This window comes from Melozone crissalis, unplaced genomic scaffold, assembly GCF_028551555.1.
Source record: "Melozone crissalis strain CALT ecotype California unplaced genomic scaffold, PUWL_Pcris_2 ptg000086l_1, whole genome shotgun sequence".
NCBI lineage: Eukaryota > Metazoa > Chordata > Aves > Passeriformes > Passerellidae > Melozone > Melozone crissalis.
Window position 1 is genome coordinate 1807298 of NW_026535863.1, and position 69239 is coordinate 1876536.

The 69239-nt window shown below is 51.5% G+C and overlaps 4 protein-coding genes across 4 annotated transcripts; 2 read left to right on the forward strand and 2 right to left on the reverse strand.

Moving 5' to 3' along the window:
- Window positions 1-3736: 3736 nt before the first annotated feature.
- On the reverse strand, window positions 3737-5523 carry LYZ (lysozyme). Its single transcript, XM_054290798.1, has 4 exons — window positions 5361-5523; window positions 4871-5029; window positions 4555-4633; window positions 3737-4140 (listed from the first exon to the last, which is right to left on the reverse strand). Exons 1-4 carry the CDS (start codon window positions 5512-5514, stop codon window positions 4080-4082), a joined length of 453 nt encoding a protein of 150 aa, XP_054146773.1. The 5' UTR covers window positions 5515-5523; the 3' UTR covers window positions 3737-4079.
- A 26731-nt stretch (window positions 5524-32254) lies between these two features.
- On the reverse strand, window positions 32255-46843 carry PSMA5 (proteasome 20S subunit alpha 5). The gene is made up of 9 exons (XM_054290742.1): window positions 46697-46843; window positions 45726-45792; window positions 41806-41932; window positions 40141-40208; window positions 39473-39580; window positions 39332-39390; window positions 38588-38690; window positions 37556-37642; window positions 32255-33095 (listed from the first exon to the last, which is right to left on the reverse strand). Exons 1-9 carry the CDS (start codon window positions 46723-46725, stop codon window positions 33018-33020), a joined length of 726 nt encoding a protein of 241 aa, XP_054146717.1. The 5' UTR covers window positions 46726-46843; the 3' UTR covers window positions 32255-33017.
- An 875-nt stretch (window positions 46844-47718) lies between these two features.
- On the forward strand, window positions 47719-53743 carry SYPL2 (synaptophysin like 2). The gene is made up of 6 exons (XM_054290802.1): window positions 47719-47769; window positions 48326-48397; window positions 50034-50152; window positions 51418-51619; window positions 51700-51891; window positions 53615-53743. The coding sequence occupies exons 1-6, from the start codon at window positions 47719-47721 to the stop codon at window positions 53741-53743; spliced, it is 765 nt and encodes a 254-aa protein (XP_054146777.1).
- Window positions 53744-56404: 2661 nt separating this feature from the next.
- On the forward strand, window positions 56405-68142 carry ATXN7L2 (ataxin 7 like 2). The gene is made up of 11 exons (XM_054290740.1): window positions 56405-56501; window positions 59312-59386; window positions 59503-59607; window positions 60329-60512; window positions 60597-60859; window positions 62839-62921; window positions 63011-63237; window positions 64649-64835; window positions 65615-65736; window positions 66536-67316; window positions 67855-68142. Exons 1-11 carry the CDS (start codon window positions 56405-56407, stop codon window positions 67867-67869), a joined length of 2139 nt encoding a protein of 712 aa, XP_054146715.1. The 3' UTR covers window positions 67870-68142.
- The last annotated feature ends 1097 nt before the right edge of the window (window positions 68143-69239 follow it).

Here is a 69239-nt window from a genome sequence, read left to right on the forward strand (position 1 = left end):
ACATCCTGGCCAGAATAAAGTAATGACTAAATTCTCTTTCCTATCACATCTTTCCTATCAATTCCAAGTTTTCATCCTGGCCATAGCCCAAGTTGGGAACAATGGTACCATTATACTCAAGTTAGAACTCAGGTAAATTATTTACCAAGGCTAACAGGGATAACTGTTAGCAGTTATCCTTTGTTATCCTTTGTTATCCATCTTGGTTGGCCACTGAAGACTTCTGCTGGTGGAACCCTGGTTGCTGAGAATTTCAGAGACTTTCTGTGCTGACAGGCACTGACCCCCAGGAGAACACTGCATTTGACCTTTGGAGAAGGCTTCCAAAATGCAATGATATAACTGGGATTGTGAGTGTGGAGTTTGAGTAGAAGTGTGTCACATCACAGAGTGGAAAACTTAGAGTTTAAGGCTTTGGAATACAGTAATATAGATAAAGCAAGATGGAGGTTTTAGGGCAGAGGCTGCTCCTTCTTCTTCACCTTCTTCTCCATGGGTTTGGGTGGTTTTGAGTCATTGGATAAAAAAGTCCACATTGCAGGGCATGGGTGGGTGGTTATTGGGTTAAAAATAAAAGTTATTTAGGTGTCATTTCTTAATTGGACAGTTTATCCTTAAAAGGCCTTGTAGAGAGAGAGACAGGGCTCCATTTTTAGTTTGTTAGAGTGAAGTGCTGTAGAACTCAGGGTTTGTGAGACTGTGACAGAGATAAGTGATAAACATCTGAGTCTCAGCAAGAAATACCATCTCACACATTTAATCCTGACCTTGGCAGAGAAAAGCAGCAAAGAATCAGCATCCTGTTGCAGTCAGAATTATTCCCACTTTTACCATGCTCTAGTACAGTCAGGGACACTTTACCACTCAACTGGTACAGTCAAGGGGATGCTTTAAGAACCTATAAATGAAAAAACACATACTTTTGAGATAATTTTAGTTGAGGAGGTAATAAAAAGCTGGTCTTTATTGGAGGCCTTCAGGGGCAGTTATGAAAAAATATCCATGAAAGCCCACGTCCCACGGGGTGAACACAGTTTTATAAGTTTAGCAAATTATCATAATTGACTAGAATTCCCAATTAGAAGCACAGGTGATGAGGTAATTCCCCCTTGTGGTTCTACTCTGTGATGGGTTTTCACTGGCTAAATGCTGGCAGCAACAACAAAGAGAACCACAGACCCAGTGACAGCCGGAACTACAGACCCAGTGACCCAGACCCAGACCCAGTGACCCAGAACCACAGATCCAGAACCACAGACTCAGTGACAGCCAGAACTGCAGGCCCAGTGACCCAGAATCACTGACTGACCCAGTGACCCAGTGACCCAGCACCACAGACCTACAGCCCCAGAACTACAGCCCCAGTGACCCAGCCCCACAGACCCAGACCCACAGTCTGACAGTCCCAGCCCCACAAACCTAGTGCCAGTGCCAGTCCCAGTCCCACAAACCCAGTCCCAGTCCCAATCCCAGTCCCAGCCCCAGCTCATCTCCCTCAGGCAGTGATGGTAGGCAGGGGAGAGGCAGAAGGGGCTTCCTCACAAACAAACCCACAGGACAGCCAGGCCCAGTGCCCCTCAGGGTGGAAAGGAACATGGAGAAGGGGCTCCCTCACAAACAAACCCATGGGGCAGAGCCTGTCCTCACTACCCTGAAGGGCCTGGTGTCCTTCAGGGTAGTGAGGACATGGAGAAGGGGCTCCCTCAAACACCCATGGGGCAGCCGGGCCCGGTGCCCCTCAGGGTAGCAGGGAACATGGAGAAGGGGCTCCCTCACACCACAGTGCAGCCGGGCCTGGTGCCCCTCAGAGGGGCTGTATCAGGAGCCTCGGAGCAGCAGCTGGAGCAGCAGAGGCACACCCGGGGTAGCAAACAGAATGAGGCAGAAACTCTGAGCTGTAGCAGAGCCGCAGGTGTCCCGGCAGGCATGGGATACTGGGTTAGAGTGTAGGGAAGAAGCCCTGAGGAACGGCGGAAAACAGCGGGGCTGGGCAGCAGCAGACAGGCTTTGCAAACAGCTGCCACATGAAGGCAGGAGATGCTAAGTGTTATAAATGAATGCTCCAATTTAATAATTAAGGAAATTTATTAAAAAAATCAAAGTATAAATTTGGAAAAAGCCACAAGTGGTTCAACTCTGAGCGAGACGATCAGGGTTGGGGACACTCAGGATTTGGCCTCTATTGCACCAAAGTCCCTGTGGGTCTCCAAAATGTCATTTCTGGGGTCTGTTTTATACAGGCTTTTGGGCTCTGGAAGGGGCTCCTCTGTGGCATATTTTAGCTTATTGTCATAGTTTTTTCTTTCTTGCTGCTACATTTCCCAGAACCAGTGGATAATTCCTGGAATCCTGTCAGGTGAAAACTTTCTGGGACAAACTTCTGATGGTGCCTATCAAATGCCTCCTGCTGGGGACTTGTCAAATGGAAAGAAATCCCTTGAAATATCCATCCCTGGGGACAGTGTCCTCCTGGTGTTGCAATCTCCATTCTTATCATGTACCCTTTTACTGCAACAAGCCTTTTATTGCTTGTTGCTCAACACTGGCTTTGTACACAAAATGCTGTGGTTTTCACTTCCTTTAGCACGAATTATTTTATAACATATATCACACTAAGGGAGATAGGGTTGGGGTCACCTTCCCAGTGAGGCTGGGTGTTGGAAAGGTCCCAGTTCTTGCAAACAAAGTCTCATCCACAGTAGGAGAAGCAGTGCAGGAAAAAATTTGCACAGAGGCAGCAAATCCTCTGGGCAGCAAATCCAGCACCAAACCCCCATCTTGTCTCCACTGCGATCCCAAGAGAGCAGGAGAGAGCTGAGCTTCACCCCAATCCCCCAGCCAAAATCTTCCAGCATCCTTGCCCTTCCCAAGAGAAACCCCCCCGCTAAGAGACTGCAAACTGCACCCCTTCCCTGGCCACTTTGTCCACATCTTTTGTCTCTCTTGAGTATCTGTGTCTCAGTTTGAGAGTTACCCCAGGACAATCTGTGCTCCCATCTCTTAGGCAACAAACGGGAGAAAAATTCCATGAGAGAGAGAAAATAAAAAGGAAAAATTCTAACTTCCAGCACTGGGGAAAAGGGGAAGAAGGACTTCAGACAAGGCTTACTTTGAGCTTTTATTTTTTAAGATGCAGCCGTCTAAACAAACATACTTTAATGGTTGATTTATACAGTCACACAAGACATGAGTTTAAGCATCCCTTTATTTCATAAGCACCAAAGAAGTCATTGCTGCCCTAGCAGCAGCAGAAAGCACATGAAGCAGCAAACAGGTTTTTTCAGTGTTAGCACCTTTCATTCATGCACTGTTTCTAAATGCAGCTTTCATTTGGAAAAAGGGCTTGTAAACTAAACAGCAAAATATTTCCCTTCCCTAACAGCCTTTCCAACCCATCGTTTCCTCACAGAGATGCTGCCTGCACTCTGGGCTGTGTTTGATTGACTTCCTCAAAAAATGATAAGAAATGCTGTATTCCCTCAGGCCAGATGCCCAAATGTTTCAGTGCCTATCCCTCATACCAGCCAGGGGCAGATGCTCAGATAAATTTAAGGAGTAAATTTTCTCTCTCTATCAGGGGTCTGTCTCAATCAATGACTGTCTTGGTTATAACACAACATAATTCTGCACATTTTACACAATGCTAATGAAATTTTTGTATTTCCTCACTACAGACACTCCAATAAGAATGGGCAAAAAAATAAAGGGGAAGGAGAGGAAGAAGGGAGGGGTGAAGGAGAACAGAGAAAGAAGCAAAAGGAGAGAGGAACCCTAAATATTGCTAAACCCTGTGAGGGCAACAAAATCTCGAGTCAGGATTATGCAAGTAAATCAAGGCTGAAACTCTGTAGTGGCTTGTTGCTATGCCTGTTTTTATTAAGCTGTGAGCTGTAAGCTCTCTGTTTGCATTGCAGCAGTGTGAAAACCTCCAGAGTTAGCACTAGCCAGTACCCACTCTATCTTAATGATATACTGCTTTTAATTCCCCACACCCATGCATTTCCCTGGCCCTCTCTCCAAACGCTGTCACTCTCCATCTCTGGTGGTCTTGAGGAAACAATCAACACCTGTGCAGCAATTTAGCAACCCCTGACAAAGGAACTCAGGTCTCTGCCCCGGCAATGGTTTTTCCAGCCATACCTGAAAAAACAAATACATTCTGTAATTTGAGGAGTTAGGTTATGATTGAATTGGTTATGACAACAGAGTTGGGTAATCTTTGAGAGTCTTGGGTGAAGACTCTCAATGATCCCTCTGAAAGTTACAAATAAATGGAAATTATTTGTATAATTAATAAATGGAGCTCAATCTAAGTGAGCTGGGGGAAGGGGAAGAGAACAAAAAGCAGAGCTCTGGGAGAGGAGGGAAATTCAGGGAATTAGAGCAGATGCTGCAAGGCAGGATTCCTATCTTCTCCTTTCAGCTTTAGGAGAAGGACTGTGCCAAACTCCACCAAATCCAGCTTCCCATCCATTGATCCCCCTGCCTCCCTCAGTCAGGAGCAGGACTGGCTTTGATCTGTTCTGCCCCACTGTCCACTGCAAATATCCTTACCAGGGGCTGAGGCCATGAGCCTCCCGGGCAATCTTCTTGGCACACCGAATGTCATCCTCAATGTTATCATCTTGCAGTTCTGTGGAGAAGGGAGAAAACATCAGTGTGGAGGAAAGCAGGGCAGAGGGAGAGCAGGGACAGACTGGCAGAAGGAAAGGTGTCCATCAGGAAGGAAGGGTGGGTGGGGCATTGAGAAGATGGATGGAGGAAGCACAGACAGAAATGCCCAGAGCATCTGTTGGCAGGTGCCATGGACAGAGCAGGTGCTTTCATGGAATGAACAAATAAAGGTTCTTTGTTCTGTCCTACCACTTACTTGAGCAACTGATGTGGCAGGCATTCTTGGAGCCAGGGGTCCTGCCATCGTTGCACCAGTACTTGCTGTTGATCTGGAAGATGCCATAGTCCCTGCTTGGACCATTGTTATTGTATGCTTTTGTGTTATAATCACTCTCATATTTCACCAGGCACATCCCTGCAGGAGGAAGAGAGATCCCAGAAGAGAACATTAAGGAATGCTGAGGGTAAATAAGAGGAAAGATATGAAAGTATCCAGGATGAATGAAGTGCTGGAGGAGTAATTAAAGTGGTGATATCATAACCTTGAGAATTGGATGGGTAAATTCTTGGAAGGACACAGCTCTCGATGGGTATTTGCTGTATATAGAAGGGAGCAAGGAAGGGGAGGAGGAAAATATGAAATCAAAGAAATGGAGGGACAGAATTGTACTGCTGGAAGATGAAAAAGAAGGGACGGACAAAGGTGGCACAGGCAGAAAGGTGCTGTGGCAGCTCATTGTACTCACAGTCAGCAACAGTTGTGCCCTCGAAGCCCTGAAAGCCATTCCGACGTAGGATCCTCACCATCTCACATTTGGGAATTATTTTTCCCTGGGTGCCTGGCAGAGCCAGGCTAAGGAAAACAAGAAGAAAACCAAGGAAGAGTGTTGACTTGCTCATCTTGCAGTCCACAGCAAGATGTGCCAAAGCAGCTTGAGCTGCCTGTCTGCCAGGACTGCTGGCAATGCCAGCCTTTTATTCGTGCTCTCAGGGGGAGGGATCAGCTGGTTGAGCAAGCATATCTGGGAAGTCTGGGCAGTCTTTACAGTAAGAAGCCAATAAGGAAGTGGGCCAAACTCCAAAACAAAGTCCAAAACAACTCCAAAATTCCTGGAAGGTGCCAGTACCTATTTCACTGATCCTTCAAGGCTGGGGCATATGTTTTCCCCAGACACCCCAGCAATCCTCAGTTGGATATTATTCCAAGTGTCCTGGCTGTAGTTCCCTTGTGTGAGTGTCATGGTTTAATCCCAGCAGTCTGATAAATCACTCAATCTCTCCCACCCTGGTGGGATGGGAAAGGTAAAAGTTAGAAAACTTTTGGGTTGGGATACAGGCAGATTAATGAGGAAAGAAAAAGCCACACGTGCAAGAAAAAGCAAAATAAAGAGGAAACACTCCTTCTCATCAGCAGGGAGATGTTCAGCCACCTCCAGGAAACCAGGCTCCACCACATTAGCAGTGGTTCACGAAGACAAATCCCATCACTCCAAACATCCCCCTCCTTCCTTCTTCTTCCCTCAGGTTTATACTTCAAGCAAGACACTACTCATGATCTGGGGTATGCCATGGTCAGTGGGGGTCAGCTGTCTTGGCTGCATCCCCCATCATGGTCTAGGAATAATATTCCCCAATTTAGCACTCCCATTAAAAAGTCTACAAGCTGCTCTTCTCACATTCTCCAATCCCAAATTGAGATAAAAAGAATTTACTGGGAATGGCAGTGAGTTAAGAATCAACCATGAAAAATGTCCTTGAATAGAACCTCCTGCAAAGGAGGTGAAGAAGGAGTAGCCAGCTTTATATTTTCAATTCATCTCCCTATTATCCCTTGTAAAATATTTCTGAACAATGAACTACATACAACAGAAAGAAACCTGATTTATTATGTTTTTGTTTGCACGGACTGTATATTACAAGCCATGGCTGATCACTGGACATTAACTTAATTGGTCACTACCTCAAGATTGTCACTACCTCAAGATTGTCACTACCACTACATTGGCTGCCTTCGACATCAGTTTTATTTCTCCTACTCTATGCATCAAAAAGCTCAAGAAAATAAGGATAAGAAAAGATCTTAAAAGGTAAAAATAAAAAGAGGCAATGGTTATTAAAGACATAAAGCTAAGAAGATATGGCACAACTGAATAGCAAGATCTCTCATATTGTTGTGTCTAATGAAGAAATAGCAAAAGATGACTGTGCTGGGTGTGGCTGAGGTAATTTCCCTCCCAGTGGCTGGCATGGGGCTGTATTCTGGATTTGTGCTGAATGCAGGGATGATGATGGAGATGTTTTTGTTATTGCTGAGCAGTGCTCACACTGAGCCAAGGCCTTTTCTGCTTTTCACACTGCCAGGCTGGCAAGGGGGCTGGGGGAGTGTGGGGAGCTGGGACAGGTGACCCAAAGTGACCAAAGGCACGTCCAGGCCATTGACACCATGCTCAGCACATAGAGTGGGGGCAGAAGGAAGGAGGGCAGGGATGTTTGCAGTGATGGTGTTTGCCTTCCCAAGTCACTGCTGTGTGTCCTGGAGCCCTGCTCTCCATGGGATGGCTGAACACCTGCCTGCCCATGGGAAACAGGGAGTGAATTCCTGGGTCTGCTTTGTTTGCACATGTGACTTTTGCTTTCCATATTAAATTGTCTTTATCTCAACCCATGAATTTTCCAGCTTTAACCTTTCTGGTTCTCTCCCTGATCCTTCTGGCAGGGCAGTGAGGGAGCAGCTGTGTGGGGCTCGGCAGCTAAACCACCATTGGCTGACAAACTCAGGATGCAGGAATTATATTCCTCTACATGTTTTCAAGTTCACAATCCTTGAAAGGGTCCTCTATGCTTTATTTCCTCCTCTAGCTCCAAAGCAAGCTCATTATCCTTTCATGCTAACAATGCCGCACAGCTTTGAAGAAGGAAGGATTGAGGGTTAACAGAGTATTTTGGGAGGGGATTGTGGGTGAGATGTTGAATATAAGAGCTTCTTTTTTCTTCTCTAGCAGTCACAGAGGACACTGGCAGGAGAAATAATTTCACTGGTTTCTTTATATATTATTACATCAACTGCCATCACACCTAAGTTGGAGGGAATTGTGCAAAGGCTTCACATTTGCCATGAGTTCCAGGTAAGGAATCCATGCCTCTACAACCCTCTAGCTCAGTGAGGAGCTTATGGGGGTTCCTCTTGTTGGAAATTATACCAAGTTTAAAATTTCTTGTATAACATTAGTCAGGGGTTTTGTTTGCCTTTGCCCAAATGGAAAGGAATTGAAGTTTATTTTCAAATGTTTTACCACTCCAGGCCTGATGAGCTTAACATCTCAGCAGGCTGGAGGTAGCACAGAAGATACACAAAAGGTAATAACAATCAAGAATTGTCTTAACAACCATCAACTCCAAACATCACCCTCCATCAACCATCAACTCCAAACATGGTCAGAGACACCTGGTCTGAGAAAAGATAGATAAGAATAAGGACCTAATTAGCATCAGTCAGAGAGATCTGTAACCAATAAGAAACCAAATACTACAAACTGTGTGACATGGAACCAATGAACCTTGAACCAATGGGTTTTGACTGTATAAAGTTTGTGAAAAATCTGGCAAAATTCATGTGTCATGGATTTTCTCTGCACAACCCAGGCTGTGTGGATGAAATTATTTCTATTGCACATCCTGGCCAGAGCAACATCCTGGCCAGAGGAAATAATGCATTGATTCTGTAACACTAAAAATTTTGTTGGAGAATTTTGTTTTTCCCACATTTTCAGTAACAACTGTGGTTTATTCCAGGCAAGTTTTTATTGTTTCTGGGAAAGGGATCTCCTTTACTAAGGCACTTTTAGAATGTGTTTCCTGGAGACAGTTTGTTTAGTGTAAAATTTCAGTGCTTGGCTTTACACTTGAGTAAATGGTTCTTAAAGGAGTGACAGGTATTACAAAATTTGTAAATAACTGTGAAATATGTATTTGTTATTTTATTTACCCTTGCATAGTCCAGAATTTGTTTCCAAGACCCACTTTGTATAGAAGGTTGGACTTTTTAAACAAAGTTTTGCACAACTTGAGATTCAACTGTCAGATAAGAATTAAAATGGAAAAAAGGAGCCTAACGTTCACAACAATAGCTTTCCTACATTATTTGAAGGAACAGTGGCAATTCTTTGTGGAAATGTAACACCTGAATAGCTTTTATTTGCAGCAAGGTTCACTGCTCAGCTGTTCACTGCTCTTTCTGTGCCACAGTTTGAAGTTGGCTTCCTTACTAGTCACTGGTGCTTTTCAGGATTGCTTTACTTGTCTGATTCATAAGGGAGGTGACAGTGACACTTGTTAGAGCTTTTGCTGCCAGGGGATTCCCCAGCAACTTAGACTTGAAGCTCAGCTGAGTAGAGTGAGCTACTTCCATAAATTGGTCATGTGGAAAAATATTTTTTCTCTGATTTTTTTTTTTTTTTTTTTTTTTTTTTTTGCATGGGAGTATTAAAAATGTAATTACGTCACTTTAAAGTCCTGCCTTATTAATTTGAGTCTGTGGGTTAACGGGAAGGATGAAGATAATGCTATAAATAAAATTGTTAGCAGATGATAAATGGCCTACACCTGGTGAGCTAACACAAAGATTGTTCCAGAATGACTGGCCTATGGAAACTGCACAATGCCCATTGTGTAAGGAGACTGGAAATTCACCAGCCTCAGTGTCCTGCCAGCTCAGCAAGGTCACCTGGAACATTGGGGTCCACAACCACCAGGGACCACCAGAGACACTCCCCAGGACAGAAGAAATGGGGAAATATGTTAATGATTTTGGGGAAATCATATGAATGTATGAAAAAATATATGTATAAAAATCATATATATAATCATATATATCATATGTATGTTTAGTCTGGGACAATCAATGAATATGTATAAAAAATACGGAATATAAACAGAAACTTTCCTGCACTCAGCATGCACAGCTTTGGGAGGAATTATCCCCCTGTGCATCTGGCTGAATAAAGAATGCTGCTTTTTAATGCTACATCGGTGTTAAGGAGGTTTTTTATTTTACTGAATTTTTGGTAACAAAAAAAATTAAATCCCTGTCCTGGATTAACTTAAGTGACAGTAAACCAGCATGAGGTTGTTACAAAGGGGTTTGCAGAGAATTCCTAGCTAAAAGTCTTATGCCATAATCTGATGAAGAGCCGCTGAGGGAGCGGGGAAAGGGGCTCAGCCTGGAGAAAAGGAGGCTCAGGGGGGACTTTGTGGCTCTGCACTGCTCCTGACAGGAGGGGACAGCCAGGGGGGTCAGGCTCTGCTCCCAGGGACAGGGACAGGAGGAGAGGGAAGGGCCTCAAGCTTGCTAGGGCAGGTTCAGGTTGGACATCAGCAGGAATTTCCCCATGGAAAGGCTGCTCAGGCCTTGGAAGGACTGCCCATGGAGGTGATGGAATCCCCATCCTTTGCTTTCTTATTTACTGTTTACAGCTCTACTGATCAAACAAAGGTTGAAGTTCAATTCCCAGGATCGATGGCTTTATTTGTTTGAGTCAGTACTGCTAGGCTCTGGCACAAATTAGTGTGTCATGGGCAAGGAGTAGAGGTTTCCATGCATTCTGCCATTGTCTTAAACCTTGGACCTGTGGCTTCCACTCTGCTTCTGGGATAGGACACACACATACAGCACTGTGGCAGGGGTTTACACGAGACGGGTTGGAAACAACTGGTCACAGAACCATAGAATCATAGAATCATAGAATCATAGAATCATAGAATCATGGAATCATGGAATCATAGAATCATGGAGCCATGGAACCCCTGACATGGAAGGGACCCCTGCAACTCTTCTGTCCTGAAGAGCCTGTAACTGTCCAGAAGAAACAGGTGAGGAACCTTGGGTAAAGAACCTTCTCCTTCTGAGTGAAGAACCTTCTGGGTGAAGAACCAGAACCCAGAACGTGGTCAGGTACTGGTCAGGTTCCCCAGTGAATTGGCTACAGCACCAAGCCAGCTGTCAGACACATGGGGTGGTTGTTGGGGTGGTCTTATGCAGGGCCAGGAGTTGCAGGATTTACTCCTGATGATCCTTGTGGGTCCCCTCTAACTCAGCAGATTCTGATTTATCCAGAAGGTTCTTCACACAGAAGGTTTTTCACCCAAATGGTTCTTCACTCAGAAGATGGTTGGGCACTGGAACAGGCTTCCCAGAGAACTGGTCACAGCACTAAGCCAGCTGCCAGACACATGGTGTGGTTGTTGGAGTTGTCCTGTGCAGGGCCAGGACTTGGACTTGATGATCCTTGTGGGTCCCTTTCAACAGAGGAGATTAAATGATTCTATAATTCCTTATATCTTACCTAAAACTCACCTGACACAGTCCCACATGCAGAGTCTAAAATCAACATTGGGATGCCACATCATTCCCCCCATTTCCCTTCCTCCCCATGCCCTTTCTTCTTCTTTTGTCTTTTCTTATTTATCTTGGCCCTGGGTTGAGGCTTTCTGGTTTTCCATCTTTCCGTGAACCTTCACTCGGTAAATGCAGGTATACCACGGGTTTCCCCAGTTGCTTTTCACAAGAAGTTTGACATGTGAAAAGGCTCTGGGGAGCAGCATGTTCTGTGAAGAGGGAAAAGGGGGGTGTTAAAATCAACAATGAAATCAGTGTCACCCTGCCAGCCCTGTTTCTGCTCAGGAACAAGCTCCCAAAAGAAGCTGGGAGGAGCAATAGAGATCTGAAGCTGCTACTAGGGCTGCTGGGGAGGGTGGGGGCAAGGGAAGGCACTTGGCATCCTCTGCATGCTGGCCCAGCTCCTGCATTCCCTCTGTCCCTTGCTCTGTGCTGACAGAGGGGCTGGGGACATGCTCCTGTGCATGGGGCTGGTGTGTCACCCCAACTGTGTGTCACCCCACTGTGTGTCACCCCACTGTGTGTCACCCCAACTGTGTGTTACCCCACTGCTGTGTTACCCCAACTATGTGTTACCCCACTGTGTGTTACCCCACTGTGTGTCACCCCAACTGTGTGTTACCCCACTGCTGTGTCACCCCACTGTGTGTCACCCCACTGCTGTGTCACCCCACAGAGCCCCTGCCATGCCCTCTGCCTGCCTGCCTCCTGGCAGACTGAGAGCAAAGGGAAAGAAGGGGTGTTCTGTGCAGGGTGACACTGTCCAGCTTGTCAGTAGGGCACAGAGTGGAACAACAGTGATGCCTGACAGCTTTTGTCACCACTTGTCCCTGTTTCTCCATGGCACAAGGTCTGTTTGGGTGCTGTGGCTGTATGTGCATCTGGCTTTCCTGAAGGCAGTGCCTGCAGCCAGGGATCTCTCAGGGGCTGTGTTGCCATGGGCCTGACCCTGTCCTTCAGCCACCACAACCCATGCTGCTCTGCCCTCCAAGCCCCCCAGATCTCCTTCAGCAGCAACCCAGGACCCTCTGCCCAAGGAGGGAACATTTGCACCTTCCCAGCATCAGACTTGCAAGCAAACCTGTTTTGCTCCCTGACGCCCACAAGTGGGACATACCTCCAGAGGGAAAGTCTGTGTGGGGTTTTTTTCCACATTGAAGATGAACATCCCCAGGAGAGTTTCCTCTTCTCTGTCTGTATCCTCCACTCCCTTGGCAGCAAAGCACAAGGAGAGTGAGTCAGGCTCATCCCCACAAAGAGGGAATGTACAGACTTGGGTCAGCCTCTCCCAGGGCTCTGGCACTTGGTTAGGGAAGTTCTCAGGGTAGAGCTCAGTCTCTGCCTTGCATTTTGGTCAAGAACTCATAGCTGCTTGTCCAGAAGGAGTCTTACAAAGAATGGACCTCTTGTGTCAGAACTCAGGACATCTCTCTGTCTGTCCTGGATGGCTCAAGCCCCTGCCAGGGGGCTCAGAGACCTCAGCACAGAGCCCAAGACCCTGAGACTTTGATTTTGACCCATGGAGCAAATTACCACCTTCATATGAAGAATAAAAGTCAAGAGATTTTAAGTAGAATAATAATTTGTCATGGGGTGAAAAATAGAATTTTGGGGTTTTTAGAATGGGGGTTCAGGGGGCAAGATGGAGGAATCTGGGTGTGTCCAGCCTTTCTCCTTCTTCTTGGCCTCCATCTTCTGCTGTGATGGTGGCACTTTTGGATTGGTTTAAGGTAGAAACTCACTGTCTAACATACGTGATAGGTGTTGGGAAGTTATTGTAAATATTGTACAGGTAGTTTTTAGTATAAAAGACAACACCACCTCCAAGGGCGGTCAGTGAACCTCTGTCTGACCTGCTGGACAGCCCTCAGCAGGCCAGGTTATAGGTAAGAAATAATAAACAAGCTTGAGAATGAGAACAGAAGAATCCTGACTCCTTTGACTGCCAGGCTGGGAAAAGAGACTTGTGCACATCTTGGGGTCACTCTGACCAGCAGAAATCCCAAGACTCTTGAGCCCTTGAAGTGTTGAACTGAGCACAGCAGTGCTCAGGGGAGTGCAGGTCACAAAGGTCAGAGGATGCACAAAAGCAAGCAAGACTTCACTCTGAGCTCCCACTAGGGCCAGACCCCCAGCAGAAGGGCCCAGCAGACTTACAAACACAGCAATGTCTTTGGGGGCACTGATGGTGGTCCCACTTGGAGAGTCGTCTTTGGAGATGTGCTGCAGTGTGATGGCAGTCAGGTAGACTCGTGCTGGCAGCTTGATGACAACCTGGCCTTGATGGCTTTTGAAAGCCCAGCAGTTTCCTGGGAAAACCTTTGGCTGCAACAGAAAGCAAGAGCAGTGATGTGTGGGCCACCCTGGGTTGAAGCACTGGGGCTGACATGTCTGTGGGCTCTATTTCAGCTTGGAAATAAGGAGCTGCGAGGAAATGGGCAGAAGCAGAACTTCCCTGCCTGTCAAGGTGGCCTCATCATGGCAGAACAGAGAATATTGGTTATGAAACCATCCTACTCAGCAGAAACACATCTGCTGCCCAGGGACTCTGCAGGGCATCCCTCCTCCCATCTCCTACCCTGGAAAGCACTTCTTAGGGCTGACAGTGGAGACAGGGTCAGCAGGTAGAAAGAAGCCCTTTCAGCAGCTGTGGCCAGGGAGTGTGGGCAGAATGCAGCAGCAGAGCTCAGTTTGGCTCCACTCCCCTCTGCAGAGGAACCACTGCTCCTCAGCAAGCCCAACCCTGTGCTCCAGCTTTGGTTTCAGGAATCCAATCTTCTGTGGGCTTCATCAGTACCACTGGGCTGAGGGGAGAGCCCCCAGGAATGGTTCCCAAACTCACAGGAGAGAAGAAAAGTGGTGATTTCTGATAAGATACCTGCAGGATAGTATCAGGAGGGCTGGCAGCCCAGAAGAAGCGTAAAATCCTGCAGAGAAAACTCTCTTTGCAGTCATAGGTCTGGGAAGTTCTTTGTGTGTCAATGGTGGCTCCTGGAAGGGAGGGAGGGCAAATGGCAGCAAGCAGCTGCACACTGGCAGGGCTTGGTGCTCAGACAGCATTTCTGGGCAGCTCCATGTCCATCTGTCCTGCCTGCACCACCCTGCCCTGGGGGACAATGGCAGCAGCCACTGCCTCTCCCACAGGGCTGAGAGTGCAGGGAGGAAGCAAAGCATAAGCCAGCCATTCCTCGTCCAGGTGCAATGGAGAGGAAGAGAGCCCCTCCATCCACACAGGAACCTTGTCATTTCTGTGCCATCCCCCCAGAACAGCCCCAGACATCCCTCCCTCCCTGTGGAGGCTGTGGCAGGACACAGACAGGCACAGGGCAGGGAGACTGGGCTGCTTGTGTCCTTACCAGTGCTCTTGAGGGCCCAGTTTGTCCTGACACAGGGTTCCAAAGCTATCTGGCTCAGCTCCTGGGAAAGCCATGAGCAAACAGGAGGGGACAGTTCAGCAGGCTGCCAGCACCCACAGAGGCAGAGCTCAGTGCCAGCTGTGCATGGCCAGCTGTGCTCACAGAGCTGGCAAACTGTGCTGCTGATGGAGCCACAAGGGCTGAGGAACAGGGTCTGAGGCCACAATGTTCTGACCCCACCAACAATACCAAGGAGAGCTTTCTTGGGGGCTCTGCCCAGCCCCAAAATGTCTCTTTCGGTTCTCTTTCCCCAAAATGGCAGGGTCACCTTCAAAGTACTGATCTCCACCCTCAGCTGAGTGACCTCTTCCAGCAGATTCTGCAGCTTTTGGGTTTCAATAAAAGTGTGTGAATTCCTGCAGGAACAGAAAAGCAGATCTTGCCAAAGCAGCCCATTCCTTCTGTGAAGCATCTGAGCTCAGTGAACAGACACATGGGCTTTCCCTGCTTTGCTGTGCTTCTTTCCAGCCCAAGCTGAGCAAAAGGCAAAGGTAGGACAGAAGTACAGGAGCCTTTTGTGTTTGGAAACTGAGCACAGGTAGCACAAGGTCAGCTGACATTCTGCACAGACACAGTTCCAGTTCAGGAAATCTCTCTTACCAGAAAGCTGTCAGTCCTGATGGAAATACACTTTGCATCTTCTGAAAGACAAAAATCTTCATTAGAACATTTCCTGCCAGAGCCACCAAAATCTCGATTAGAACATTTACTGCCAGAGCCACCAAAATCTTGATTAGAACATCCACTGCCAGAGCCACCAAAATCACGATTAGAACATCTACTGACAGAGCCACCAAAATCTCAATTAGAACATTTACTACCAAACCACCAAAATCTCAATTAGAACATCTACTGATAGAGCCACCAAAATCTCGATTAGAACATCCACTGCCAGAGCCACCATGGCTGCCAGGGCAGGCTACACAATCTGCTTCTTCTTTGGGTGGTGGTGTGTAGGAGCAGAAGAGCCTCAGATTTATCCAGCCACCATCAGCAACATCCCGTGCAGGAGGTGCCTGTCCCACCACAGTCACTCACCTCCACGAGTTCCTTTGTCCACGGTGACCATTCTGACAGGGCAGTCCCACAGAAACCACCTGCAATTCACAGCGCCAGGCACTGGGGTGGGGTTTGCAGCCACCCCCAGGGCCCATTGTCCGCTCCCTGCTGCCCTGGGGGTCAGCGGCAGGTGAGCTCAGGGGTGAGGAGTGAGGGTGCAGAGAGAGGATGTGCCTCTGGCTGCGAGCCTTCAGGGACATGGCAGAGTGGTCTGCAGTGCCTGTGGCCCCAGTTCCACTCCCTGTTTCCCCTCATTTCAGTCAGCACCAGGACCAGGCTGTAGGGGCTGGGGAAGGACCTGCCCACCCCTTTCCTTGCACTGTAACTCCCTTCTGGGCATCTCCAGTTCAGCTCTGGAAATACCTACGCCCTTCTCTCTCAACCTTGCAGCAACCTGCTCAGTCCAGCAGCCAGAGCGTGGCTGTGAGACTGCCTGGGGTCTTGCTGGTGCTCCCAAAGCCACTCAAGGGCACCCTCTGGGCCACAGGAGCTTCCATACATGATGGCCCTGAAGGAAAGCTGGGATCCAGCACAGCCAGGCTGTCACTGTCAGTTGTTTGCCCATGAAAACTCACCAAGAGCCACTGAGAGCAACAAGATGACTTTAATGCTCTTCTTCAGCTGCAGCATCTTTTGCCTGAAAGAGAGGGAGCCCTGGGGCTGTCAATTACCCAGCCTCAGGCAAACCCCTTCACAGCAAAGAAGTGTTATTGTTATATTTTATATATTCCTTTGTTATTGTTATGTTTTATATATATATTTCTTTGCCAGGATTTTTCTCCTAAGAAGCTTCAGGAACAAAATGTAAACAACAATTATCTGCTTGCTTAGAATGTGGTTTGGAAGTTTCTTAGCAACAAGTACATCTTTGATTGGTTCCATGTGAATTGTTTTTGATTAATGACCAATCTCAGTCCAGCTGTGTCAGGACTCTGGTCAGTCACAGGTTTTTATTATTCATTCTTTGCTAGCCTTCTGATGTGTCCTTTTTCTTTAGTGTAGTTTTAGTAATGTAATGTAATATAATATAATATAATATAATATAATATAATATAATATAATATATTATAATATATCAGCCTTCTGAGAACTTGGGGTCAATTCTCTTCTCTCACCTCATCCTGGAGACCACCAAAACAATTAATAACCACAAGGAAGCACAGGAGCTTTGCCTGATTTTGGTCCCAGAGCTCTCCCCCACCTGCACAGTCTCTTGCCAGAGGTGGGAAATCCCTTCCCCTGCAGATGCTTGGCTGTTCCCTGAGTGTGTGGCTCCACAGCAGTTTGTCCTTCTGCAGCCAAAGCTGGAGGCTCAGGCTCTGGTGTGCCAGGGCACTGCCAGGGGGCTTTGCCCTTGGCTCTGCCTGAGCCTGCCCACAGCACAAGCAGTGCTCAAGCTTCATCACCCAAGTGAGAGCCCAGAGCTGCTGATTATGGACACCCCATGCTCTCCCCTGTGCTTGCACTGCCCCTCAGACATCCCCATCCTGCCCCCTGCCCACAGCAGAAACAGGGAGTGTGCACTCTGTGAGGATGGCATGGGCTCAGAAAATTTCTGCCCAGGAGGCAAAGGCACCTGCCAGATAAGCCTGAACAACATCCCTTGGAAAAGAAACCAGAGAAGATTATGCCTGTCTCCTGAGCCTCTTCTCTTCTTCCATCCCCACAGAAAGGGGATTTCACACCTCACAGGTTGGTCTTCAGCAAACCTGTCAGCTTCCCCATGCTGCTCCAACCCCAGTGACAGCCACATCCACCCTGCTGCTCCAGCCTGACACCCCGGGCAGGAGCAGCCACTTCATACCAGCTCATGGTGCAGTTGCTGAGCTCCAGTCTCCTCTGCCCGTGCTTTGGATGATTCCAGTGGTTTTCCTGGTGAGCTTTTCTCCTCCCTGTCCCCCTGGGCTCAGCTGCCTGCCCAGCTGCAGCAGGAGGTGGTGTGTGCCCAGTGTGACAGCCACACAGCCCCTCTGGGTTCTGTCCTGTGCCACAGGGCTGGGCAGGCAGCTGCTCTGACCTCACAGCTGTGCTGCCTCTGCTTTCACAATTGGGGTGCCCAGGGTGGAACTGTGCCTTTGCATACCCCCATTGTGGTTTGCAAAAGGCAGTGCTGGGAGGTCTGCCTGAAGGTGAGATGGTTCATCCCACCACCAACTGTCACTGATGTATTTTCTGAAAAATCCCTTTGTCAGGATTTTTTCTCCTGAGAAGCTGGGAGGCCTCAGGAACAAAATGTAAAGAACGGTTATCTGCTGCTGTGGAATGCAACAGGTGCATCTGTGATTGGTCTCATGTGGTTGTTTCTAATTGATGGCCAATCACAGTCAGCTGTCTCAGACTCTTGGTCAGACACGAGCTTTTGTTATTCATTCCATTCTTTCTCCTTTGCTTGCAAGCATTCTGATGAAATCCTTTCTTCTATTCTTTTAGTATAGTTTTAATATAATATATATATCATAAAATAATAAATCAAGCCTTCTAAACATGGAGTCAGATCCTTGTCTCTTCCCTCATCCTGGGACCCCTGTGAACACCATCACACCTGTGTGAGAAAGTGAGAGCACCAAGCTTTGCCAAATACAACCACAGCAGCTGGAACAGACCCAGCTGGCATTTCTGATGGGCCATCCAACAAAACACCTCATGTGTGCACCACAGTCCCACACAACTGAGAAAAGGACCAAAAAAGCCAGGTGGGAACACAAGTCCTGTGCCTAAAGCCACTGAGAGCTGTCACTTCTGCTGAGTAACTGCAGCTGCTGCTTGGAAACCAGGCAGGACTGGACTTGTGGCAGGACTTTGCTGCACCACAGAAGAGCTGATCTGTTCTGTCCATCAGCATTGTCCTCCCATCACATGGATGATGAGATAACCCAGGCTGGCCTGGCTGGTGAGCTGTCTCTGGCTGGTCAGTTCTCTCTCTCTCTCTGGCACCAGGGATGGAGCTCACAGTGGACAACTGTCAGAGCATCAGGGGGTAGGATGGGCAGGGCGGATGGAGATGAGAGATCTCTGCAGCCAGGGCTGGGAACTTGTGGGTTACTGCAAAGGGCCTGGGTGCAGGGCCCTGCTGGGAGCTGCCAGCCACAGCTGGAGCAGGACTGAGAGAAGAGAGGGGCAGAGAGGATGGGAGGGTAACAGAGTAAAAGGGTAAGAGAGCGAGGTTATCATTATAATACCATAAATCTTCTGTGTTGAATATTCTAATTCTCACTAACCAATCCAGTCCAAGATACAAATCCTATAGCATTTCCATACAGCCTATAAGAATCATTACATTACCACGCTGTGTTACATTTTAAACCCTAAAAACTCCTCTTTGGGCCCCTTCTGCCAAGCTGTAGGGTCTGCTCTGACCCTTGGGCCTGTCTGCAAGCAGAGGGTGTTGTTCCATCAAAAGGGGGTCATCTTCAGCTGGCCACACCATTGTTTTCCAGTTGTTCAGTAACTGAGGCATCTCAAAGCTTGCTTTCATTTCAATCTCACTTATAGTTTCCATATTCTCAAAATCTTTTGCCAGATAATCACATTTATAAGGCTTTCCTGTTTCATCTTCCCCAACAGACAACAAACAACTGACCTTGAGAACAAGGTGTGGGGATATGAGCTGGAATTTCTGACTGACAGACAATTCACTTTACAAACTATAAAAGCTGCACAAACTTTCATGGAGGCAGAAATCTCCTCCACACACCTTGGAAATGTGAAGGATTTCTCCCCAGAATTTGGGGGAATTTGGCAAATTCCACAGATATTTTCCCAGTAATTGTGTTGAAAGGATCTTATGTGTACTCCATCATCAATTCCATGCTAAGTTACTTTGACTCCTGATCTATACTATTTCTTCACTAGCTGTAATGTAGGTACCTTTTCATCTACTAGCAGTTGGTTTTGTTTCATCCTGTGTAGTAAGCAGTCTGTTAAAAGTCCTAAGTCTGTTAATCTTGTGTCTATTCACAAAATAATTCATTTTGTAATAACCCTAATTGCCCATTCTTAAGAACTTGCAAATGAGAGGTATTTGGGGTGCAGACCACCTCAAACAGAGCTACTGCCAGAAATCTGAGTCAAGGCAGGACTTGTCTCAGCTCTCATCTCCATTTGTAAACCAGTCATGTGCTGACACTGAATTTTGTCATTAGAAGAAAACTCTCCTGTCTATTAAAAAAAAAATTGGAAATACAGGAACATAACCAGTGACAGAGAGAGAGATGGCAAGAGGCCCCAAGACAATTTTATAAATATTATGGTGCCTCTCATGGATACACCTGACCCTCACCTGTACTTTGCATCAGATCAGCTATGAAGCAACGGGCCCCACACCCTGTGGTGGATTTGTGAGCTGGAATGCTCCTGGCTCAGGTACAAGGAAGTGAAGCAAAAATATTTTTAAAGGTGGTTTCAAAGCCCCAAAGTGGAAAATAACTAAAGTACAGAAGGAGATAACAGAGCTAAAACAAAGACATCTATCTTCTCTAAACTACTGACTAGCAGCCAACTACTTCACTCCAATAAATATTGCCACCAGGATATGCCAAATTTGAGCTGTCCCTGAGTGGCAGCTGGGCTGCATAGCAGTGACTGCCCTTGAACTGGAGCACCACTCAAGGTTTCAGATCCCTCACCTGAAATTAAGAGGTCCTTCCAGGCCCAGGAAAGATTTCTTAGTTCCAAAAGATCCTCAGTAAGTGACTGATGGAATGCTGAATTAATAAAAATTCCATGTAGCTGTTCAGTATTAACTGTTATAAATTTTGTATAGATAATTCCATTAAACATAAGCCATTGTCATAATCTGAGGCTAAGATTAGACCTAGCTGAATCCAGGATTTGTGTGGAGGTTAGAAAGTGAGGAGGTCCACTCTGAACCTCATTGGGATGGTCTTCCTCACCCTCTAAACCTTCCTTAGGGAGCTGAGCTCTTGTGCTTCTCTTTCTTCTTCTTCCTCCTCAGTTATGGCCTGTTGAAAAACATAAACTAGAAGCCCAGAAGAGTTTGGGTTGGAAGAGACCAGGGAGACTGATGAATTATGCCTTTTCTGACCCAGAGATGGGGTAACTGAGAGGTGTTTTAAAAGCTTTTCTTCCATTTTCAGTCTCATGTGAAGGGTGAGACAATACAGGTGTTATAATTCACACTATCACAATTAGAAGCCAACCATTACAATATATTATACAGCATATAAAGCTGTAAATGCTTAAAAGCAAATAATCTAAAATTATCCTTCATGGGTCCTACTACAATGCATCTTTCATAGTTCTATTTCTCCAAAGTATCCAGTCTCATTTGCAAGGCCGTCCTTTGAAATTAGTTCCATTTCTCTCTCAGCAATGTCTGTGCTATTCCATGTGAGCCTTCTGTCAGGCTTTGAGAATTCTCTACAAATTCATTTCCCACAGGAGATCATCTTGTGGGATGATGCCATGGACAGGGACACCTTCCACTGTCCCAGGATGTTCCAAACCCCATCCAGCCTGGCCTTGGGCACTGCCAGGGATCCAGGGGCAGCCGCAGCTGCTCTGGGCACCTGTGCCAGGGCCCCAGCACCCTCACAGGGCAGGATTTTTTCCTAAAATCTAATCTAACCTCACTACATTTCATTATTTGAAAGAGGTATTTAATATCTCTTTTATAATTTGGTGTTTCAGAGGATTTTCTTTGGCTGGGCCCACACAGGAGGGAGCAGCAGCAGTGGCCAGGCCCCAAATTCTGCTCCCCTCACTCAGGTGTGAATCCTTCAGCTGCCCCTTCAGTGTGAGGGTGCTCAGGGCTGGTGCTGAGCCCTGGGACACTCGGGGAGCCCAGAGGCAGCCCTGGGCTCAGGGGACACCACAGCCCTGGGCACAGCAGTTCCCCTGCCAGGGGAGCCAGGAGCAGCCCTGGCCTGATGGGCTGAGCTGGGCTCAGCCAGCTCTGAGATATTGCAGATATTTGCATTTATTACAGAATGGTTTGGCTTGGAAGGGACCTTCAAGCCCTTCTCATTCCACCCACCATGGGGGACACCTTCCACTGTCCCAGGTTGGTTCCAGCCCTGTCCAGCCTGGCCTTGGGCACCTCCAGGGATCCAGGGGCAGCCAGAGCTGCTCTGGGCACCTGTGCCAGGGCCTGCCCACCCTCCCAGGGAGGAATTTCTTACTAATATCAATTTAAATCTACCATATTTCAGCTTAAATCTGCTCCCCCTTGTCCACTCAGTCCTTGTCCAAAGTCCAGCTCTCCTGGAGGCCTCCTGCTCCTCACAGATTTCTTGATCATCTCAGCTTTCTCCTTCTCAGATAAGCAGATTATCTTAACAGGATAAACACGGCACTGCTAAGCAAATATTTAAACTGTCATTTTAAAGATAAGATTAAAGAGGAGGAGGCAAATGACAGCTAAATGGAAAGTAAAGTTTAATTTAGTGCTTAAACAATTTGAGTCCTTGTGCTGTAGCAGAGGACTGACAGTTGTACACCTGATCATCATAAATCCAAAAAATCTTTCCATTAAGCTTTGAAATGAAGAGATAACTTCATCTGAAGGAAAACAAAATCTATATATGCAAACATTGACATATCTTTATAGGGCCTTCTCAGCATAAAGTTTCTCTTATGGCTGGTATGGAAAATTACACATTTTAAGTGCTATTTTAAAGCATATATGGTATGGAAAATTACACATTTTAAGTGCTATTTTAAAGTAATTTACAGCTGAATCAACAGTAGTGAGAAAACAGTCAAGAATTTGACTTGCAGAATGGGATATGATTCATGACTTTTTCAGCAGCTTTTGCTCTGGTTGAAGTTTCCACCTGTTTGGGAATGACACCTTGTATTGGGCTGGTCTGGCACCCTGGCTGGGTCAGCCTGGCAGTTCTTCAGCTAGAGGGGAGAAAGAACTGAGGAAGAATTGAGGAGAAGAAGGCCAGCAGGTGTGACTTCCAGCTGACTTTCACCTCAGTGCAGAATTAAGCTTCTAAAAAAAAAACAAACAAAAAACCCAAAAAACCCCCCAAAACCTAAAAAAAAAAGCCACCAAAACCTAAATTTAAAATAAAATTAAAATTAAAAAAAACTAAATTTAAAATAAAATTTAAAAAAATAAAATTACATCTCTAGCAAGATATTTCTTCCACCCTTTGCTTCACCAAAAAGCCCTTTGGCCCCAGTGGTTTTCTGGTTTTCTCCTGATGCAGAAACAGGAAATATTGGGAATCTTGCACAGTTGCAGAGGAAAGCTGCTGCCCCTGAGCCCTGCAGCTGTGAGGGAGATGCTGCAATGCCACATTCACCTGGACCTGCAGCTGTCCCTGGTCACTCCCAACAGATCGCAGCCATGGCAGGAGAAACATTTTCCAGTGAGGTTCTCCTCTATTTTGTAACTATACAGCAAAAATTCCTACATAAAGGACATTTCACTGCTCCCTCAGAGCCAGGAGGGATTTCATTGCTGGAATTTTCATACCACCCAACAGGGAAAAGAGAAACCCTTTTATTGCTTTTTATTCTTTCACATTTGTTCCATTAAATCTTTTTTCCACTCCAGCTCAACATCTCTCTAAGTGGAAGAGTCTCTTCTGCCACACACTTGTCATAAACCAGGAAGGATATGACTTGAGTTTCAAATACATCTGTGTTTATTAAATTACAAACTTTTAAATGCAAAAATGAAATTAAAAATATGTGGTAGTACCTGAGTTTCAAATACATCTGTATTTATTAAATTACACACATTTAAATGCAAAAATAAAATAAAATAAATGTGTTAGTGAAGAAAATTATTCTCCATCTTGACTGCTGGGTTCTTGAGCTGCCTGTGTTTAATATTAATGTCTCTGTATTTCTAGGTTTGATTGCAACAGCTCTGCTAATTGTGGATATCAGTGAGAGATTATCTGACTTTCACCAGCTCAGGTGCTCCACCTACACTTAGTCACAGTCAAAGATTTGTTTTGCTTTTTTTTTTTTATTGTTTAAAAGGTTAGAATCCACTGCTCCAAGCTATAATGGGCAGAAGAGCACATTTTAAGTGAAATTAAACAATGCTTCTCTCAATTTAAATAGAAAAAGCTCTGCTGGTACATTCCTCCACAAGAATGGAAGCACCTGCAACTTCACACATCCATAAAATATTTTTGTAAACACCAAATTACTGAACATAGTACAACACTCTATGCAATCAATCAACATCTGTGACCGTGTTCACAGGGGTCTGAGGATGAGGGAAGAGATGAGGATCTGACTCCACGTTTCAGAAGGCTTGATTTATTATTTTATGATATATATTACATTAAAACTATACTAAAAGAATTGAAGAAAGGATTTCATCAGAAGGCCAGCTAAGAATAGAAAAAGAAAGAATGATAACAAAGGCTTCTGTCTCAGACAGAGAGTCCGAGCCAGCTGACTGTGATCGGCCATTAATTAAAAACAACCACATGAGACCAATCACAGATGCACCTGTTGCATTCCACAGCAGCAGATAACCGTTCTTTACATTTTGTTCCTGAGGCCTCCCAGCTTCTCAGGAGGAAAAATCCTAAGGAAAGGATTTTTCAGAAAATATCATAGCTACAAAAATTCCTCTTTTTTACTACAAAATTTATGTCTCGTAAACCTGAACTAATAATCAATTCTGGAGCCCAGGTTGTGCTCCCAGGGAATGGGCACAGCCCCGAGGTGCCAGGGCCCCAGGAGGGTTTGGACAATGCTCTCAGGGTGCCCAGGATGGGATTTGGGGGTGTCTGTGCAGGGCAGGGGTTGCACTGGATGATCCCAGTGGGTCCCATCCTGTTGGGACCCAGGACATTCCTCTGGCTGCCCTGGGTGATTCGAGACCCTGGCAAGGGGCTCAGAGACCTTGGCACCGAGTCAAAAACACCTGTGCCTTTGCTTTTAGTCCATGGAAACAATTACCGACTTTGTGTAAAGCTTTACAAGCCACAAGAGTTTGAGTAGAATGATAGTTAGTTTGCCACAGGGTGAAAAAGTAGAATTTTGAAGTTTTTACAATGGGGGTTCAAGAGACAAGATGGAGGAATCTGGGCGTGTCCTGTCCTTCTTCTCCTCCATCTTGTCCTCCATCTTCTGCTGAGATGTTGACACTTTTGGACTGGTTTAGAGTAGAGACAGACTGTCTAACATAGGTGATAGGTATTGGAAAATTATTGTAAATAAAGTACAGGTAGTTTTTAGTTTAAAAAGTTAACACCGTCCCAAGGGCAGGGACTGTCCCACAACCCGACCTGCTGGACAGATCTCAGCAGGTCAGAGAAGGAATGTAACAGATAAGAGAAAATAAACCTGAAAACCTGAGCCGAGGAATCTCAATTTCTTCTGTCGTGGTGCTGGGAAAAAAGAGACTTTACAACACCTCAGAGTCATGCCAACCACAGAGACTCTGAGACTTCCAACTCAGCAGATTCCATGATTTTATCATTTCCTTCTCAAGCTATCAGCTGGCACTTGCCACGTAGCAAGAATAAAAACAATTCCATTTAAAAGAAGCACAGCACTGAGTGAATCTTCTCTGTGAAGTCCTGCATTCACAGAAACAGCTGTAGATAATAACAACCTTCAGGGCCTGCAGCCCTGGGGACATGCTGTGATTTCTGCACAGGGCTTTTGGATTGTGAGAAATGCTGACTAAATTGTAATTATGTCAATATTTTGGGAAAATAATTGGAAAAATACATATATATGTGATTGTGATAAATGGATGTTATTCATGCTAACTAAAGTGCAATTATATCAATATTTTGGGAAAATAATTGGAAAAATATATGTGATTGTGAGAAAAGGATGTGATTCATGCTAAGTAAATTGTAATAATATCAATGTTTTGTGAAAATAATTGGAAAAATATATGTGATTGTGAGAAATGGATGTGATTCGTGCTGAGGAAATTGTAATTATACCAATATTTGGAGAAAATAATTGGAAAAGTTTATGTGATTGTGAGAAAAGGATGTGATTTGTGCTAAGTAAATTGTAATTATATCAATATTTTGGGAAAATAATTGGAAAAGTACATGTGATTGTGAGAAATGGATGTGATTCATGCTAAGTAAATTGTAATTATCAATATTTTGGGAAAATGATTGGAAAAGTACATGTGATTGGTGTTATGAAGCAAATGGGTTTCTTCGTAGATGTTGCATGTGAGAAACAGGATACATGGAATTGGAATCAACCTTGGGATGAAAAAAGTTAGGGAGACTCCCAAACCAGAATTGGCATCAAGATGAAATTAAGACAACTCCAAGGGCAGGATTTACCTTGAAATTAATAAAGCTGGGACAATTCCAGCCAGGGGGTCTAAAATAGTGGGGTTGTATATGAAATAATGGGCTTAAATGGAACATAGGGATTACTTACATAACACCAAGCTTAATGCACACATGCCACCTGCCAGACATTGATGAGAGAGAAATGGAACTAGAAATAAGTTTCAAAGGATGGTTTTGTAAATAAGACTGGATACTTTGGAGAAATAGAACTGTGAAAGATGCATTGTAGTGGGGTAATTTTAGGTGACCAAAATTGAGGGGTAATTTTAGGTGACTAGTTTTAAGGTATGGTGTGGCAAAGGCTGATAGGCCAAGAAACTCTTATGATGTATTGTAATTAGGAAATGGTTGGCTTCTGATTGTGATGCTGTGAATTATAACATCTGTATTGTCTCACCCTTCTCATGAGACTGAAAACGGAATGAAAGTTCTTAAAACACCTCTCAGTTGCCCCATCTGTGGGTCAGAAAAGTGTTTAATCAAACACCTTATTTACCAAAAACCTTACATATTCATATAATTTCCCAGCATGCCTATACATATTCATTACCTAGCCCCTCCTACCCCTGCTTCATATTAAAATGTACTTAAATGAGTTCAAGGTTCCTTCACGCTTGCACAGTCCTTCATTCAAATGGGTGGGTGGGGTTTGAAATGGGGAATGGTCTTATTAAGATGAAGGCAAAGATGTTTTCCTGGATTTGACCTTTTTACTCTTGTTTGTTGTCAGGCTCTCTGACCCCTGGCTGCAGTCCAAGCTCCCCACCTGCCCTTGGCTGCTTTCAGGGCACAGGTACAAGCCACGGTTGCTTCATTTCCACAATAGCTCCACATTTTTATTCTGCTTCTTCAAACACAGTCAGACAAGCAAGTGATTTATATCTTAGCTTAACTACTCCACCTGCCAATAATTAACTATTCCCCATCACTTCTACTCTTCTCAGTACACTTTTAATTATTATAAATAGTTTCTATCCTCCTAACTAAATCTAGCTAAACTTTCGACTCTTTCAGTTTCTTCAAAGCCTTGATTCAATACCAGCATCACTGAGTTTCAAACACATCTGTATTTATTAAATAAATAAATGTATTCATTAAAGCATCACTGTGTAATTTGTGTAATTTTGGGTTCTGGAGAGGGATTTGACAAACCCAGGCTGCTCATGCAGTGAGAAGCAGATGCCACCTGCAAGGTCAGGCAGCAGGAAGCTTTTTATTGGTTTGCAACAAGAGCAGTGCAAGTCTGGTGGGGTGTTAGTGGCATTTCTCCTCTGCAAAGCCAAGAAGCAAATATTAACACAGCCCAGAAAGGAGGGAGGACAACCCCTATCAGAGATTCAACACTCAAGATAAATGGAGATGAGAAAAAGTAAATATAAACAGTGGCCAGAAGCAGTTTTATAAATGCATAGAGGGGCCTGAGCCAAACCTCAGAAAGACTTTGTGTTGATATTCATGATTATTAGACCAAAGCCTGAAATTAAGTGATAGATTCTGCTTGCCATACTGTGAGAATATAACTTAAATGGGATACACAGGAATGAGAAAACAGCAGAGGAAATAGAGGAGGTGCTGTTTTCCTCAGCCAGCCTTAGGGTGGCTCCAAAGTCACTTAAAAAACCCAAAATCTTTATCCTGGAATGTAAAGACACCAGCGTGGCTCCCACACAGAGCAGCAGAGGTGGCCCAGCAGGATCAAGTGCTGCCATTGCAGGTCAAGGAAAGGTGCAGGATGTTTATGGTTTGATGGATCCCTTCCATGTGTGACAGCCTGGGAAAGGATGTAGGGGCAGCTGAATTAAACCAGGTGCTGAACATCAGTGTGACTCCTGAGCTGCTTTCATCACTAAATTAAATTTAAAAAAATACATTGCTTTCTCCATTGTGGAGGGAGCAGGAGCTCCAGATGGATTCCAGCCACACCTCAGGAGGGCAAAGCTTTAAATGTTGCTTAAATCCTGCCAAGGGGCTGTGACAGGGTGTGTAAATCCGAGATCCAACAAAGGAAAATCTCCAGGAAACACTGCACTCCCTTTCTCACTCCTGAGGGGCACCACATCCACATCTCACACTGGGGCAGTGTGGATGGGCTTAGCAGCTGCTCTGCAGGGCAAACTACTGAGCTAACAACAATAAATATATAAAATACAAGTTCATCCATAGCAAGGAAGAAGGCAAGGCCATTAGCACAGAAACTGATAAAAATAAACACATAAGGGACATTTTCAGTTAGAGGATCTGTGCCTGAATAATTTGTTGTAAACTTTTGCCAATGTTGTATTGGTTAGAGCTGTTTGTTAGGAAAATTAATCCACAAACACCAAAAAGGAGACAGAGGAGTCCTTTGGCTTTATTCCAATAAAGGGAGAAGCCATGGGGCACTCCCCTGAGATCTCACATTTTTGGAGGATGCAGCCTCCTGTTTATCCCAATATCCCAGCTGCATTTCCCTTCTCTCATTCCCCGTTTCTGAGGTACTTGAGAAGTTCAAACTTCCCAAAACACCTGATACCAAAGATTTCCCGAAGATTTCCCTCTAATGTACAACCCCCCCTTTTAAATTTTAATTCATACAAAATTTAGGGGCTCTTCTTCCCCATTATTTCTTTCATCTTTCAATGTCTAATATCATTTACCAGCAAACCTAAAATTTATTTGTAAAAGCAAATGTCTTTTCCCATTTATCAATCAGTGGAATCCTTCCCATTGTTTATCTCCCAGTGCTGGTTTTATCTACCAGCAGACCCACAGCTTGCTTGTAAAGACAAATCCACTCTTCCACTCATGTTGAACCATTACACTGAGAATGCAAAATCCAAAATTATTGAGCTTTTTGTCCTGCTACCTTTAGTGTCTGAGCAGTCAGGGGTGGCGCTCAGTTTTGGATCCTGTCAGACAAAAAGATTATGATGGTAAACACTTTGGTGAGCTAGGTTTTTGACAAATATTTTCAAGTTCATAGCATCACTCAGCAAGAATGAAAAAATTTATGAGCATGTGAAAAATGTGTATTATATGATTGGCTTTTTGCAAATATTAAAATAAATACTATATGTGTCATGTTAGAAAGTTATGCTGTATTAATCCTCTTAAGTACTGTGTTAAATATAGTTTTAGGTTATAACATAATATTAAAATAGAAACTGTGCTATGTAAGATACTTTTTTTAACTAGCTCAAGAAAGGGATGAGATCATCAAGAAATTCTTTGCACAGAGATAACAGCAACAAGACACTGAGATCCCAGAGATAAAAATCATTACCTTCTTATTGTGAAGAATCAGTCCTTGCAGACTCCATGGAGTCTGACCATGATTTACAAGATGAAGGGGGGAAGTTGACAATCACCAGAGAACACCCTTTGTTTGGAAAGAATTTTTGAATCATGTATGAGATGAATGAATATGCAGCAGGCTGTTGCTTTTAAGAGTTAATCCTTTGTTAGCAAGCCATAGTTTTCAGGAGGAAAGCATCCCAACATTCCTAATTCTTTGCTTTTATTGTCCTAACTCTGATTGTCCAAATTCTTATTGCTCTAATTTCTATTACATTTTTATAACCATTTTATCACTATTGAACTTTTAAAATTTTAAACCAAGCAATTTTTCACAAGCAGAAATAAGTTTGTGTTGCCATTTGAATGTGGTGCATAGAAAGAATTTGCACTTGGAAGGGGAATATCAGTGAAATATTTTTGTTCTGGCAGAACAGATTTGAGAGCATCTTGGCTGTGCCCTGGGGTGTTTCTGGGCTGGGCTGGGAGCTCAGCTCGGGCGGCAGCGGCACCGTGTGGTTGCTGTGATGAGCTCTGGCAGTGCCCAGGAAAGGGGAAGAGCTCTCCTGGCCCTGCCCCATTCCTGTGGGGGAGCAGCTCTGCTGTGGGTCCTGGATCTTGGGCACTGCCAGGGTGGGATGGGGCTCTATCTTGGTTTGGAAAGCCAGGTGTCTGCTAAGGAAGGCAGGAGCCTCCCCTGAAATGGAGAATTTAAACCCCCCTCCCTCTGAAATGCTATAAATTTTAAATTAAGGGGCTCTCAGGTAAAAATATGGGAGCAGGAATAACAGTTCTTTACTAGGGAAGAAAATAAAAGGATAAAATAATCAATGCAGTACACTAGAACAACACTGACAGAGTCAGAACCCAACCTGACACCCTGTGGGTCAGGCTGTTGGCAGCAGTCCCATTGGAATTGTGGCTCAGCCCTCCTGCAGGGTCAGGGCTGGTTCTGCTGGAGCAGGGATCCTGGAGAAAGGTGCAGTCTCTGCCTCTGAAGATCCAGGGGAAGAAGAGGCAGCTGCTGTTCCTCTGGGCAATCCAGTGGAGAAGCTGTGCTGGTGTTCCAGAATCTCCAGATTATATCCGGGTAGGAATGCTTGGCTCCTCCCTCTGGGCTCACATCTCCCAATGGGATGCTGTATTTCTTATCAGCCAGGCAGGGACATTCAATGGCTGTTATCAGCAGATGTCCCCTCAGAGGGAGGAGTGGGTGTGGAAGAGATAAGGCAAACTGCCCACTGAGCAGAAACCAGCTGCAATTCAACTGCAATCACTTTCACACAGAGTTCAGGCAGCTGTGTCCCACAGAGAAATGTCAGGACTGCTGGAACCCGGAGAATTTCAGACTTTCTGTGCTGTTAAAAGAGTGGTGCCAGATAAGCCCAGAGAAGTCTGTCTGTCCTTGGAGATGCAGAGGGGATGTCAGTCTGTGTGTCCATCCTGGGGGATGCAGAGGGAACAGCTGTCTGTCTGTCCATCCCAGGGGATGTCTGTCTATCAGTCTGTGTGTCCATCCCGGGGGATGCAGAGGGGATGTCTGTCTGTGTGTCCATCCCAGGGGATGCAGAGGGAGTGTCAGTCTGTGTGTGCATCCCAGGGGATGCAGGCAGGGGTATCTATCTCTCTGTCAGTCCCAGGAGTTGCAAGGAGGGATGTCTTTCTGTCCGTACCCCTCCATGGGCTGGCGCTGTGCGGGCACGGGGCGGGGATCTTTGTCGATTCATCTGTCGCGCTTTCTGTCCGTCCGTCTGTCGTTCTGTCTATCGGCCTGTCCTACCGTCCATCCGCCTATCGCTGTCCGTCTATCGGGGGGCGTGTCCCGCTGTCCCAGCCGGGGCGGCGAGGATTGGCTGGAGGAGCTGTCGCTCAGAATGCGGTCACGCCTCCTCACCGAAGGCACACCTGCGCCAGCTGATTGGCTCGCTCATCTGTCAATCACCACCCACCTCCTCTTGTGACTGGCTGGCAGCCCTTGAGCCCGCCCCTCCACACTCCGATCTCTAATCTACCCAGCGACAGCTTCTGATTGGCGGGAAGCGCCGGAGCGATTTTTTGATTGGCTGAGGCCATAGGGGGCCCGCCTGACCCATTCACAAAGGGTGGGCGGGGTCGGGGGCCGGGGGTCCCGGGTCGGGGACAGCGCTGTGACCTCCGGGGGCGGACAGGGCACAGCGGGGATGAGGAGCGGCACAGCACCGTGCCCGAGCCAGGCTGAGTCCCCACGCCCGGCCCTGAGGAATTATTTAATTTTTAAATAATTTTTAATTATTTTTAAATCATTTAAATTAATTTAATAATTAAATAATTTAATTTTTAATTATTTAAATCTTTCTTTCTTTAATGTCGTTTCTTTTCCTTCCTTCTCTACCTCTGCCAAGGTCAGGATTGAGATGGAATTTCATGTTCAGGCTAAAACCTCCATCTTGCTTTATATCTATCGCTATATTCCAAAATTTTCAACTCTAAGTTTTACACCCTGTGATATCACACACTTCTATTCAAACTCCACACCCAATCCCAGATAGAACAATCCCAGTTCTATCAATCAATTTTGGAAGCTTCTCCACAGCCTCAGGTCAATGCAGTGTTCTCCTGGGGGTTAGTGCCTGTCAGCACAGAAAGTCTGGAATTCTCAGCATCCAGAACTCCCAACATCTCCCCAAAGGAGAAAAGGCCATGAACAGGCAATTTAGGTGATTTGGTTCTACCTGCAGGGCAGGTGTTGGATCCCACTCCTAAGGGCAGCACCTGAGCCAATTTGTTCCCTTTAAACAGCTCTGGAAGAGGAGTCAGGAATTCTCCCAGGAGTTCCAGGAGAGAACTGGGCTATGCTAAAACTGAGGTTATCCAAAAACTGATTTTCCAGAATTGCTTCCCCTCCTGAATCCATCTGAAAGTGGCAAAAGAGGGGAAAACCAGCAGGAGAGGGATTCTTCCTTCTGGAAAAGGCAGAGCTGGAGGTGGGGGGAGATTTTGTAAAACACATTTCCTCATTTCCACCATTCCTATTTCCTAGGGGAACCCCTGTCCCAGCTCTTCTCAGCTCTTCCACACCAGCCACTCCTGCTTGGTTCAGGGTGATACCCTGATTTATCCTGAAATTGTAATTTTAAATTGTAATTTATCCTGGAATTTGATTTCCAGCCCTCTGCCCTGCTCAGAGCCAGCTGCCAGGATTGAGGCAGAGCTGGCTTTCCCCACAACCATGATTTTATAGGAAAATACTCTTTTAATCTGAATTTATTCCCTTATCAGACCCAGCTTTGATTCCCAGACCCTGCTTTGAGGACACACAGAGAGATTTTTGCTGGAGAATAAAAAACCTAAGTGGGATAAGCAGGAATTTTCTGGTGTAAGATAGAGTTAACTCAAACCCCAGTGGTACCTGCAGGATTTCAGTGGTGAGGGGTTATCTCAGCCCATGATTCCTGTTTCTGCTTGGGGGGCTCTGATCAGTTGTTCTGGATTTTTTTCAAACACAAACCCCAAGGCTGAGCGTAGATTTCTTTGCAGGGAAGCAGATGGAGCTCCAGGGACTCTTTTACAGATAAAAAACACTGGAGAAAGAGGGAGGAATGCACTGAACAGATTTAAAACTCTCTATTTTTTTAAAATAAGTGAGGAATGACACCTGCATTTCCCCATGGACAGCACCACAAGAGGGAGACTCACTCCTGCAGCAAGCCTGGCAGTGCCCTTGGCACAGCTGCTGTCCCAATCCACCACCCCCAGTTTGGGCTCCAAATCCCTCCCTTCCCACCTTTCCCCCCCTTGCTGAGGAGCCCAGTGAGAGTAACAAAATGATTTATTTCATTCCCTCCTGGGGCAAAGCTCAGTTCTGTCCAGAAAAGGTAAAAAAACCTCTGGAGTTGGCAGAGCAGCAGATGCAGGTGCTGTGGGGAGGGAAATCCCAGGAGCTGGGTGAGCTGCACCAGGTCCTTTGGTCAGGGCAGGGCTTTGAGCTTTTGGGGGGTTTCTCCCTCTTTTTCAAATATCCTTGATGACCTCCTCCAGCTCCTCCTTTGTGTACATGTGGAATTTCATGCCAGGCTCCACCGTGGCAAGCTGCAAGAGAAGGAACAAGGGGTTAAATGTGGCAGAGGAGAGCAGGGAGCAGCTGTTCCTTGTGCTGATCTGCCAGGCCAGCAGGATCATTCCAGCTCCATGGTGCCCTAAAATAGCTGCCTGCTGCACAAATAGCTTTGCATTGACTCAGCCTCCTCAAGAGGAGCAGCAGCAGGGAATTTTAGTGGGAACAGCTCCCACTCCATGGGGGAAAAACCTGCAAAAACCTCCCAGGAGAGAATTCCTGCCCCTGTAAAGGATTCTGCTCCACTAGGAAAATAGGGCACAAATTCTGTCTGTGATGAAACTGAGGCAGAGATCCCAAAGGAAAAGAGGGACAGCACAGAGTCAGAGTCAGAAAAGCCATCAAACCCCTCCAGGAGAGAATTTCTGCCTCTGCAAAGGATTCTGCTCCCTCAGGAACCAAGGGGACAAATCCTGGCCTGTGTGGGAGCTGAGGGGACTCAGAAAAACTGGGGAAACTGAGGCAGAGAAACTGAGGGAGGGATCTCTAAGGAAAAGAGGGACAGCACAGAGTCAGAGTCAGAAAAGCCATCAAACCCCTCCAGGAGAGAATTCCTGCCTCTGCAAAGGATTCTGCTCCTCCAGAAACCAAGGGGACAAATCCTGTCTAGGAGCTGAGGGAACTCAGGGAAACTGAGGCAGGGATCTCTAAGGAAAAGAGGGACAGCACAGAGTCAGGAAAAGCCATCAAGGAGGGAATTCCTTTCTCTCCAAAGGATTCTGCTTCTCCAGGAACCAATCCTGGCCTGTCTGGGAGCTGAGGGGGCTCAGAAAAACTGGGAAACTGAGGCAGAGATCTCTAAGGAAAAGAGGGACAGCTCAGAGTCAGGAAAAGCCATCAAAAACATTCCAGAGAGAATTCCTTCCTCTGCAAAGGAGTCTGCTCCTCCAGGAACCAGAGAGACAAATGTTTCTCTAAGGAAAAGAGGAACAGCACAGAGTCAGAGTCAGGAAAAGCCATCAAAAACCTCCCAGGAGAGAATTCCTGCCTCTGCAAAGGATTCTGCTCCTCCAGGAGCCAAGAGGACAAATCCTGACCTGTGTGGGAGCTGAGGGGGTTCAGAAAAGCTGGGAAACTGAGGCAGAGAAACTGAGGGAGGGGTCTCTAAGGAAAACAAAGGCAGCACAGAGTCAGGGCAGACAGAAACATTCCAGAGGCAGCACCAGGGATGAGTGACAGTTGAATGAAAGCCTGAAGGAGAAACACGAGCAGAAATATTCACAGCTGGCTCAGGGATGGGAGCCCAAAGCAGGCACAGCTGTGCCAGTGGAAATGCCAGGGCTCCAGAGAGAGCTGGGATGGCATAGAATGAGCTGGGATATCCCATAATAGGCTGGGATGGGGCAGGACAGTGTGGTGGTGTTTGCAGAGGTCCCAGGATGAGGGAAGAGATGAGAATCTTGACTCCATGTTTCAGAAGGCTGATTTATTATTTTATTATATATATATATATCATATTAAATATAATATAATATATACAATAAAATAATAAATATAGTATATTAAATAAATATAGTATATTAATTAATTAAATAATATAAAATAAAATTATTATATAAAATAATATCTAAACATAATACATATAATAATATACCATTTTCTTCAAAAGAAAATTACATTAAAACTATGCTAAAGAACAGAAGAAAGGATTTCATCAAAAGGCCAGGAAGGAATGGAAAATAATAAAATCTTGTGGCTGCTCACAGCTTTGACACAGGTGGCTGTCGTTGGTCATCAAGTAAAAACACTTTCACAGGCTGGGTAAACAATTCTCTAAATCACATTCCAAAGCAGCAAAACATGGAGAAGCTGAAGCTTTTTCATAAAAATTTTCATAAAATATGTCTGTGACAGGACAGGGCTTGGATGGGAGTAGGGATGGGATGGGATGGGATGGGATGGGATGGGATGGGATGGGATGGGATGGGAGTAGGGATGGGATGGGAGCAGGGATCAGGGCTGGGAGCAGGGATCAGGGCTGGGATGGGAGCAGGGATCAGGGCTGGGACACCCCTGAACTCAGGCACTGGGCACATGGTTTGGCTTCAGGATCAAAGTATGGATGCAACCAAAAACCTGAAGGAAAGTTCTGGAGCATCCCAGCAGATCCCAGAGCTTTCCCAGAGTGATTTCTCACAATCTCCCCCTTCACCAGCACAAGGAACCCCTGATCCAGGGCAGGCAGGTACCATGAGGTGTTTTCCAGGTGTTTTTCCCCACACTCAGCCTGAGAGCTGCTGCCAGCCCAGGTTTCACCCAGACCTCTCAGACAAGGTGGAGACTCTTGGAGATGCCACTTTGTGCCCCTCAATCATGGAGTAGTTTGAAAGGGACCTCAAAGCCCATCCAGTGCCACCCCAGGGACACCTCCCATCATCCCAGGGGGCTGGGATGACTGAGCAGTCAGTCATGAGTTATTATTCATTCTTGTTAAACCTTCTGTCTGTATCCTTTCTCTATTCTTTAGTATAGTTTTAGTATAGCATTCTTTAATATAATATAATGATATTTATAATCATAAAATTATTTATAAACAGCCCTGTCCAGCCTGGACTTGGACATTTCCAGGGATCCAGGGGCAGCCCCAGCTGCTGTGGGCACCAAAACACCCTGGACTGATCCTGGGCCCAACCAGAGCCAGATTTATGCACCAAAATCAGCTCTAAATACCAAAAAACCCTTAATGAACACTACAACCAGCAGAGACACCAATTCCTTTGCTTCTCCACACCTGTCCCTCACCTTCTCCCCATCAAAGCTTCACCATTCCCTGACAGGCTTCACAGGGAAGTCATTAATCTAAAGTTGTCAAGTCCTTTCAGGCTCCTGACCTTTGCCACCAATGGATTTAACTCTTGCACAGCCACACTTTCCCTCTTCTCTTTGTTCCTGGATGGAAAATGCCACAGCAGCACGGCCAGAGCCAAGGAATGGGAGAGGCACACACTTCTAGGAAGCAAAGAGCTCTTCAGGTGGCACATTTTCAGCCAGGGGGTGCCTTGAGTCAATAGAAACCTTTTAATCCTCAGCACATTCCTGCTGTCCTTCCCCCCTGCACCATGCCACCCCACTGCAGGGCTGTGCCAAGCACAGTTAAGCCCTGTTAAACAGGGACATGACATCAGGATACTGTACACATTCCTCTGCCTGCACTGTACCAGGAAAAAATGTATGGCCAAGGGCTGGGAGAGCACCTGGGGAGGAGATTCCAGCCCCAAGGAATGATTTTGGGACAGAGTATCCAAGTTTCCATGTGCTGTTGGCCTTCCCCTCCAAAGGAAGTTGAATCCCATCAGGAATGGTCCCCCCACAGCAAAATTTAACACAAAAATGGGGTGAATAGCTTGGGGCTGTTTGGGAAAAGGTTTCCCAGCACTCAGAGGGAAGGAAGGGGAGGAGAGAGCAGCTCAGGAGCTGGAATGCCACACTTTGCAAAGGTCTGGTGTCTCATAACCCACCCAAAATAGAAGCAAACTCTATACACCAGCCTGGCTTCTCACCTCCCTCTTACCCCACCCAGTGCACGGGGTTTGGAGCTTTCCCACCCAAAAAGGAGCCTGAGGAGCAGCTCTGGGGGTCTGTGGGTGCTGCCTGCCCCCAGGGCACAGGGCACAGCCATTCCTGGAGGATCCTTGCTGCTCCCACTGCCCAGGGGATTTTTGGCACTGCCCCAGGACCAATATAGCAGCCCAGGAGCTGGGTGATTTTCATTCCTTCTAATATTACAAGCAGCAAGGCAAAAAAGAATGGTTGGATGCAGGGGAAGCAGTCTGGGTGGCATGTTGGGTTCTGCTGACTGGAGAAGGTCAGAGAATCCCTTCTACTCATCCTGGATCTCTGAAAAATCCTCTTGGCCCAGGATTCTTCTCCTGGGAAGCTGAGAAGCCTCAGAGAGAAATGAAAACAATAATTATCTGATTGCTGCTCCTGTGTTTGCTGCTCTGGAATGTGGTTTGGACACTGTTTATCAACTGATTATTGTTTGATTGGTTTCATGTGAATTGTTTTTAATTAATAACCAATCACCATCAGCTGTGTCAAACTGAGGAGTCAGTCATGAGTTTTTATTATTCATTCTTGTTAAACCTTCTGTCTGTATCCTTTCTCTATTCTTTAGTATAGTTTTAGTATAGCATTCTTTAATATAATATGATATTTATAATCATAAAATTATTTACAATCATAAAATAATCAATTAGCCTTCTAAGAACATGGAGTCAGGCTCATCTCATCCTGAGGAGGTGCAAATACCACATGGACCAGCCATGAAAACAGACCAGGCTCTGCTCCTCTGGAAGGGAAAAGCTTCAACTTTTCCAGAAAGCCCCAGAGGATGTGATGAAAAGGGCAGGAACACATGCAGGACTTGGCTCAGGAAGCCCTGAGCTCCCCCATTCCTTGCTCCAGGGGCAATCCTGACTCCAGCAGGACTCACCTCAATGTTGGTGGCATTTAGCTTCTCCTCCATGACCTGCTTCAGGATGACCAGGGAAGATTTGATGGCTTCCTTTAATGTCATGGACTGCAAAACAAATGGCTGATGGATGACAAGCTGCAGGCTCAGCCCCTGGCCCTCCCCTCTCCCAAATCCCCTGAGCCAGGCAGCCAAAGGAGCAGCTTAGCAAGGGATCTGCAGCATCCCTGGGAGCCTGGAGCAGGCAAGGCAGGGATATCCACAGGGACAGTGAAATCCTGCCTTTGTGAGGTTTAAAAATGGTTCATTTGGGCACACAAATCTGGTAAATTTAAAATGGTTTATCTGGGATAGGAGGGGCTGTTTCTCTTCACCAATTCCCTCTCAAAAAGCCAGATTCCCTCCAGGCAAAATCCTCCATGCTGCATTTAATCTGCTAAATCCCAGGCATCCCTAGAGCCAAAGGGATGTGCAGCACAGCTGTGTTTCACTAACTCTGCACTTGAAAAAGGGGTGACAATCCAGAGAGTCCAGGATTTTGGTAATTTGGAGAATTCTAGTGAACAAATGAGTCTTCCCAGCCACCACCACTAATTGTGCTTTTCATCAGGGTTTGGTTTCTTACCACCCAAAATGGGCAATTCTCTCATCATGGGGGAAAAAAATCCTATTTAATATCAAACATGAGCAGAACTTCCAGCACAAGAGCTGCTCCCTTCTCTGAAGGTGCTGCTGTGAGCTCAGGATGCTTCCAGCTGTACCCACACAGAGCCTGATGCTGACAGCAGCACCCAGAGCTCAGGTTTTATTTACAGAGAACTTCCTGACATGGCCTTAATTATCTCACAGGCAGAGAGCAGCTGCTGGTAGCAGCTCTCAGTAGTAGAGATCCTCAGCACCTACTCACAGAGTGATCCCGCTCTGAGCAGCTCAGGCCCCTCCTCTCCAACCCAGCCCTAAATCCTCACTGGGGAGGGAATGAGGGGATCCTGGGAGGTGGTGAGGTACCCCAGACCCACAGAGGTGACCCCCAACTCCAAATGCAGCCCTTACCTTGTGGTAAACCTCCTGCAGGGAGCTCTGGGCTCCCTCAGAGGCGGAGCCGATGGCTCTGGCATCGCACTGCACGAACGTCCCTGAGGGATCCATGTGGAACCTGTGGGGACATGGGGTCACTGCCTGCACCCCATCTGCACCCCATCCCACCCCAGGGCACCCCAGGGACTCTCCCACCAACCCCCAGAGTTCCCTGAACAGCTGGAGCTGGGATTCATTCCCAAGAGCTTCTGAGCTCTTTCCTCAGAGAACCATTTCCCTTTGGATTCCTCATCTTATCCTCATTTTTTTAAAATAAATTCAGCAAGTTTTTTTCCCTGACTGGTCTGGCTCTGCCAAGCCTTTCCCACTTCCAGTGGGGCCATTTGAAGCACTGAGTTCAGGTTACAGCTGCTCCAACACCTCCCCCAAGGAATGTCACATGGATTAAGTTACTGGTGGCTCTGCCGGTCCTTTAGGGAAAGGTACAAATACACTCAAGATAAGGAGAGCTTTAACACTTCCCTCCTCCCCTGGAAACCACATTTTTCATTAAAAAAGGCAAGGTTTTGGGGCAAATATGATGATTTTCCATGCCAAACAAGCAGGTGGGGCTCTGGAAAGCGTTTAACAGGATTAACAAACTTATCAGGGACATAATGGGATAAACCCAAGGAAAATCCAAGAATCGAGTCCTTAAAACAGCCTGGGAATTTTGCAGTGGAGGTTTGGTCTTTTCCCTGGATTAAGAGCAGAACTCACAGCTGGGGTCCCTTCTCATCCACCCCTCCGAAGAGCAGAGCGACACCGAACGGGCGGGACTGCAGGACAGAGGAAGGAATGCGTCAGACAAGGGGGGGACAGGGGGGTTCCCCAGCACCCCCCAATTCCTCCCAATCCCACCATGGCTCCTGGGTCAGCATCTTCCTCCCCAAACTGCAGGGCCAGGTTGGACACAGCCTGTGTGACACTCTCCACTGTCATGGTCTCGTTGTAGGTGAACCAGTGATTCTGCAGGAAAATCCAAATAAAAATTCCCATTAGCCCCATGTGCCCAAAATATCCCACCCCTGCATGGCTGAGGAGGGGGGACACAAGGATAAATTCCCTGTGGAACTCAGGGCACAGCCAGCTCCCCCATGGAAGCATCAGGGAGAGTGGGATGTACAAAAATCCACAGAAAATTGGATACCAAGGCTTGGGGTGCCAAGAGGGAAATGCAAGGCTGAAGGGATTTATCCCAATATCTGCTTTGGAAAGAATGTCTTACAGCTCTCCAGAGCATGGAAAAGTGCTGATAGGCAGGAGAAAAACCCAGGAAAATCCTTTGCAGCAGCACAGATTTGTACCTGGGACCTCCAAGCACCTGATGCATCCAGGAAATTTAAGGGGATAAAAAGAAAACCAATATATCCAATATTTTACCAGAACACTCAGACAGTCCCTACACTCCCAACAAGCCTCCAGCTCCCCACCAGCTTCTCTGATGGAATGATCTTCCCTTTCCCAGGATTTCCAGGAGTTCCTGGGATTTGTGCTGCTAATTTAAGAACAGAGATGTCAGATCTTACCTGAGTCTCCACTCTGGCCTTGTCAATTAAAGTCTTTGCATCAGCTATTAGGCCACTCATGGCACATCCTGCAAGGGAAAGGACAACCAGGAATCATTCCTGTCCCATTCCTGAGTCATTCCATCCATTATTTGGGATGTGTTTTCCTCCGAAATGCCCAAAACCACCAAGGGCTGCAGGGAGGAGCTGGTCCCTGAGTGGGAAGGTGGGGAAGGGATTTGTCCCCCTGTGCTGGGCACTGCTGAGGCCACACCTGGGAACAGTTCTGGGTTTCTCACAAGAAGGACAATGAGGAGCTGGAGCATGTACAGAGAGGGGAACAGGGCTGGGGAAGGGACTGGAGCACCAGGAATGGCTGAGGGAGCTGGGAAAGGGGCTCAGCCTGGAGAAAAGGAGGCTCAGGGGGAATTTCTTGCTGTGCACAACTCCTGACAGGAGGGGACAGCTGGGGGGTCAGGCTCTGCTCCCAGGACAAGATGGAACAGCCCCAGGCTGCACCAGGGCAGGCTCAGGTCAGATATTACATTATTTTTCCATGGTCAGACCCTGGCAAAGCTGCCCTGTGAACACTGGGGGAGTTCCCATCCCTGGAAGGGCTCAAAAAGTGAGGATGTGGCACTTTGGGGACATGATCAGTGGTGGCCTTGGCATGGTTGGACTCCATGACCTTAGAGGGCTTTTCCAGCCTTGAGGACTCTGTGGGATTGAACCAGATTTGCTCCAGAACAACCTGCTGGGAAGGACCCAGAGGCTGCAGGAATCCCAGCACAGATCCCATTCTGGGAGGAAGGGATTGCATCACAAGCTCTTGGGAGGAAGAAATTGGACTCTTGCCCATGGAGCAGCAACACAGGAATTTTGGAGGTTGCTCCTCCCATGCCCATGGAGCAGTGACACAGGAATTTTGGAGGTTTCCTGCCCTTCAGGGTGATATTTGGTCATGAGCTCATTGTGGGCTGCTCAGGGCATGGGTGGCACCAGTGATCCTGGAGAAACTGGCCCCAGCCAGGCCCACCACAATTCCCTGCCCTCCCAGCAGTAAATTTGGGATGAGTTTTCATAAGGAGGTTAGTGAGGAACGGGCAGTGCTTCAGCTGCCTCTTTCTGCTTCCTGGACTTCCCTTCTGCTGGCTTGGAGCCTGCAAAACCAGTGAGCAGGAGCTGGTGTGCACTGGGAGGGATGAGCATTCCTGGCAGCAACACAGCAATTTTGGAGGTTGCTCCTCCCATGCCCATGGAGCAGCAACACAGCAATTTTGGAGGTTTCCTGCCCTTCAGGGTGACATATTTGGTCATGAGCCCACTGTGGGCTACTCATGGCTCCAGGGTGGCATCAGTGGTCCTGGAGAAACTGGTTCCAGCCAAGCTCACAATTCCCTGCCCTCACAGCAGTAAATTTGGGATGAGTTTTCATGGGCAGGTTACTGAGGCAGGGGGATGGAGCTTCAGCTGCCCCTTTCTGCTTCCTGGAGCTCCTTCTGCTGCTTTGGAGCCTGCAAAACCAGTGAGCAGGAGCTGGTGTGCACTGGGAGGGATGAGCATTCCTGGCAGGGAGGGCTCATCCCAACACACAACTCCCCAGGTTGCCAAGGGATGGACTCTTCTCATAAATAATTCACAATTTAGGGGTGATCTGATGCACAGGGGTGAGTCCCTGCTCCATACCAATGTGGGAGTCGATCTCCACAATCTTCTCAATGCTGCTGGGCTCCATCAGGGGGGATGTGATCCTCTTCTCCACAGCCAGGCAAACTCCCTCTGAGGTCTGGATCCCAATGGCTGTGGAGCCAAGCTGCAAAACACCACCACAGGCTCCAGCTCACACCCATCTCACTGCTAACTCTGACTTATTTGCAGGTGTGTTAGTTTGGATTCAATTGTCACCCACACACAAACCCACTCAGGCTTGGCAAGGTGGATTTTCAAGCTTGTGGGGAGGGTGAAATCCATGGGATTCCCATGAGAACCCAGTGAGTCCCAGAAGGTCCCCCCTGAGCCTCCTTTTCCCCAGGCTGAGCCCCTTTCCCAGCTCCCTCAGCCCCTTCCCCAGCTGCACATCCTTCAAGCAACAGCACTTTGTGGAGCCTGCTGAGTGTAAAAGGCCCTGGGAATTCTCCTGTGCCAGAGGGAAAAGAGTTTTAAATTCTTTAAAACCTTCAAAGGTGAGAGAATTTCCCACATCAGTACAAATCCCTCTGCAGCTCTGGCTTGGGCACGTGGCTTTCCATAATCTCCTGTTCTCCCCTGAGTCCCAGGCAGCAATCCCACCCCAGGACTGCAGGACACCTCAGTGTCACCAGGGCCACAAGCACAGGGACAGACCCCAGGGGCTCCTGGCAGCCCTTGTCTGGATCCTGCTGTGATCCCACCTCAACTGCACCAACTCTCACCCTGAGCCCACAAATCCCTGCCTTGATCCCAACAGCCCCTACTTTGATCCTATCTTGGGCACACCAAGAGCTGCCTGGATCCCACCTTGATCCCACCAGCCCTGCCTGGATCCCACCATAGTCCTACCAATGCTCTTCTGGATTTTACCAGCCCCTAATCTGGATCTTACCAGCCCCTAATCTGCATCCTATTTAATCCCACCAGCCCCCACACTGGTCCTACTTTAACCCCACCAACTCCTAAACTCAATCCAGCCTTCATCTCACCAACAATTACCTTCATCCCACCTTGATCCCAACAGCCCTGTCTTGATCCCACCATGATCCTACCAATGCTTTTTGGATCTTACCAGCCCCTAATCTGCATCCCACTAGCCTTTATCTCAATCCTATTTAATCCCACCAATCCCTACACTGGTTCTACCTTAATCCCACCAACTCCTAAAGTCAATCCAGTCCTGATCCCACCAACAATTACCTTCATCCCACCTTGATCCTACCAATTCAGCCCCTAATCTGGATCCCACCAGCCCTTACCTCAATCATATTTAATCCCACTAACCCCTACATTGGTCCTACCTTAACCCCACCAGCTCTGCCTTGATCCCACCATGATCTTACTCATGCTTTTTGGATTCCACCAGACCCTAATATGGATTTTACCAGCCTTTACCTCAATCCTATTTAATCCCACCAAACCCCACACTGGTCCTACCTTAACCTCACCAACTCCTAAACCTGACTCGGCCTTAATCCCACCAACAATTACCTTCATCCCACCAGCCTTGCCTTGATCCTACCAAGTTTTTCTGGATCTTACCAGCCCCTAATCTGCATTTTACCAGCCCCAATCTGGATCCCACCAGCCCTTACCTCAATCCTATTTAATTCCACCAACCTCCACACTGGTCCTACCATAACCCCACCAACTCCTAAACTCAATCTAGTCTTGATCCCACCAACAATTAATTACCTTGATCGCACCATGATCCTACCAATGATTTTGTGGATTTTATCAGCCCCCAATCTGGATTTTACCAGCCCCTAATCTGGATTCTATTTAATCCCACCAACCTCCACACTGATCCTACCTTAACCCCAAACCCCACCAGCTCCTAAACTCGACCCAGCCTTGATCCCACCCACAATTACCTTGATCCCACCTTCATCCCACCCTGCTCCCACCAGCCCTGCCTGGATCCCAGCCTGCTCCCAGCCCTCCCACCCCAGGGAATTTTCTGGCACAACTGTCCCAGCTGCAGTGTGCAATGCTCCCTCCCAACACCCACTTCAAGGCATGGGGTTTAATTTTAACCCCAAGATTCCCTGGAAAGCTGCACCTACAGCCACAGGCATGGCAGGAGATCTGTTTCAATTAATCAAGCCAGCATGGCCACCAACATCCCCCTGGGAGCTTTAATTCCCAAGTCCTTGATACTTGTATTACTTTTTCTGTTACATTATTACCTTATTCTCCTTTTTAGTGCTCCAAGGAGCCAAAGGAACACAAGCAATATGAAGTCAGGACTCTTCTCCTTGATTTAAACACCTCAGAGCTTTTTTCCCTCCTCTTCTCGCCCTGTTCAAACACCTCAGAGCTTTTTCCCCCTCATCACCTGACCTTTTTTTCCAAATTTAAACTTATTGCAAATCAACACTCACATTCTGTCACTGTAACAAACAGGAATATTTATCAATTAAGGACATTTATCAATTAAGGATGTTTAATCCCCAAAGGCCATTTGGCCCTGCAAAGGTGGGTTTGCTCCTAACAATCTTCAGTTTACATTTAAATCCACCCAAGAAGTGGTTTGGGTTTGATTTGGGGATAAACAGCTTTGGATTGCATTTTTGGGGGAGTAAATCACTTGGTAGGACAGGGGAGGGAACATTCAACTGAATTTTGGGGGAAATCAATGGGTTTTGGTCCTTCCTGACCCATAAAAGAGCAGAACTGTGGGATGTTTGGCTGGAGGAAACAGACCCAGTCTGGATTAGTCCTTGTGGGTTCTTTGTTTCTTTTTCGTTTAATTTTTTTTGCGGATGGGATTGAAGGTACTTGAGATGATAGTTTGTGTTCAGATTTAGGAATTCATTGTTTCTTATCAATGTTACAGTCTCACAGCTGTGAGTTTTGTAGTTTTTCATTAGTAAGGTACAAAATGGTTAACTATCTCTTGTTGTAAGGTCTTTTAAGGTTAAACTATCTAATTAAGAAATTATACTTAAATTAATTTCTCTTGCAACTTAATAATTGATTTCTTGAAGCCTGCAGTGTGGGCTTTTCTGTTTAATTAAAAAATACCACTCAAATCTATGAAGAAGAAGGAAGAAGGTAAAGGAGAACAATTTTTTCCACTCTAAAACTTCTATTTTGCTTTATATTTATTACTATATTTTAAAACCCCAAACTTTAAGTTTTCTATTCTGTGATATTACACACTTCTAATTAACTACACCCTCATAATTCCAGTGCTATTAATCCATTTTGGAAACCTGCTTTACAGCCTCAGGTCAAATACAGTGTTCTCTTGTGGATCTGCGCCTTTCAGCACAAAAAATTTAAAATTCTCAGCATCCAGGGTTCCAACAAGTCCTGAGCAATCCCTGCATGGGGTTGGAAGGAGATTTGGAAAGGAAATTTTGAAGGAAATTTTTGAGGGAAACTCGGGAAATCTCTGAGGGAAATCTCTGAGGGGAAACTTGGGAAATCCCTGAGGGGGGAAAAATTGGGAAATCCCTGAGGGGGGAAAAATTGGGAAATCCCTGAGGGGGGAAAAATTGGGAAATCCCTGAGGGGGGAAAAATCGGGAAAATCCCTGAGGGGGAAAAAATCGGGAAAATCCTTGAGGGGGAAAAAATCGGGAAAATCCTTGAGGGGGAAAAAATCGGGAAAATCCTTGAGGGGGGGAAACTCGGGAAAATCCTTGAGGTTGGAGAAACTCGGGGAAAATCCTGAGGGGGGAAACTCGGGGAAAATCCTGAGGGGGGAAACTCGGGGAAAATCCTGAGGGGGGGAAACTCGGGAAAATCCTGAGGGGGGGGAAACTCGGGAAAATCCTGAGGGGGGGGAAACTCGGGAAATCCCTGAGGGGGAAACTTGGGAAATCCCTGAGGGGGAAACTTGGGAAATCCCTCAGGGGGAAACTTGGGAAATCCCTGAGGGGAACTCTGAAGGAAACTTTTTAAAAATACCTTTATGGCCTCGATGGCATATTCCACCTGGAAGAGCCTCCCCTCTGGAGAGAAGGTGTTCACACCCCTGCAAGAAGAACACACAGTGAGAAGGTCAGGAAACCAAAATCTTGCTCAGGGGTGAGGCCACCGGGGCACAGGTGGGGCGGGGGACACAGGGACATGTCCACAGCCCCGGGGTGGTCATGGACCCAAGGAGAGCCAGCAGGTCAAGGCACAGGTGAGAAGCAGGTGGGGTGTCCTGGAACACTTTGGAATGAAAAGGGTGAACCAGGAGCCAGACAGGTCCTGTTTGAGCATGGGATCCTGGAATCTTTGAGAGTGGAAAAGTCCTTGGAGAGTGGAAAAGCCCCTTGAGAGTGGAAAAGTTTTTTGTAATCACGGAGTCCAGCCTCTCCCCCAGCCCTGCCAAGGACACCCCGCACCCCTGTCCCCAGGTGCCACCTCCACGTGGTTTTTGAGCCATTCCAGGAATAAGGACTCCGCCACCACCTCAGGCAGTCTGTGTGAGGGCTGGACAGCCCTTTCCATGAAAATATTCCCAACATCCAAACTAAATAACCCTGGCCCAGTCTGAGGCCGTTCCTCTCCTCCTGTCCCGGTTCCCTGGAGCACAACCCGACCCCCCCCGGCTGTGCCCTCCTGTCAGGAGCTGTGCAGAGCCACAAGGTCTCCCCTGAGCCTCCTTTTCTCCCGGCTGAGCCCCTTTCCTGCTCCCTCAGCCGCTCCCGGTGCTCCGTTCCCTTCCCAGCCCCGCCGCTCCCCACCGGGTACGCTCCCATCCCCGGGTACCGCATCCCCGCACACCACGAGCTCCCCTCGCCCTCAGTCTGTCCCATCCCGGCATCCCCGGTCCCGCGGCAGGGCTCGGCAGCTCCCGGTGCGATCCCAGCGCGGGAGCCGCCGGTGGGGGCGGCCCGGACCGCTCGGGCCCAGGCCCGTGACTCAGCCGCGGCCTGGGCGGCACTCACCGGTCGTACTCGGAGCGCGTGAGGAACATGGCGACAGCAGGGCCGGGCGGTGCCGGCGGATCCCGGGGGCTCCGGAGGGGCCGGGAGGGCTCGAGGGGTCCGGGGGCACCGGGAGCGCCGCGGCCTCACCGGGGGCTGCAACGCCGCTTCCGGCCCCGAGCGGCACTTCCGCCCGCGCCGCCCGCTCATTGGACAGCGGCGCTGCGGGCCGGCCAATGGGAGCGTGGGGAGGACGGGATCAGTGCGCAAGGGAGGGGCGGGGCCGGGATTGGGCGGTGGGCGGGGCTAGCGCGCGATGGGCGTGGCCTGAGCTTCTGGGGCGTGGTCAAATCTCTAGGGCGTCGATGGGGGCGTGGTCTGAGGGGAGGGGGCTAGGCCAGAGCGGGAGCCGGGCGAGCTCTGAGGGGCGTAGTCATAGAGGGGGCGTGGTTATAGTGCCAGGGGCGGGGCCAGAGCAGCAGGGGGCGGGGCCTGCGGCGGGCACGGCGCGGTGCCGGGAGGGCTTCCCGGGAATGGGGAACCGGGACTGGGGGTTCGGGAAGGGGTCGGGGAGGCGGCACCAGGAATGGGATACTGAGAAGGGGGCACCGGCAAGAAGCTTCGGGAGGCGGTGTGGGGAAGGGGCTCCGGGACGGACGGGAATACGGGGAGGAGGTACCGGGAGGGGCTGTACGCCCCTGCTCCCCGGGCCATACCGGCACCCCGATGCCCGGTACACGGTGCCACGCCGCCAGCCTTCTTGCCGGCCCCGGTAGCGTTCCCCAGCGGAATTCCCGCCGCGTTCCAGCGCTCCCCGTTCCCGGTCCGATGCACGGCCGGACCCCCCCCGGGGGGCGCTGCGCTGCCCGGCGGGCCCGGGGGCGGCCCGGGGCAGGGGGCTGGCCCGGGCCCGGCCCAGGGGCGCTGCCGGGGGCGGGGCTGTGCTGCCCGCCCCGGGGGCGCTGCGCTGCCCGGTGGCGGCTCCCCCAGCGGAGCCGTCCCAGCGGGCGGCGGAGGCAGCACCGACCGCCCCCGGCCCGGCCATGTCGGAGCCCGGCGCCCCCGCGGCCGGTGATAAACCGCCCCGGCTCCAGGTAGGGCTCCGGTGCGTTCCCCCCTCCCGGTGACCGCGGCAGGCTCCCGGTGCAGCCCCTCGGTGTCCCGGCACTGTTGCTCGAGGCACCTCCCGGTGCCCCGCGGTGTCCCGGAGGAGTCCGTGGTGTTCCAGTGCCGATCCCCGGAGCAGCGCACACTGTCCCGTTGTAGCCGCCGGTGCGAGCTCCGGTGCCGCGGTGCACCCTCCGCTGCTCTGGTGCCGCGGCCGATGCCGTTCCCCGGTCCCCCAGGGCAGCCCCTGCCCGAGGCAGTCCCGTTGCATCCCCCTCGTTTCCCCGGGGCAGCTCCCCGGTTCCCCGGTGCGGCCCCTCCGGTTCTGCGGGGCAATCCCCCCGGTTTCCCGGAGTAGACCCCACTCCACCGAGACAACCCCCAGCCCGGAGCAGGGCCCTTTGCAGTCTCCTGATCTCCTCCCGTGCCGGGGCAATCCCGCTATGGCAAAGCGGGGTGGCGCCCCATCCCCCGGTGCTGTCCCGATGTTGTCCCGGTATTGACCCGGTGCCGTCCCGGTGCTCCCGCCGCTCTCTCCTGCAGGACCGCGTCCTTCGAGGGCTGCGCTGGGGCCGCCTCCAGGAGCCGCTGGGTTTCATCAAGGTGCTGGAATGGGTGAGTGACCCCCGTGTGTCCCCCCAGACCCCCCGTCACAGCCCCTTCCCAGCACTGCTGCTCCCCACAGCCCGCAGTCCCCCCACATTTGGGGGGCTCCATTCCTTCCTGAAGGAATCCCAGAGCCCCCAGAGCTTCCTGCACCCCATCAGCAGCGGGGGGGAGGCCTCATTTTGGGGGCTCCGGGGGAAGGGGGGAGCAGGGCCACACGGGTTCGGGCCGCCAGCCCCTCCCGGTGACCTTGAGCAGGTGGCTGTGCCCAGCCATGCCAAGGGGACGGTGACATCGGGGTGCCGGGTCCCTGCCGCTGCTAGGGGCTCAGGGGGCACTGGGGGGGGTGTGGGGGTGTGTGGGGAGGGGACTGAGGGTCAGTGAGCCCCAGCAAGGGGGACCCTGGGGACAGGGGGGCAGCCAAGCGCCCGCGGCTCTGTCCTGTGCTGGCGGTGCCATGAATGGCTCCTGGCAGATTGGGTTTCAGGGTGGCATTTCTGCAGCTCGGCCTCGCCAGGGCCGGGGGGCTCCCGGAGGGAACTGAGGTACAGGGGGGGCTCAGCTCTCTTTGGGCATCTCCCACCTGGAGAAGGCAGCTTGAGGGGCTTTCCCCAATCCTACAGCTCTTTGGTTGGCACAATCCCACCCACGGGGGCTCTGGGCTCCCCCTGCCATTGGGGCCACCATATGGGATCAGACCCCATGTGCAAAGACAGCCCAAAAACAAAAATGAGAAAATCCCTGGAGGATCCACTGAAATCCCTGCTTACACCCTCAGTGCCACACACGGGCTGCCCATCCCTGCAGGGGATTATTCATCAGTATTTCTGAATCAATTCCATTTAAAACTCCCAGTCTCATCCCTAATATCCCAGTTAGATCCTTTCTTATTCTGCTCCTGAGGTGTACCTGTCTTTGTAACTACATTGTCCAGCCCTCAAAGGATGTTCTTAGGAAGGAGGAGCAGGCTGGTTGGATTTTTGAGATGTTAATTTGCATTAACAACGTTTGAGAGACCATTCTGGATTGAACAATAGGTGTTGTTCACTCACATTCCTCACTACATAGGGGCTTATTTCATACACCTCAGGTTCAAGTTTGGGTTGAGTTGAACTATTTGAGTCCTGGTGATGGTTGTATAAAGTCCTGCTGTTGTAAAAAGTGCAGTGTCTATTTTAAATTTCAATGATCCCCCATTTCACCTGGGAGGATTGGGAGCTCAGCCAGGAGGAGCTGTGGGAAAACCCTTTGGGAATGGTGTTTCCCAGCACCCTCATCCAAGAGATGAAAGCAGTGGGACTCCAACGGCAAGGGAGGGCGGTGCTGGCTCCTGGGGAGGGGACAGCTCTGGGGGTGCCACCATGGGGATTATCCCAGCTGGCTGGACACCCACTCTGGCACTCAGTATCTGCCCAGAATTAAAGGGGGATGGGGGTGGGATTGGCCTTGGTGTCCCCACCCCCCCAAACATGACCCCACCCTCAAATCCCAGTGCCATTGGAATCCCAGTGCTGGAGGGAAGCCCTGAGGCCAGCCCCTGGGGGGGGCAGCTTGCCCATTACTGAGTGCCAGGGGATGCAGCCTGCTCCCCAAGGATGAAAGGGCCCCCAGAGCTCACCCTCTGACCCATCACCGTCTCCTGTAGCTCTTTGCCATCTTCGCCTTCGGCTCCTGCGGCTCCTTCAGCGGCGAGACCGGAGCCACAGTGAAATGTGAAGGTGGAGGGATGACAGCCATCAGCATCCAGTTCGGGTACCCCTTCAGGTGAGGGGTGCTGAGCCCCCCAGGCTGCCCCACACAGGCTGGGGGTGCTGGGCTGGGTTAGATTCCCTTCCTGCTGGCAGGACCTCCATGGGACCACAGCCGTGGTCTCTGCAGTGCCGTGTTCAGCTGGGAACCACCCACACCCTGACCCCATGGGACATCCCCTGGCATCCCTGCCACTTCCTGACACCACCCAGGGGGATTCTTGTTAATCACAAAGGACTGGGTGGGGAAGGAGGGAAATTCTCAGTACTCGGGGAAGTCCACGGGAATCCTGATTTATGTGGGAAGGCAATGATGGAGTTGGGCCAGATGAGAGTCACAGTTCCAACCCCTTTCCTCTGCTGCCAGCCCCATGCCAGGGCACTAGATCATGGAAAAGAATCCAGGTTATGGCAGTGGATCTGTGCCCTTCATTCCCAGGGGACCACCCCATGCTGGTGATTCTGGACATCCCTGTCACCATCTCCATTCCCAGGGGACCACCTCATGCTGGTTATTCTGGACATCCCTGTCACCATCTCCATTCCCAGGGGACCACCTCATGCTGGTTATTCTATCCATCCCCATCATACCTTCCATTCCCAGGGGACCACCCCATCCTGGTTATTCTGGACATCCCTGTCACTATCTCCAGTCCCAGGGGACCGCCTCAGCCTGGTTATTGTAGCCATCACCATCAAACCTTCCATTCCCAGGGGGTCACTGCAGCACTTACTCCATCCATCCCTCCCATCCCAGGGGTCTAGCCCATCTTGATTATTCTAGCCATCCTTGTCACCATCTCCATTCCCAGGGGACCGCCCCAGCACTTCATCCATCCATCCATCCATCCATCCATCCATCATCCATCCGTCCATCCATCCATCCATCCATCCATCCATCCATCCATCATCCATCCGTCCATCCATCCATGCATCCATCCATCCATCCATCCATCATCCATCCATCCATCCATCCATCCATCCATCCATCCATCCATCATCCCTCCGTCCATCCATCCATCCATCCATCCATCCATCCATCCATCATCCGTCCATCCATCCATCCATCCATCCATCCATCCATCCATCCATCTCTCCATTCCCAGGGGACACCCTATCCTGGTTATTCTATCCATCCCTGTCACCACCACCATTCCCAAAAAACCACCCCAGCACTTACTCCATCCATCCCTAGATTCCCAGGGGACCACCCCAGCCTGGTTATTCTATCCATCCCCATCATCATCTCCATCCCCCCCTGACCCCCTCCCTGTCCCCCAGGTTATACCAGATTCCCTTTGGGATGCCCAACTGTGAGGATGAATCAGAAGCCCGCACCCTGTACCTCGTGGGCGATTTCTCCGCTCCCGCCGAGTTTTTCGTGACCCTGGGGGTCTTCTCCTTCCTCTACTCCATGGCTGCTCTGGTGCTCTACCTCCGCTTCCATTCCCTGTACACGGAGAACACGAAGCTCCCGTTCACAGTAAGGCAGGCTCACCCCGGGGCACGCGAGCCCAGCGCCGTGCCAGGGTGCCAGCTGATGCCAGGCTCTCGTCCTGGCAGGATTTCTGTGTCACCGTCTGCTTTGCCTTCTTCTGGCTGGTGGCGGCGGCGGCGTGGGGCAAGGGGCTGAGCGACGTGAAGGCGGCCACGCGCCCCTCGGCCCTCATCGCTGCCATGGCCGTGTGCCAGGCCGATGGTGTGCTCTGCAACGCTGGCACCACGCCCGCCATGGGGCTGGCCAACATCTCGGTGGTGAGGGCACGGGGGCACGCACAGGGGCATAGACATGGGCACACGTGGGCACACACAGGGGCATAGACATGGGCAGACATGGGCACACACAGGTACGCACCCCGGCATAGACATGGGCACACACATGGGGGCACACAGGAGCACACACATGGGCACACACAGGGGCATACACACAGGCACACATGGGCACACACACATGGGCACACACACACAGGCATATACATGGGCACACACGGGCATGCAGGAGGGGGCACATATGGGCACACAGGGGCACACACACACAGGCACACACACGGGCATGCTCAGGGACACACAGGGGCACACAGGCACTCACAGGCACACAGGGGCACACACAGGGGCACACACATGGGCATGCACATGGACACACATACATGGGCACACACACATGGGCACATACATGGGACACAGCCACACATACATGGGCACACATGGGCACACAGGAGCACACACATGGGCACATGCACAGACAAACACATGGGCACACACAGGCACACACAGGCACAAACGTGCGCAGAGGGACACACGCAGAGACACACACATGGGCACACACATGGGCACACACGGACACACACATGGGCACATACATGGGCACACATATGGGCACACCCAGGTGCACACAAGTATACACTCACACATTCAGCCACACCTGTGCCAGATTCCTGAGCTCAGCCAGGAGAGGGCAGTGGCAGTGCGGGCACACAGCTGAAAATATGGGCACAGCATGGAAATGTGGGTGAAAACATTACACAGTCACCTGCCTTGGTCCCATGGGATGGGGGATCCACACTGCATCCCCCACACTGGGATCCTGGTACTGGAAATGGGCACTCTGCACTGGGAATGGGCACTCTGCACTGGGATCCTGGCACTGGGATTGGGGCACCTTGTACTGGGATCCTGGCACTGGAAACGGGCACCCAGCCATCAGGGAGTGCCAGGATGGGGTGGGAGGTGGTGGTGCAGTCCCTGGCATTGGGGTTTGGGATGTGTGGGGTGCATGATGTCCATGGAGGCATGGGGTATATGAGGTGCTTGAGGGGCTTATGGGGTGAAGTGGGGTGCATGGGGTGCATCTGCATGGGGGTTGCACGGTGCACATGGGGTGCATGGGGCATACAGGGCCCATGGGGTGCACAGCTTGCATGGCACATTGGGGCACATGGGGTGCATAAAGTACCTGGGGTGCGTGGGTGGGGAGTATGGGGTGTGTGGGGCACAGGGCATGGGTTACACTTGGGGCATGTGGGGTGCCTGGAGCACAGTGGGGGGCATGGGATGTATGGGAATTATGGCAGGTATGGGGTGTGTGGGGCACACACCATGCATGCAGTGTATGGAATTTATGGGAAGTATAGGGTGTATGGGGTGTATGGAATGCATGGGAAGTTTGGGGTGCATGGGGTGTATAGGGCACACACTATATACAGGCTGCATGCAGTGTATGGAATGTATGGGAAGTTTGGGGTGTATGGGGGGCACAGGGCCCACACGATGCACAGGGTTCATGGTGTGTATGGAATGTATGGAAAGTTTGGGGTTCATGGGGTGCACAGGGCACACACGATGCACAAGGTTCCTGGGGTGCTCGGAGCTCATGGGGCGCACAGGGTGTGTGTGGGGTGCTGTGCTCCCCTAAGGCCGCCCTGTGGGACCCTCTCCCTTTTTCTCTGTCCTCTCCCCTCTCCCCTTTCCTCTCCTGCAGCTCTTCGGGTTCCTCAACTTCCTGCTGTGGGCCGGGAACTGCTGGTTCGTGCTGCGGGAGACGCCGTGGCTGCGGCCGCCCGCGTCCCGCGACAGCGCGGCCGAGCAGGGCGCCATCGACAAGCAGTGACCGGGGGGACCCAGCCCGGGGGGACCCAGCCCGGGACCCCGCCCGGCCCCCGGGACCTCGCGCCGGCCGCCAGCCCGGGGACCGGGTGTCGCTGTCCCCGCGTTGGAGCCGCCGGGGGTTCGGATGCTGCAGGGGGACACGGAGTCCCGGGGGTCCCGCTCGGTGTCGGGGGCTCCGTGTGTCACCCCGGGGTCCGTGTCTGTGTGGGGCGCATAAAGTCCTGGCTACCAGCTGCGCACTGGGGCTCCTGTGTCTGCCTCGATGGGGAGCTGAGCGCACCCCCGGGTGGGGCACGACCCCCAGTCAACACAGGGATAAACCTGTCCCATCTCTGGTATAGGGTGAGCTGTGGGTCCCAGATCAGTATTGGGCTGATAGAGGGTGCCAGACAGGTCACAGAGGACCCCAGACCAGTAAAAGGATAATCAGGAAATCCAGTCTGGTATTGGGATAATATTGGGAGCACCAGTCCAGTATAGGGACAATCAGGAACCCCAGTCCAGTGTTGGGATAATATTGGGAGCACCAGTCCTGTATAGGAATAATCAGGAACCCTAGTCCAGTAAAAGGATAATCAGAAACCCCAGTGCAGTATTGGGATAACATTGGGAGCACCACTTCAGTATAGGGATAATCAGGAACCCCAGTTCAGTATAGGGACAATCAGGAGCCCCAGTCCGGTATTAGGATAATATTGGGAGCACTAGTCCAGTATAGGGATAATCAGGAACCCCAGTCCGGTATTAGGATAATATTGGGAGCACCACTCCAGTATAGGGACAATCAGGAACCCCAGTTTGGTATTGGGATAATATTGGGAGCACCAGTCCTGTATAGGGATCACCTGAAACCCCAGTCTGGAATGGGAATAATGGCAGGGAGTCCCAGCTCCATACAGGGATAATAGGGAACCCCACACCAGTGGTACAGGCATAACGGGGGTCCCCAGCCCCACGCAGGAATAACCTGGAACCTCAGCCTTGTATGGCAATACCCTGGGCTCATAGCCCAGTATAGAAGTAATTGTACCAGATCCCAGGCCCTTATAGGAATAACTGGTGTTCTAAGTCTGTTATGGGGACAACAGGGAACCACAAATGAGTATAGGGATACCGAGTGCCCTTAACCTGTTATAGGGAAGCCCCATCCCCGTACATGGGTGATAGGAGACCCCAGACCCTTATGGGAATAACTGGGATTCTGGGTCTGGTATGGAGACAAGAGGGAACCCCAACTGAGTATAGGGATACTGAGTGCCCCTAACCTGCTATAGGGATAACAGGTACCCCCATCCCCGTACAGGGAGAACAGGAGACCCCAGCCCGTTTTAGGAATAACTGGGGTTCTGGGTCTGTTGTGGGGTCAACAGAGAACTCCAACCCAGTATAAGGATGCTGAATGTTCCCAACTTGTTATAGGGATACTGGGTACCCCCAAGCTGTTATAGGGATACCGAGTGCCCCTAACCTGTTATAGGGATACCGGGTACCCCTAAACTGTTACAGGGATACCAGGTACCCCTAACCTGTTATAGGGATACTGGGTACCCCCATCCACATATAGGGATAACAAGAGATTCCAGCCCCTTTTAGGAATAACTGGGATTCTGGGTCCTGTATGGGGACAACAGGGAACCCCAACTGAATACAGGGATACTGAGTGCCCCTAACCTGTTATGGGGAAACTGGGTACCCCCATCCCAGTATAGGGATACCAAGTGCCCCCATCTCTGTATAGGGATAACAGGACACCCCAGCCCCTTATAGGAATAACTGGGGTTCTGGGTCTGATATGGGGACAACAGGGAACTCCAACCTCTAATAGGGATACTGAGTGCCCCTAACCTGTTAGAGGGATACCAGCTACCCCCAGCACGTTATAGGGATACCGGGAAACCCCATCCCCGTACAGGGGTGACAGGAGACTCCAGCCCCTTAAGGGAATAAATGGGATTCTGGGTCTGGTATGCGGATAACAGGGAACCCCAATTGAGTATAGGGACACTGAGTGCCCCTAATCTGTTACAGGGATGATGAGTGCCCATAACCTGTTATAGGGATACAGGGTACACCCATGCCCATATATCCCCCACCCCCATCTCCATCCAGGGATAACAGGAGACCTTAGCCCCTTATAGGAATAACTGGAGTTCTGGGTCTGGTATGTTGACAAGAGGGAACTCCAACTGAGTATAGGGATAACGAGTGCCCCTAACCTGTTATAGGAATACTGAGTGCCCTGAACTGTTATAGGGATACCGGTTACCCCTAACCTGTTATAGGGATACCGGGTACCCCCACCCCCGTACAGGGGCACCGGGTGCCCCTAACCTGTTATAGGGATACCGGGTACCCCAATCCCCATGCAGGGACACCGGGTACCCCCATTCCCGTACAGAGATCCCGGGTACCCCATCCGCGTGCAGGGATAACAGCAGACCCCAGCCCGGTGCAGGGCTCACTGGGGACCCTCGGCAGTGCCGGTACCGGCTGTCCCCAGCTCGGGGGGGTATAGCGGGTCGGCAGCCGGGGTCGGGCCGGGCGGGGGTCGCTCCGGGACTACCGTGCCCGTGGTGCCGCGGGGCGGGCGGGGCGCGCGGCGCATGCGCGGGGCGGGGGCGGCGCGGGGGGGGGCGGCGGTGCCGCGGCGGCGGCGGCGGCGATGGCGGCGGAGCGGCGGCCGGTGCCCGGCCTGGACGAGTTCGCGGGGCAGAGCTGGAGCGCCTGGCTGGAGCGGGCCGGGCCGCCCGCCGACACCGGTGAGGGCGGCGGCGGCGGGGGGGGCTTCGCGACCGGGGCCGCGCCCGCCGACCCCCGGTCCGAGCGCCGCCGCGCGGCGGGCGGGCAACGGCACCGGGAGAGGGGAGTCCGGCACCGGGAAGCGGCAGCAGGGCATCCCGCACCGGGCAATGGGAACGGGGCATCCTGCGCTGGGAACCGCCAACGGAGCATCCTCCACCGGGCGCTGGGAACCGAGAGGCGCAGGTTCTGCACCGGCTCGTTCTGCTCTGGGAACGGGGCATCGGGAACGGGGCATCCTGCGCTGGACAGTGGGAAACGGGGCACTGGGAACCCGGTAACTGGGCATCGAGACCTGGCAGCCTGACCTCCAGTGCCGGGAGCTGGACGCACAGCAGAGGGTGCCGGGTCTGGGTGCCCAGGGCAGGATTCCCAGTGCCCAGTTTGTGGTGCAGGTTGTCCTGGCATGTCCTAGGATGCTCCTGGCACTGGGAACTGGACACCTGGAATGAAGCATCCTGTACCAGCACCTGGCACTGGGAACAGGGCAGCCAGACCTGGCACCCTGCGCTGGGAATCAGATAGTGGGAATGGGCACCTTGTACTGGGATCCTGGCACTGGGAATGGGCACCCTGCACTGGGAATCGGACACTGGGAATGGGCACCCTGCACTGGGATCCTGGCACTGGGAACAGGGCACTCTGTGGGAAACTGGCACTGGGAATGGGCACCTTGTACCGGGATTCTGGCACTGGGAATGGGCACTCTGCACTGGGAAACTGGCACTGGGAATGGGCACCCTGCACTGGGAATCAGACACTGGGAAGGGGCACCCTGCACTGGGATCCTGGCACTGGGAATGGGCACCCTGCACTGGGAATGGGCACCCTGAATTGGGAATGGGCACCCTGCACTGGTAAACAGACACTGTGAATGGGCACCTTGTACTGGGATCCTGGTACTGGAAATGGGCACCCTGCACTGGGAAACTGGCACTGGGAATGGGCACCTTGTACTGGAAACTGGTACTGGGAATGAGCACCCTGCAGTGGGATCCTGGCACTGGGAATGGGCACCCTGCACTGGGAACCAGACACTGGGAATGGGCACCTTGTACTGGGAACCAGACACTGGGAGTGGGCACCCTGCACTGGAAGCCTGGCACTGGGAATGGGGCACCTTGTCCTGGGCATCTGGAATCTGTTACTGGGATCCAGATCTGACAGCCAGCACTGGGAACTGGGCACCCAGCACTGGTGACCACACACTGGGAATGTGGCACCCTGCACTGGCATCCTGGCACTGGGAATGGGCACCCTGCATTGGGAATGTGGCATCCTGCACCAGAACATGCAGAAACAGGAATGGGGCACCCAGCCCTGGGCACCAGACAGTGGGAATAGGATATCCTGCAATGGGTACCTGGCACCAGGAACTGGGCACTGGGAACCTTATAATGGGCATCCAGACCTGGCACCCAGTACTGAGCTCTGGGAACTGGGAATGGGCACTTCCCGCACTGGGAATGTGGCACCAGGAACTGGGACTGGGAACCTGGCACTGCACAGCCAGACATAGCACCTGGTACCAGGAACTGGGCACTCAGCAGTGGGCACAGGGCATCCTGTACTGGGCACTCAGCTCTGAGAACTGTCATGGGGCATCCTACAAAAGTTCCCTAAACACTAGGAACCTTGCACTGGACACTGGGCACCAGGAACTGGGCACCTGGAACTGGGCACCCTGTGCTTGCACTGGGAACTGGGCACTAGGGAGTCACACTGGGCACACTGGGGATTCAGGAACTGGGCAGCAGGACCTCTGCTCTAGGAACTGGGCACCAACGTGGCACCAGGCAGCCCAGGCAGCCCACTGGGAGTCCTGTGCCCGTTACTGGGTGCCCCATCTTGGATTCCAGTGGAGTCCAGTGGGCACTGGTGGGAGCAGAGCAGTAACTGGAGAGCCTGGACTGGGAATTAGTTGCCATCATTACTCCAGACCAGACTGGAGGTACTGGGAGCCCCAGGTGGGGCACTGGGATATCCTGCTCTGGGAACTGGGCAGGGCACACTGGGAGCCAGGTGCTCCTTACTGGGAGGGTACCAGTGAGCTCTGAGCACTGGGACTGGCTGGGCACCAGTCATGGTGCATCTGAATGGGTCTGGGTGCCCAGCATGGCACAGCTAGATGGCACTGGGCACCCAGTATGGCATGGCCAGGCAGGCAGGGCTGGTTACCCAGTATGGCACAGCTAGATGGCACTGGGGGCCCAGTATGGTATGGCCAGGCAGGACTGGGGATGGACTGGGCACCCAGCTTGGCACAGTTGGCCAGGTCACCATTGCCACTTTCTCAGTGGCCACCAGTGCCCCCAGAACAGAGCCCAGGCAGAGCCAGTGGGGCCACGACTGTATGGGAACCAAGGTGACCCAAGAGTGTGACATCCTGGGACCAGGACATTCCCAGGGGTGCCATGTGCCAGGACTGAGATGTTACATCCATCCAGGATGGGGCTGTCCCCAGGGGTGTCCCATCCCAGCACCAGGGTGTCCTCAGGGATGTCCCATCCCAGGGGAAACATGTGCCAGGAATGTCCCATCCCATACTGGGATGTCCCCAGGAACATCCTGCTGGCACTGGGCTGTCAGGATGGGGACCCTGGAGATGGTGACACACCACAGGGCGACGTCACTCACAGGATGCTCTGTCTCTCTGGGCTAATTTTGTCTGGTTTAATTGTTCCAGGAGCAGGGATGCCAGCACCACCCCTGTGTGGGAGCACCGGGACCGTCCGTGTGCCAGCCACTGACAGGTTTTTGTCTCTGGCAGGATCGGGGTCAGAGCTGGAGGAGAATGGCAAGAATGGCAGCAAGAAACTGGACACCATGACCCTGATTAAGGAAGGTGAGCTCCTCTCTGGGGTGAAACCCAGCATTTTGGGGCTGTGTGAGCTGGGATCCTTGTCTGCAGTGCTCCCAGCAGCAGCAGGTGTGTGCCAGCTCACTGAGCCCTCCCCACAGACATGGACATCTTCGGGCACTGCCCTGCGCACGACGAGTTCTACCTGGTGGTGTGCAACCACTGCAGCCAGGTGGTGAAGCCCCAGGCCTTCCAGAAGCACTGTGGTGAGCCAGGGAGTTTGGGGAATGGCTGTTCCACCCCCTGGTGCTGGGAACAGCACTGGGAGTGCCACCAGGGCTGGCTGGGGGGTACAGGGGCAGGGAGGGAGCTCGCAGCAGTGTGAGCTCTGGTGTGGGTTAACAGTGGGGTTATCCCATTTCATGCCATGCCATGCCATCCCATGGATCCCATCCCATCCTATCCCATGGATCACATCCCATGGATCCCATCCCATGTCATGGATCCCATCCCACTGCATCCCATGGATCCCATCTCATCCCATCCCACCCCATCCCACCCCATCTCATGGATCCCATCCCACCCCACCCACCCCACGGATCCATCCCACCCCATCCCATCCCATGGATCCCATGCCATGCCATCCCATCCCATGGATTCCATCCCAATCCCATCCCATGGATCCCACCCCATCCCATCCCATGGATCCCATTCCATGGATCCCATCCCATGCCATGGATCCCATCCCATCCCATGGATCCCATCCCACCCCACCCCATCCCATGGATCCCACCCCATCCCATCCCATGGATCCCATCCCATCCCATGGATCCCATCCCACCCCATCCCATGGATTCCACCCCATCCCATGGATCCCATCTCACCCCATCCCATCCCATGGATCCCATGCCATGCCATGCCATGCCATGGATCCTATCCCATGGATTCCATCCCATCCCACCCCATCCCCTCCCATCCCTGTGGCAGAACGCCGGCACGGCCCGCTCAGCAAACTCTATGCCCGTGCCACCGCGTGCCACGTGGCCGTGAACGGGCAGCCGGTGCCCGCCAGGACGCCCGGAGCAGCCAAAGCCCTGCAGGAGAAGCTCCCTGGTGGCCGAGGGAGAGCCCAGCCCCTCCCTGAGCACACGGACAAGGACAACAACCTCTGGTGAGCACCGGCACGGGCAACACTCATGCCCTTATGGGGTCACTTTGATGCCACCCCCTCCTCCCCACAACTCTCTCTCCACAGCTTGTTTGTGCCCGTGGTGAACCTGGAGAAGATCCCCAGCATTCCCAAACCGGACGGGCACGGGATCAAGGTGCCCCCCAAAGCCGTCCCCACCAACTCCAAGGAATCCCTGGGGAAAGCCGCGGCTGCCGCGGTGCCCAAAGAGCCCCCGGTGCCCGCCGGGGTCGGGGGGGATTCGGCCATGCCGGAGAGCGTCCCTGCTCCGGGGGACAAGGATGTGGGGGCCCCCAAAGCGCCCCCCAGGTCCCACAGGAAGCTGGCGCGTGAGTCCCCCCTTTCCTTGCCGGCCATAGGGGGGGGGCGGATGATCCCAGCGGGACTTCCTGGGGCCGCAATTCCGGGGCCAGGTCTAGCACTAGGGTAGGTACCAGGGGAGTGGCTCCCCCCTCTCCTCTGGAGGGATGTTGGGGGGTCCCTGCCCTCCCCCCAGTTGTGGTCATCCTGGAGGTTTAGGGCCCCCACTTGGCTGATCCCAAGGAATGGGCACAGCTCGGTTTGGATCCTCAAATTCGCACGTGTTCCTGCAAAAATGGGGGTCAAACGTCCCACATAAAAAGACAGAGGTGGAAGAAGTGCCTCCCCCACAATATGGGGATTGAAGTTGTGTCCCCCAGAAAATGGTGAGAATTGGATATGTGACCCCCAAAAATATAGGGGTCAAATATGCATTCCCCCCAAAATATGGGGGTCAAAGGTGTCACCCCAAAATATGGGTGGTAAATGCGTGGTCCCCCAAGATATAGGGGTTAAACACATGTTCCCCCCACAATATGGGGGTCAAATGTGCATTCCCCCCAAAATACAGGGGTTGAATACGGGTCCTCCAGAATAGAGGGTTTGAATATATTTCCCTCCAAAAATATGGGGTTTGGATGTGTATCCCTCCAAAATAGGGGGGTCAAATGTGTCACCCCAAAATATGGGTGTTAAATGTGTGGTCCCCCAAGATATGGGGGTTGAACACATGTTCCCCCCACAATATGGGGGTTGAAGTTGTGTCCCCCAGAAAATGGTGAGAATTGGATATGTGACCCCAAAAATATAGGGGTCAAATGTGCATTCCCCCCAAAATATGGGGGTTAAATACGTGTTCTCCAGAATAGAGGGGTTGAATATATTTCCCCCCAAAAATATGGGGGTCAAATCTTCATTCCCCCCAAAATATGGGGTTTGGATGTGTATGGGGGTCAAATGTGTCACCCCAAAATATGAGCGTTAAATGCATGGTCCCCCAAGATATGGGGTCCCCCCACAATATGGGGGTTGAACTTGTGTCCCCCACAAAAATGTGAGAATTAGATATGTGACCCCCAAAAATATGGGGGTCAAATGTGCATTCCCCCCAAAATATGGGGGGTTGAATACGTGTTCTCCAGAATTGAGGGGTTGAATATATGTCCCTCCAAAAATGTGGGGTTTGGATGTGTATTGTAACCCCAAAATATGGGTGGTAAATGCTTGGTCCCCCAAGATATGAGGGTTAAACATGTGTTCCCCCCAAAATACATGGGTGAAACATGTGTCCCCCCAAAATACAGGGTCAAATGTATATCCTCTGAAAATGTAAGGGTTGAACACATATTCCCCCAAAAAATATGGGGATTGGGCATGTGTCACCCCAAAACACGGGGTTTGGACATGTGTCACCCCAAAATATGGAGGCTGGACCCATATCCCCCCAAAATATGGGGGCCAGATGTGTGGTCCCTCCCAAAATATGGGGGTATAACACATGCCCCACTCCAAATATGAGGGTCAAATGTGTATCACCCCAAAATATGCGTGTCAAATGTGTGTGTGACCCCAAAATATGGAGTTTGGATGTGTGCCCCCCACAAGATACAGGGTTTGGACATATGTCACCCCAAAAGATGAGTGTTGGACACATACCCCAAAATATGGGAGTCAAATGTGCCCCCATGCCCCCAAAATCCCAGAGCCAATTGCTGTTGTGCCCACAGACTCTCCTCTCCCAGGTGATGGCAATGCCATCAGCAGGCCCCAGGTGAAAATGGGGGGTCACTCCAGAGAAGGGGCAAAATAGGGGGGGCCTCATCCTGCAGAGGAGCAAAAAGGGGAGGGAGCAGCACATGGTGAGTCCCTACCCCTTCAGAACCTCTCAGGGCTGTGTCCCTGCTCAGAGCTGCTCCAAGGAGGGGCTGCTCCATGCCCAGCCCCAGTGGGGGGTGTTGGGGTGCCCCCCCAGCACTCCCCAGCACCCTGTGCCTCCGTGTCCCCCCAGGTAAGGAGTGTGACCTGAACCGGCAGTGTGGGGTGCGGAACCCCGACACCAACAAGCTCTGCACCCGTCTGCTGACCTGCAAGGTAGTGGGAAACGGGGAGGGGACACCCCAATATCCCAGCCTGGGTGTTTTGGGGGGTCCTGAGCCCCCTCCCTGCTGTCTCTCCCCCAGATCCACTCGGTGCACCAGCGGCGGGAGGTGCAGGGTCGGGCCAAGGATTTCGATGTGCTGGTGGCCGAGCTCAAGGCCAGCACCCGCCGAGGGGACCCCCCAAAGGACAGGAACCCCCCTGAGAAGGAGCCACTGCACCCTGCCCTGCAGGACCCCCCCTCACTGCTGCAGCCCCCCAGTACCCCTCCCTGCCGAGCCAGGCTGCCCCACTGCTTGCACCCCCCCAGGTGAGTGCCCCATGGGTTTGGGGAGGGGTCTCCTCTCAGCTTTCCCCACCTGAACTGGGGGAGGATGCATGGAAAGGGCAGGAATGGGAGTGGGGATCTGGGGGGGATCCATCTCACCAGTTGAATTTGGGGGGATGTTGGTGGGAGCAGGAATTTGGGGGGTCCTGTTCACCAGCTGAATTTGGGGGGATGTGGATGGGAGCAGGGATTTGACGGGGGTTGTGTCTCACCAGCTGAATTTGGGGAATGTGGATGGGAGCAGGGATTTGGGGGGTCTTGTCTCACCAGCTGAATTTGGGAGGATGTGGATGGGAGCAGGAATTTGGGGGATATGTGAATGGGAGCAGGGATTTGGGGGGTCCCATCTCACCAGCTGAATTTGGGGGATGTGGTTTGGAGCAGAGATTTGGGGGGTTGTGTCTCACTAGCTGAATTGGGGGGATGTGGATGGGAGTAGGGATTTGGGGGGTTGTGTCTCACCAGCTGAATGTGGGGGGATGTGGATGGGAGTAGGGATTTAGGGGGTCCTGTTTCACCACCTGAACTGGAGAGATGTTGGTGGGAGCTGGGATTGGAGGGGTTGTGTCTCACCAGCTGAATTTGGGGGATGTGATTTGGAGCTGGGTTTTGGGGGGGTCCTGTTCATCAGCTGAATTTGGGGGGATGTGGATGGGAGCACCGATTTTGGGGGTCCCGTCTCACCCCCTTCCCACCTGAATTAGGGGAAGATGTGGCTGGGAGCTGGGTTTTGGGGGTTCCATCTCACCAGCTGAATTTAGGGGGATGTGGATGAGAGCTGGGATTTGGGGGGTTGTGTCTCACCATCTGAATTTGAGGGGATATGGTTTGGAGCACGGACTCCTGTTCACCAGCTGAATTTGGGGGGATGTGGTTTGGAGCAGGGATTTAGGGGTCCTGTTCACCAGCTGAATTTGGGGAGATGTGGTTTGGAGCAGAGATTTGGGGGCTTGTGTCTCACCAGCTGAATTTGGGGGGATGTGGATGAGAGCAGGGATTTGGGGGGTCCCATCTCACCTGCTGAATTTGTGGGGATGTGGATGAGAGCAGGGATTTGGGGGGTCCTGTCTCACCCCCTCACCACCTGAATTAGGGCAAGATGTGGCTGGGAGCTGGGTTTTGGGGGTCCCATCTTTCCCCCCCTGCACTGGGGGTGTGGCAGGGCAGCAGGAATGCGAGTGCAGAATTGTGGGGTCCAGTCTCGGCCCCTCTGCACCTGCGTTGGGAGGGGAAGTGGATGGAAGCGGGGATTTGGGGTGGGGGGGTCCCATCTCTCCCCACCTGGATTGGGGGGCACATTGTAGGGATTAGGAGTGGGGATTTGGGGGGGCTGGATATTGTCTCACAGTGACCCCCCAGTATCAGGCACCCCAAAAGTTCCTCTCTGGTGCAGGGCCCGCCTTTCCTCTGCCAGTGACCCTGAGGATGCTCCAGCCACCTCTGGGGAGGGGGGCACAGGAGGCCTCCCCCTCCCCCTGCCCCTGCCCAAGGGGGGCAGCCGCGTGTCCAGCGAGGAGAGCGAGGAGGAGGGGGCTGAGGACCCCCCCCGGGCCCCCCTGCGCCCACCCCGGCCTCAGGCGGTGAGTGAGGGGACCCCAGAGTGGGGCAGGGACCCCCAAAGCCACCAGTGACCAGAGTGGGGCAGGGATCCCCAAATCCACCTGCCCGAGTGAGATGAGACCCCCAACTCCACCAGTGACCCATCCATGTGAGACCCCAGAGTGGGGCAGGGACCCCCAACTCCACCAGTGACCCATCCATGTGAGACCCCAGAGTGGGGCAGGGACTCCCAGCTGCACCAGTGACCTGTCCATGTGAGACCCCAGAGTGGGGTGAGACCCCAGAGCTGGACAGGGACCCCCAAATCCACCAGTGACCAAACCATGTGAGACCCCAGAGCAAGGCAGGGACCACCAGAATGGTGCAGGGACCCCCAGCTCCACCAGCAACCCATCCATGTGGGAACCCAGAGTAGGGCAGAGACCCCCAAATCCACCAGCAGCCCATCTATGTCAGACCCCAGAGTGGGACAGGGACCCCCAGCTCCACCAGCAATCCATGCCAGACCCCAGAGTGGGCTAGGGACCCCCAAATCCACCAGTGGCCCATCCATGTCAGACCCCAGAGCAGGGCTGGGACCCCCAAATCCACCAGTGACCCATCCATGTCAGACCCCAGAGCGGGACAGGGACCCCCAAATCCATCAGCAGCCCATCCTTGTGATACCCCAGAGTGGGGTAGGGACCCCCAGCTCCCCCAGTGACCCATCCCCGTGTCCTGTTCTGGCTCTGTGCCAGGTGGGTGGCTGAGGCAGGGTTGTGGGGGGGGCTGCAGTGACCCTGGCACGGTGCCCCCCCAGTTCTGCACCTTTGGCAGCCGCCTGGTGACCCCGGGCTGTTACGTGTTCGACCGGCGGCTGGACCGGTTCTGCGCCGCGCTGGGCTCCATGCTGGAGCAGCACCTCAGCGCACACAGGTGGAGGTGAGGGGGGCCCAGGGGACCAGGCCTGGACTTTGGGGTCCCCGGGCTCCCAGCATGCTGTTTAGACTGAGGGGGAGGAAGGGAGTGGGGATTTGGGGGGTCTTGTTGTACCCCCCCCTCATTCAAAGTGTGCAGGGTCAGGTGGGGGTGCAGGGATGTGAGGGGAAATGAGGGGGTCTCATTTCATCCCATTCTGATCCATACTGAGGAGGATAAGGTGGGGATGGAGGGATGGGAGCAGGGATTTGGGACCCCCTCCCTACCTGAATTAGGAAGGATTTGGGGGACAGAGATGGGAGTGGGGATTTCAGTGGTCCCATTTCATCACCTCCTCACCCAGATTGGGAAGGACAAGATGAGGATGCAGGACTGAGAGCAGAGATTGGGGTAGGGGGGTTCTGTTCACCCTCTCCTCACCAGAATTGGGGTGTAATGGAGATTTGAGGAGATGTCCTGTTTCACTCCTTCTCATCCAAGCTCGGGGGGACAAGGTGGAGATGCAGGGCTGGGAGTGTGGATTTGTGGGGGTTCCCATCTCACCTTTCCACACCTGAACTGGGGAGCACAGGGTGGGACTGCAGGGATGGGAATGGGGATTTGGAGAGGTCTGGAATGGGGATTTGTGGGGGCTCCCATCTCACCTTTCCACACCTGAACTGGGGAGCACAGTGTAGGGCTGGAGGAATGGGAATGGGGATTTGGAGAGGTCCCATCTCACCTCTCTCTCCTGAATTGGGGGGATGCGGTTGGGAGCAGGAGGTTTGGGGGTTCATCTCACCCGCCCCCTCCCTTCCCACAGGAAGATCCCTCCAGCCGTCGTTCCCCCTCTTCACCTCCCCGCAGCCCCCCCCAGCCCCGCTGCGCCCCTTTACGGCCCCGCAGCCCCTTCCCCGCCGCTCCGGAGCCTGTCTGCGGCCGGGGGCTGCCGGCTCCCCACCAGCCTCACCTACACCGTGGGGTCCCCGCCGGCGGCGGCCGCCTGCAGCCAGCCCGAGTGCGGCGGAGGGGGCTCGCAGTCCATCACCTCCCCGCTCCCCGCCAACACCCCCTCGCCCTCCTTCAGCAAGCTGCCCCCCGGCAAGGCCAGCAGATCCCCCCGGGCACGGGACGCGGAGCCCCGGCCCTGGCAGCCCCCGCCCAGGGCCGGCAGCCCGCCCTACAAACGGACCTGTTTGGGGGACAGCGTCAAGGGCAAAAATCAGGGCTTAGCCCCCCCCGGCAAGACGAAACTCACCCCGCCGGCTTCGCCCTCCATCGCCATCCTCAACGGGACCCCGCGGGTGCGGCGGCCGCCCCCCGGCCAGCCCTGCCGGGCCCCCCCCGCCGCCCGCGACCCCCAAACGCCGCCGCTGCCGCCCGGGCTGGGGCTGGGGGCGCCGCCCCGGGGGCTCTCCGAGGATGAGGTGAAGAAGCGCAAGAACGCGGCCACCTACTGCCGGGCCCTGAAGGGCAAGGCCGCGCCCGGCCTGCCCGGGCCCCCGGGCCCGCCCGGCCCCGGCAGCTCCGGCTCGGGGGGCTCTGTCCGCAGGAAGAAGCCGGGGACGCCCCTCGGGTTCGAGGAGAAGAGGAGCGCCCTGAAGGTAGGGCTGGGGGGTGGAGAGCCAAGGGGACCTCCCTGAGGGACCTGCAGGGATTGGGGACACTGGGATTGGGGTCACTGTGCCCTGAGGGATGGCCTGTGGCGGGGAGACACTGTGGGACGGCGGGGGAAAAGCACCGGGACATGCTGGGCTGTGAGGGGGACATCCTGTCCTGTGGGGGGGGACATCCTGTCCTGTGAGGGGGACACCCTGTCCTGTGAGGGGGACACCCTGTCCTGTGGGGCCACATTGTCCTGGGGGGACACCCTGTGATGTGGGGCTGTGGGGGACAGTGTCCTGTAGGGACACCCTGTCCTGTGCGGCTGTGGGGGGACACCCTGTGCTCTGGGATCACCCTGTCCTGTAGGGGGACACCCTGTGCTGTGAGGGGACATCCTGTGCAGTGGGGGCACTCTGTGCTGTGGGGACACCCTGACGACCTCCCCACCCCTGGGGACACCGTGGGGCTCCCCTAAGCCTGTGGAGAGTCCCCGTGGGTCCCCTGTCCCCTCTGACTCGTCCCCTGTCCCCCCTGCAGTCCAAAGCCCATTAACAGAGGGGTCACCGGGGGCCCCCCCTGTGTCCTCCCCACCTGGAAACGCCAGAAAACCGATGAAGGGGGAAAAAAGAAAAAAATCCCAAGGAAACACGAAGGAAAAAATCCCAAACTTCCAGAAAATACCTCAAAACTCTCAGTTCTGTTCTCTTGCTGCTAAACCAGCCCCGGGAGGGGGGGGCGGCACTGGGGACCCCCCCGGACCTCCCGGGGCCCCGTCGGCCGCGGATATTTATAAGAAACGGTTGTTGCTGTTTTTGTTCTTTTTGTAAAAAAAAACAAACAATGAGGAAAAAAAAAAAAAAGAGTTGTGTGGTGGGGGATGGGGGAAAGGAGGTTCTGTGGGTTTGGGGGTGGGGGGCTCAGTGGGGCAGGGGGATAGAATTATTGGGGGGCTGGGGGAGTGTCATTGGGGAGCTGGAAGGGGTCACTGGAGTTGTTCGGAGTGTTGGGGAGGCAGTGGGGTCCTGGGGGGCTCGTTGTGGGGGCTGTGGAGGAGCAAAGGGGGTCTTTGGGGTGCTGGGAGGGCTGTGGGGCTGGGCAGGGGTTCATAAAAGTCTCTGTGAGGCTGAGGGGGTCATTGGAATGCTCGGGGGGCTGTGGGGCTGGGCAGGGGTTCATAGGGGTCTCTGGGAGGCTCAGGGTGTCATTGGGCTTTCTGGGGACTACAAGGGGTCTTCGGGGTGCTGCAGGGTGGGCAGGGCCCCATAAGGGTCTTTGGGATGCTGGGGGACTTTCTGGGGACTATAGGGGATCTTCGGGGTGCTGCTGACCCTGCTCCTAAGGGTCTCTGAGGGGCTGGGAGATGGTCAATGGGGTCATTGAGGTTCTGGGAGTTCTCTGGGGTGCTGGGTGGTGGTAAATGGGGTCACTGGGGTGCTGAGTAGGCTCAGTGGATGGATGGGGGCATGCTGGGGACCACAGGAGGTTTTTGGGGTGCTCCAGGGACAAGTGGGGTTCATTGGGGTGCTAGGAGGGTACAAGGGACCATAAAGGGTGTTTGGGGACTTGGGGGGCAGTGGGGACATTAAGGGGCTGGGGAGATCAATGAATTTCTCAGTACAGAGGGGGGTCCTGGGGACCGTGGAGTCATTAGGGTGCAGTGGGGTCATCAGGGTGCTGGGGGGGGGGGGGGTACAGGGGAGGTACTGAGGACCATAGGGGGGTTTTGGGGTGCTGGGGGGACAGGTGGGGGACCATAGGGATCATTAAAGTGCTGGGGGTGAGCAGGGGCTGGCCACAGTGGGTCTTTGGGGTGCTGGGGGGACAGGCGGGGGACCCTAAGGGTCATTGAGGTGCTAGGGGTGTCAGTGGGGTCATTGGGGTGCTGGGGGCTGCCACAGGGGGGTGCTCAGAGCCTCATCCCA

What these genes read in the sequence shown, in the direction of transcription:
- LYZ (XM_054290798.1), bottom strand. Translation starts at nt 5,514, where the DNA reads ATGAGCAAGTCAACACTCTTCCTTGGTTTTCTTCTTGTTTTCCTTAGC. An exon ending in CTGCCACATCAGTTGCTCAA is followed by an intron (nt 4,634 to 4,870) that starts GTAAGTGGTAGG and finishes CCTTCTCCACAG; the next exon opens with AACTGCAAGATGATAACATT. An exon ending in GCTCATGGCCTCAGCCCCTG is followed by an intron (nt 4,141 to 4,554) that starts GTAAGGATATTT and finishes TTGTTTTTTCAG; the next exon opens with GTATGGCTGGAAAAACCATT.
- PSMA5 (XM_054290742.1), bottom strand. Translation starts at nt 46,725, where the DNA reads ATGTTCCTCACGCGCTCCGAGTACGACCG. An exon ending in ATGCTGACCCAGGAGCCATG is followed by an intron (nt 39,391 to 39,472) that starts GTGGGATTGGGA and finishes TCTGTCCTGCAG; the next exon opens with TCCCGCCCGTTCGGTGTCGC. An exon ending in TAAATGCCACCAACATTGAG is followed by an intron (nt 33,096 to 37,555) that starts GTGAGTCCTGCT and finishes CTTCTCTTGCAG; the next exon opens with CTTGCCACGGTGGAGCCTGG.
- SYPL2 (XM_054290802.1), top strand. Translation starts at nt 47,719, where the DNA reads ATGTCGGAGCCCGGCGCCCCCGCGGCCGGTGATAAACCGCCCCGGCTC. An exon ending in TCATCAAGGTGCTGGAATGG is followed by an intron (nt 48,398 to 50,033) that starts GTGAGTGACCCC and finishes CGTCTCCTGTAG; the next exon opens with CTCTTTGCCATCTTCGCCTT. An exon ending in ACACGAAGCTCCCGTTCACA is followed by an intron (nt 51,620 to 51,699) that starts GTAAGGCAGGCT and finishes TCGTCCTGGCAG; the next exon opens with GATTTCTGTGTCACCGTCTG.
- ATXN7L2 (XM_054290740.1), top strand. Translation starts at nt 56,405, where the DNA reads ATGGCGGCGGAGCGGCGGCCGGTGCCCGGCCTGGACGAGTTCGCGGGG. An exon ending in CATGACCCTGATTAAGGAAG is followed by an intron (nt 59,387 to 59,502) that starts GTGAGCTCCTCT and finishes CCCTCCCCACAG; the next exon opens with ACATGGACATCTTCGGGCAC. An exon ending in CTCAGCGCACACAGGTGGAG is followed by an intron (nt 65,737 to 66,535) that starts GTGAGGGGGGCC and finishes CCCTTCCCACAG; the next exon opens with GAAGATCCCTCCAGCCGTCG.